Source organism: Gossypium hirsutum, chromosome D12, assembly GCF_007990345.1.
Source record: "Gossypium hirsutum isolate 1008001.06 chromosome D12, Gossypium_hirsutum_v2.1, whole genome shotgun sequence".
Taxonomy (NCBI): Eukaryota; Viridiplantae; Streptophyta; class Magnoliopsida; order Malvales; family Malvaceae; genus Gossypium; species Gossypium hirsutum.
Window position 1 is genome coordinate 33,052,545 of NC_053448.1, and position 72,089 is coordinate 33,124,633.

The 72,089-nt window shown below is 33.1% G+C and overlaps 2 protein-coding genes, 2 long non-coding RNA genes and 1 other non-coding gene across 16 annotated transcripts; 3 read left to right on the forward strand and 2 right to left on the reverse strand.

The window, feature by feature from the left end:
- Window positions 1-10,182: 10,182 nt before the first annotated feature.
- Window positions 10,183-17,489, forward strand: LOC107945469 (protein transport protein Sec61 subunit gamma-1-like). The gene is made up of 3 exons (XM_016879487.1): window positions 10,183-10,219; window positions 17,209-17,265; window positions 17,374-17,489. Exons 1-3 carry the CDS (start codon window positions 10,183-10,185, stop codon window positions 17,487-17,489), a joined length of 210 nt encoding a protein of 69 aa, XP_016734976.1.
- On the reverse strand, window positions 10,791-14,666 carry LOC107945470 (uncharacterized). Of its 12 annotated transcripts, none has more exons than XR_001696558.2 (6): window positions 13,728-14,636; window positions 13,221-13,316; window positions 13,074-13,145; window positions 12,617-12,929; window positions 12,398-12,488; window positions 10,791-11,136 (listed from the first exon to the last, which is right to left on the reverse strand). It is a non-coding gene; the product is annotated as an uncharacterized lncRNA (long non-coding RNA). The 12 variants fall into 12 exon arrangements; XR_005922127.1 differs by having other exon boundaries at window positions 12,398-12,468; window positions 12,617-12,708; window positions 12,816-12,929; window positions 13,074-13,316; XR_001696557.2 differs by having other exon boundaries at window positions 12,617-12,708; window positions 12,816-12,929; window positions 13,074-13,316.
- Window positions 17,490-20,157: 2,668 nt separating the features above from the next.
- Window positions 20,158-21,697, forward strand: LOC107945468 (uncharacterized). The gene is made up of 2 exons (XM_016879486.2): window positions 20,158-20,634; window positions 21,303-21,697. The coding sequence occupies exons 1-2, from the start codon at window positions 20,392-20,394 to the stop codon at window positions 21,522-21,524; spliced, it is 465 nt and encodes a 154-aa protein (XP_016734975.1). The 5' UTR covers window positions 20,158-20,391; the 3' UTR covers window positions 21,525-21,697.
- A 19,788-nt stretch (window positions 21,698-41,485) lies between these two features.
- LOC121224742 (small nucleolar RNA R71) lies at window positions 41,486-41,592 on the reverse strand. The gene has a single exon (XR_005922487.1). It is a non-coding gene; the product is annotated as a small nucleolar RNA R71 (small nucleolar RNA).
- Window positions 41,593-65,542: 23,950 nt separating this feature from the next.
- Window positions 65,543-66,371, forward strand: LOC107947457 (uncharacterized). Its single transcript, XR_005922128.1, has 3 exons — window positions 65,543-65,622; window positions 65,744-65,892; window positions 66,154-66,371. It is a non-coding gene; the product is annotated as an uncharacterized lncRNA (long non-coding RNA).
- The last annotated feature ends 5,718 nt before the right edge of the window (window positions 66,372-72,089 follow it).

Sequence of the window (72,089 nt, forward strand, 5' to 3'; positions counted from 1 at the left end):
AATCGGGCCAGTAGCTTATAGATTAGAATTGCCCTCAGAGTTAGAAAAGATTCACAATGTATTCCATGCATCTATGTCACAACGGTATCGATTAGATCCTTCACACGTGATTTCACCTGTAGATGTCGAGATACAACCAGCTATGACTTACAGTGGAGAACCGATCAGAATTCTAGCTCGAAAGGTCAAAGAATTGAAAAATAAAAGTATAGCTTTAGTGAAAATTCTCTGGAAACTTCACGGAATTGAAGAGGTTACCTGGGAACCAGAAGAAGCTATGAAAGTGCAATACCCGAACCTCTTTTCTGGTAAGATTTTCGGGGACAAAATTTCTTTTATGATGGGAGAGTTGTAATAGCCCATTTTTAGTGAAATCAAAACAGTGACTTCGGGACCACAAATCTGACAAGAAAATTATTATTTTATTATTTTAGTGTCTATGGAATGTTAGTAGGGTCGTATTAAAATTTTGTTAAGAAATTTAAACGTTTGCATGTTTAATTATGTAAAAAGAACTAATTCGTAAAAGATGCAAAAGTAGAGTTATATTAGTAAAAGGAGTCTAGTTGCTATGAAACTTAAATGTGAGTGGATTTAAATGGTAATTAGACCATTTTTATTGTTAGTGGACAAAAATGGACATAAATTAAGTGATTTTAAGGTTAATGGTAAAGGTTAATTCGGTAATTTAATAAATAAACTAAAAGTAAAATAATACAAACAATTGTATCATCTTCCTAAACATCTTTCTCCATCAAAATTAAGAAAGAAAAACCTGCATTTTTTCACCTTGAAGGTTCGACTATGTCCAAGTGTTGCATGTAAGTGATTTTTTATCCCATTTTTAATAATTTTTATGTTTTTGAAGTTGTTGTAGCTTAATCTAGCTAGCCCGAGGATAAATTTGCAAAACTGTTAAAGAATTAGGGTTTTGCCATGAATTTTCTTGCCTGATTCTTGATGTTCTATGAAAGATTATGAGTCCTTATTGATAAATAAACTAGTTTTGTAAAGGGATTTTTTTTATGAAAATTGTATTTAGCGACTTATTTGTAAAAATGATAAAAGTTCATGGTGAAATTATGAAATGATGGTTTGCATGAATTGATATAGGTCCCTAGTGAATTTGTTCGGCTAGCATGAGAAGAGGATTAAAATGCTTAAATTTTAATTTATGAGCTTAAGGACTAAATTGTAAAAAGATTAAAATGTTAGGAGTAAAAGAATAATTTTTCAAAAATATGAAATATGGACTGAATTGAATAATAGAGTATTAAATGAATTGAATTTATCTATTTAGATCAAGATTGACCTCATACAGATTTAGATCGAGGAAAAGCGAAAGCGTCGGATTGATCGACTACGTTTTACATTCTGTTTGTTGAGGTAAAATCGTATGAACGTTTATTGTGTTATTGTTATTTAATTTGAATGTTAGGCAATGTTACTCTTAATGAAAATAGATCAATATATATAAACGTATCAATAATACGACGAATTGACGGTTAATGAGTCCCGATTGAAACTTATTAATTCTTAGGATACGAATGACATGTCCTTAAGGATTTCAAGTTTCGGGTGCTGGTCTTGAATATTCTACCGATGGCTGATGTAACAACCCTAACCCGTATCTGTCACTGGAACAGGGTTACAGAGCATTACCGAAGTTTACAATTCAAACAGATAGAAATTTCAAACATTTCATAACATAATAATTGACATATTAATCCCAAGTCAAAACATACATATTGTCCCTTAAACAAGCCCTCGAGGCCTTGAATATACGTTAGAAACAAGTCAAGAATAAATCGGAATCTTAGAGAATTTTTAGAAAATAATGAAAATTTTCAACACTGCAAGGTCACACGGCCGTGTGGGTATTTTAATAAGGACACATGGCAGTGTAACTCACTGAATTGGTCACAGGGCCAAGCCACACGCCCATGTGCTAGGCCGTGTACCCTTCAAAATAACCTCACATGCCTGTGTGTCTGGCCGTGTGCTAGGTTGTGTAACAGCCTAACTTGTAAGCCTTTGAAACCTATAGGAGACACACGGCCATGTGTCACACATGGGTGAGACACACGTCCGTTTGGATGAAAATAGGCCATTTTATAAGCCATTTTTCTCACCCAATATGGTATGTACCTACACACAACATTGCACATACTTACAAGCCATAACAAGGCATCCAAATCAAACATAAACAAGTTATTTAGATATGGTATAAATTCATACAACCAATATGCCTTTAGGCACCTCAAATAACAATTTCCAAACATGTATAATCATGTACTCATTTTGGTCAAATTGATCAACAAACTTCCAACTAGATTTGCATCAATTCATGTCATTTAGTTTACTTACCAAAACTTCTCCATTGGTACAAAAATATGCCATTTTAAACTAACACTAAATCACCATATAAGTCATGTATACTATAGTACCAAATCACCACAAAATCATCATATCATAAAACACATTTAACTATCGTTTTTACCTTTCATTATTCAATCACCAAAACAACCCACACATCAACCATGTTAATGCTACTTATATACATACCAAAATTTGTCAAAACACTAGTCAAATCAAATGACCATATTCACAACAAAACATATAGGCCAACATTAGCTAAAATTCTTATACATGTCATTATAACCAAAATTAAACAACTGAATATACCAAAAGAGCCGATGGATAGTGTGATATATCTCCGACAAGCTTCCAACCTGAATGAGCTTCCAGTTCGCTACAAAACACGAAAAACAACATAGAGTAAGCATTTAAGCTTAGTAAGTTTGTATAACATAGAATTTAACTTACCATTTAGTCATATAATAGGTAAATAAACTAGCATATCCCAATACAACTTGGCCAAATGCCTAAGCACATATACACCAACCATGTTAGCCATGTAATTACATATATAAGCCAATAAACATGGGTGAACATAACCATTGATCAAGTTCCATATACATGTATCATCCATTTCATTTTTCCATATATCATATAACCATATTTTTCATGTAAAATCATATGTGATCTTGTAATAATTCGTATCGAACTCTTACCATTTCGTATCAGAATATTGCCCATTGAACCATTTAGAATACCATTGGATACCAAGGATAACTCACACATAGAGTGCTAAAGCATATAACTATAATCTGTCAAATCCTATAAATGTATGCTCATGCGAGCTGTAAATCGGTCTGCTCTCACGAGCTATAGGTTGGAATGTAGCTACACGATGCTGCTCACATGAGATGTGGAGTATCCGCAACTCATGTCGAACCTCAGCCATCAATAGGACATTCAGAACCAGCACCCAATTCATATAAACCCTAATGACATGTCATTTGTATCCTACGAATTCCTAAGGTTCAAACGGAGCTTGGTAAACGTTGTACGTCGTTGGATTTGCAATCAGTAATTATATATGACAATTCATAAAATATCTATATATTTCAATTAAAAACATATAAACAAGACTTAACTACATGAACTTACCTCGACGAATATATGTAGATACGGAGGTGATTAATCTGATATTTTCCCTTTTCCCCGATCTAACTCCATACGATGTCTGTCTTAACCTATACGGATAAATTTAACTCAGTTCAATATATTTTCCATTAAATTTAACCCAAATCATATTTTGGAAAAATTATCATTTAAGGACTCTTACTTTAAGGTTCTATAGCTATTTAATACTTTTAGCTACTAGAACTCAATTTTTGCACTTTACATGATTTAGTCCTTTTTATCAAATTGAGCATGTAAACGGTAAAATTTCTTAACAAAATTTTTATACGGTACTATTATCATTCTGTAGGAAATAAAATAATAATAAAATAAATTTTTTGACTTCAAATTTGTGGTCCCAAAATCACTGTTATGATTTCACTAAAAACGGGCTATTACAACTCTCTCCCTAAAGAGATTTTCATCCCCGAAAATCTTACCAGAAAAGAGGTTCGGATATTGCTTTCTCATAGCTTCCTTGGGTTCCCAAGTGGCTTCTTCTATTCCTTTTCGTTCCTAGAGAACTTTTACTAAAATTATGTTTTTGTTTCTCAATTCATTCACCTCTCGTGCTAGAATTCTGTTTGGTTCCTTACTGTACGGCATATCAGGCTGAATCTATACATCTGTTAGTGAGATAATATGTGAAGGGTCAGATCGGTAACGTCGTAACATAGGCGCATGAAAGACATTATGAATCTTTTCTATTTCTATCTGTAAAGCTAAATGATACGTAAAAAGTCAAATTATTTTAGTAATCTTATACGGCTCGATAAAACGCAGACTCAGTTTTTGTTTGCGACCAAACTAAAGAACCTTCTTCCAAGGTGATACTTTCAAGAATACTCTATCACCGACTAGAAATTCTATGTCTTTATGTTTAAGATCCGCATACGATTTCTGATGGTCTGAAGCTGCCTTAAAACTATCTTGGATTACTTTTACTTTTTCTTCAGTCTCACGAATTAAATAACCCTATGTATCTTTTTCTCACTGAGCTCGATCCAGTATAACAGAGTTCAAAATTTACGACCATAGAGAGGCTTATATGGTGTCATCTTTATGCTCGATTAAAAATTAATTTTATAAGCAAATTCAACCAACGGTAAATATTTCTCCTAGTCATCTTCGAACTCTAATATACAACAACGAAACATATCCTCGAGAATCTAAATTACTCACTTGGACTGACCATCGGTCTGAAGATGAAATGCTGTGTTAAAATGCAACATTGTACCTAGAGCTTCCTATAACTTTCTCCAAAATCGTGATGTAAACCGCGGATCTCTATCCAAAATAATGGAAACTGGCACCCCGTGTAATCTGACAATCTCAAAAACATATAACTCAGCTAATCTCTCAGGGTAGAAATATGTACGTACCAGAATAAAATGTGCTGACTTTGTCAAACGATCAATAATAGCCCAAATGACATCTTTCTTTCTCAGAGATAGGGGTAAACCCAATACAAAGTCCATAATAACTCGATCCCATTTCCACTCTGGTATGATTACTTGTTGTAACAATCCAGAAGATACCTGATGTTCAGCTTAAACTTTCTAACGTACTAAGCATCTCGACACAAAGTCTGAAATCTCGCATTTCATTCCCGACTACCAGTACATTTGTTTCAAGTCACTGTACATCTTATGACTTCCCAGATGAACATATAAGCTACCACTATGAGCTTCATGCAAGATTTATCGAATAAGCTCTGGATTCTTCAGTACACAAAATCTACCTCTGATCAATAAATAATCATCAGGTCCTATCTAAAATTTTGTATCAGAAGTCGATTCACACTGTGCTCGTTTAGCTAGTAACTCATCGTCACATTTTTGAGCTTCGTAGATCTGCTATAAAAAAATAGGTCTAGCTTTCAACTCGGCTAAGATCGAACCATCATCAGATAATGTCAGTCATGTATTCATCGCTCGCAGAGCAAGCAAAGACTTTCTACTCAGAGTATCAGCAACTAAATTTTCTTTTCTCGGATGATATCAATGATAAACTTATAGTCTTTTAACAGCTTGAGTCATCTGTGCTGTCTCAGATTCAAATCTTTCTGCGACATTAGATACTTCAAAATTTTGTGATCGGTAAATATATGACATCTTTCACCGAACAAATGGTGTCACAAAATTTTCAACACAAACACAATAGTTGTCAACCCTAGGTCATGTGTCGGGTAATTCTTTTTATGCGGCTTTAATTGTTTAGAATCATAAGCTATTACTTTGCCTTCTTACATCAAAACATAGCCTAAACCATTTAAAGATAAATCACTAAAAATCACATATTCTTTACCCAATTCAGGTTAAACCAGAACTAGTGCTTCAGTCAACAATACTTTCAACTGATTAAAACTTTGCTGACATTTCTCGGACAATTCAAATTTTACATCTTTCTGTAAAAGTCACATCATCGGTGTAGCTATCATCAAGAACCCTTTGAAGAATCTTCGGTAATAACCAGCTAATCCCAAAAAACTTCTAACTTCAAATACATTTCTCAGTGGTTTCTAGTTAACAACTGCGAAAATTTTACTCGGATCAATTCTAATACCTTTAGCTGGTACTATATGTCCTAGAAAACTGACTTCTCGAAGCCAAAACTCACATTTGCTAAATTTAGCAAAAAATTATTTATCCCGCAGAGTTTGCAACACAATCCTCAAATGTTCAACATGCTCAGACTCGTCTCGTGAATATATCAGAATATCGGTAATAAATACCACAATAAATCTGTCTAAATACGATCTGAAAATGCTGTTCATCAAATCCATAAATAGTGCAGGTGCATTAGTTAAACCAAATGGCATCACAAGAAATTCATAGTGTCCGTATCTAGTTTTGAATGTAGTTTTCAGCACATCTGAATCTTTAACTCGTAACTGATAGTAGCTAGAATGAAGATCAATATTCGAGAATACTATGGCACCTTTCAACTGATCGAACAAATCGTCAATTCGAGTTAGTGGATATTTATTTTTGATTGTAACCTTATTGAGCTGACGATATTCAATACACAATCTCATCGATCTGTCTTTTTTCTTAATGAACAAAACCGGTGCACCCCAAGGTGAAAAACTAGGTTGAGTAAAACCCCTATCTGTCGACTCTTGTAGCTATGCTTTCAACTCTTTTAACTCAGTAGAAGCCATTCTGCAAGGTGCTATCGATAGCAAACTCAACCTCTCTAACCGACGATAATTTAGGTAACTTTTCTGGAAACACATCAGGATACTCACAAACCACTGTCCCTGATTCAAGCTTTGATTTAGACACTTTAGTATCCAACACATAAGCAAGGTAAGCATTGCAACCTTTTCTTACATATTTTTGCATTGATATAGCTGATATAACAATAGAAAACTGATCGACTATTTAATGTCACAATAATAATGTGCAAGCGTACACTATCGATGCAAGTATGGTAGACAGATGTGAGTCTGTCGGATATCGATCCCACAGGGATGGGTGTCTTTTGTCTATTAATTTCGGTACAATAACTGGATATAAATGAGATGAATTGTGAGGATAGTTGTCGATGTAATAACTTTAAAAACAACAAAGCAAAATATGATGATGATAAACTAGAATCCCAACATGAATCTTTAACAAAATACTAAGTGCTCACAAGGTATAAAAGTATAGATGATTGTCGATGCAATAATATTCAATGCATATCTTACTCAGCATTACTCCTCTATTTAATCTCAGACTTAACTATGTATATTAACCTCATCTTCCAATGATGGCAGAATGGCATTATTATGAACAAGTGGACTAAATTCCTCTAATCCTCACTCAACTTCTATTATAATGCTTGTTGGCCCAAACTGCCACTGCACCTTCCAATGTCAGTGACTATAATAACAGTTTCGTGTAAAAAAAATTCAAACCCCAAGATTAAACAATAAAAGCAAGATTAAATAAGATAACATTTCACCAAGAATTCATCAGTACTTCCATACAACCAGAAATTAGAGACTAATCACTACCATTTAGACAGAAATAAGAAAGACTTGAATAGAAAATACTATCCCTAGACAACTTGACTGAATCTCTCTATTTCCTCTTGTCGCACACTTAGGTCTCCTCGTCAGGAGCTAGCCTGCATCTGGTTTTCACATTGGCTCACTCGTGAGAGGTTTAAGCTACCATGGCCGTAAGCTTGAAGGTTGGATGATGAAGATGATGATGGAGAAAAACTACTCTAGAAGGCCCCAATTTTCTTCTCTTGTCCACCTTTTATGTCCTCCCCCACAGTACAAGTGTCCTTTCCCTAAAATTATTCTATCCTTATTCGTACAGGTTGGTTATACCAGACTAGACAACTCACGTAATTCTGGTTCTTATCCGGACAGCTATCAGGTGTGACGATAATTTTGAACGCAGTCTAGAATTAACCCATGTAGTGACATGTGGACATCTGTCAAGAGCGGCGACAATTTTGGATACAATTTGAAATTAACTCATGTAGCGACATTAAGGCAATAAGATAGCAAAATTAAGGATAAAACTGGTTAGGATTCACTGAGTTATAAAATGCAATTTATTAGGCTGAAAATGCTATAATATATGCTAAGGATTCACGGCCGTGTGACCCCTGCAGTACAATTTTTTCAACTTTTTCTTAAACATTCCAAATGTTTCCAATTTAGTCCCGAATTGTTTCTAAAGTGTTTTTAAGGCATTGAAGGCTCGATTAAGGGACGATATGCATGTAAATGAATGATTTATGCTATGTTTATGTTGATGTATGAGATGTATGTTTTAAAGCTACGTTTTTGTAGGAATACTTCGTAACCTTATTCTGGCGATGGATATGGGTTAGGGGCATTACAGGGTTGGGTAAGGGGAGTTACATTTTTTCTCTTCTTAATTAATTTCCATCTAAAATGCATTGGATTTAGTCCCATTAACCAAATTTATTACTTAAATTATTGTGTTCATATAAATATGTTTTTTTTATAATTTGCAAGCTAATTTATCAACAAGTGGTTTCTTCAATTTCCAAAAATACATACAATAAGAATTAGAAAGATGATTTCAAAGTTGTGGTTAGCATTAGGTATTAAATCTGTCATCGTTTTTCAGCTATTAGCACCATCTATTTGTAGAACATATATATAAACAAATGAATATTAATTCCATTAATGTTTTCTACTTTAATTTCATGGAGCAATGTGACCCTTTGATTTAGTTCAATTTATAGTTTAATATTTATGGCTCTCACATAAATCAATTTTTTATGTGTACCAATCATGATGGATGAACAAACTTAGTTTTCTTAATGTTTATCATATATAATGTGTTTCAAACCATCTTTGAATTTGAATATGTTTAATTTTGGAATGTGTATCTATAGGTTTCATTTTTGCCATTGACAACAAGCAAAGCACTAATTAAAATATTATAGTTTTCTTGAATAATTCTCAATTTGACAATTTTCTCAACAATCTTAACATGTATTTAGATAGTGCCGACTATGGGAACCAAAATGCAAGTAATATTTAAATTTTCATGAGTTTAATCACTAAACCATTTTTAGGGTTTTGAATTTGATTCTCTTTTACTGCAACTTCGAGTTTGACATTAGAGTTCTTTTGCTTTTTAGGTATTTTGATATATCATTTTTTGAGGCTTTTTTATGCTTTATGCTTAGATAAGCAAAGATGATTTGTTTTGGTATAAGAAAAGATAGTTTGAGGTTCAAAAAAAAATTCAAAAACCAATTATTGAATTGGTATGATCAATTGTTGTTGTAATCTTCAAATATTACCTTATTTTGCATCTTATACTATATGATATTTCTTCAATTTGGAGTTTGAATTAATTGTATTTGTGGTTCAATAAAACATAATTCAATGTAGAAAGCTGTATTTATGGTTGAATCAGTCTCATCAATGCTCACTAACTATGCTAGTGTCGTTTAAAATTCAGATTTCTGAGCATTTTTCTTGTTATCGAAATATGTCATGAAATGAATCTTTGAATGCACCTTTTTCTTACTTGCTATTGTTTTTTGGTTCTTTTGGATAAGATTATCCACGAAAGGCTAATATTTGTTGAATATGCAAATGATAAGTCTCCAAAGATAGATTATAGGAGTTGAAAAAAGGCACACTAATGCTCATTTTAAGATCTTCTCATTTTACCAACATCTTGTAAGTTAGGTTCTAGTAGTATTATATGCTTAAAGAACTCGAAAGAATTCAAAAAAATATTTTTGCAAAAAGTAACTTCGCATTGGTGATCAAAGCATGTATCAACATTCTATGGGAACATTGTGATAAAATCACTTTCAATTTCATTTCTCCACAAATAAAAAAGATTAATGGAAATAAATAAGTAGGCATTATCATTGGTCTGATTGCCTCTTCATGCATATTCATCTAGAAACTTGTAGACTAAGAAAACATTGTTCTGGTTCTTAAGAAGCTAGCTATAGTATAATGAGTAAGTGATTTGGCTTTTATTTCTTTGTTATAGTGATTTTTTCAATAACTTCATGATATACCTGCTTATTATGATCATGTTCCTTTTGAAATTGAATAATGAGTTAATTCTAGCTATGGTACAATGAGTTAATGATAATTTGCTTTTATCTTATTTTGCTATTGGATATTGATCTTTGACAAAAAAAAAAATGGATGCCCTTAATAACGTCATATATCTTTTGAGAGATCGACTACACCAAAACAGGTTTTTAGCGCCGCTAAAATTATTTGCGGCGCTTTGATAAGCGCCGAAAAAAACGCCGCTGAAGACCGCGTCGCTAACTTTAGCGGCGCTTTACCCACAAACGCCGCTAAAAACTAGGACCTTTAGCGGCGCTTTGCCAACAAATGCTGCTAAAAACCAAGACCTTTAGCGGCGCTTTTCCAACAACCTTCAGCGGTGCTTTTTCGACAAATGCCGCGAGTGACCAGGACCTTTAGTGGCGCTTTCCCCAAAACGCCACTAAAGACCAGGACCTTTAGCAGCGCTTTATCCAAAAACGCCACTAAAGGTCACGAAAAATAAAAAAATTATTATAAAAACGCCACTCCATTCTTTGGATTTTCTCCATTCCTATCCTAAATTATTATAAAAATGCCAATCCCTTTACTTGCTTAAACAAATCCTTTAGAACTGTTATTAGTACATACATCACTCCATTCTTTGGTTAAAGATTGCAACAACAGCAAAAGTGAGATTCCACCAATTAAGAAATGTATAATTTAATTTGAAGACGTATTAAAATGGAAATTCATGAACAAGAAGATAAATTTTTTTCACTATATCTCATGCAGCAAGTCAAATTGCCTTTGATTACATAACATTCCTTTCAATTTTTTTTTTTAAAAATTGAAACTAGTTCATATCAACTTGCTCAAGTTGTATGTATAAATTGCAGATCAACACCTTATTTGAACTTACAATTCTAGGAAAGCATAAAATGTAGTTCCATGAGCATGCATTTAAAGTAGCAAAAAAAAAATACTGATTACAGTGACAGTCTAAGCTCCAAATCTAGCTCTTGTGTGTCACTTGATTCTGAATTTTGACTGCTCGATCCCAATGAGTTGCTGAGATGTTTCTTGCTCATTGAGTGTGAATCCTATAAGAATGTAAGGAACTAAAACAAGTTAAATTTTAAAACACAATCATCACATAGCACATAAACTAAAAAAAGGAAGGGACTTGTGTGTAGCAACCTCAACATGTAGGTTTAAAATTTGTGGTCATGTTTGGTTGTGCAAAATGTTGGGTGTCTAAGAAGCCACTGCTTGGCTGGGAATCACCAAATCTGATGTTTTCCCTTTGATCGTATTCTCCAACCCCCATTTGTAATAATATATAATTGTAGTACTTGATTTCATTAATATAGTTATTGATGCATAAAGAAATGGGGGAGGTGACAATAGAAAGTAGCACTTTAACACTTCAATTTACAGCGATAAAACATCTCAATTTGTAGCAACTAAACACTTCAATTTACAGCACTTAAACATATCAATTATCAACATTTATACACCTCAATTACAGCGATAAAACATCTCAATTTCCAGCAACTAAACACTTCAATTCGCAGCATTTAAACACTTAAATTTGCAGCACTTAAACATATCAATTAACAACATTTATACACCTCAATTACAGCGATAAAACATCTCAATTTCCAGCAACTAAATACTTCAATTTGCAGCACTTAAACACTTCAATTTACAGCATTTAAACACTTAAATTTGCAGCACTTAAACATATCAATTAACAACATTTATACACCACAATTACAGCGATAAAACATCTCAATTTCCAGCAACTAAATACTTCAATTTGCAGCACTATCAAATTTCGGCATCAACTGACATTGTCCCAACATCCAAAACAAACTTAAAGAAGTATATAATTATCATGTAAAAGAAAATATTCATCAAAGTATCTACCTCTCTCAACTCCTACCCTTAACAAAATTTTGACGGGGGATGGTGGAGTAATCTGTTTTGATAGTTGGAGAATTTACTAAAATGATTAATTATATAAGGATAGTTATTTATAGTAAAATTTAATAATTTTATAATTCTACATTTGATTAAAGAGTGATTTAATAAAAAGTACATAAAAAAGCAGCAGAATCTATCAATAATTAAAACTTTTATTCTCTTTATTTGGCACAATACAATATAAAAAGCATATATAAATATATGAATGTAGAGGCATATATAAAAAGCATATATAAATATATGTATGTCATAGAAACTATATTCATTTATGTAGAGGCAAGTCTTTAATATATAACTATGGAATCATCAAGAAATGCTTCTTTTTTCTTGGAAAAAAATAAGTATCAAACTTCCAGAAGTTAGATAATTGCTTACTTGGGACCACCGAAACCCATATTCTTTCCCAAAGCTCCATTATACTTCACCACAACAAGCTTATCCAAAATCTGCTTAGATTTAGTGATATCTACTTCAAGACAGAAAGAATCCAAACAAATTATACAAGCTAGACTCTAATGTACTGTTATATTTTTCTTGATGCTATATTTGGAATACAATAAATTCACAAGTACAAGAATAATGAGAAAATATTACCACAAGACATAGGTGCTAAGTTATCATAAGGAACAACAAGCACTTCATCACTTGCACTGCCTTCGCTCTCACTTGTGCTCTCTACTTGGTCCCTTTAATCAAATATTGGATTTCAAGTAAATTAGACAATTGGAAATAGTTCCAATAGCAAAACAAAGAACAGAAGAAACAATGCAACAGCAAACCATGAAAACTCAACTTGTATAAAATAGACAAACTTCAGAGCAATAATTCCAGACAGAGACTACAAAACCCAACTTGTTGTTGTCTTCAATGACCCAAGATACTTGACAATGTTTTTATGATTCAAATTCTACAAATAATTCAAATAAGATACCAAAACCCAACTTGTTACCATCAGCGAGGAGACCAGCAGCAGTAACTAACTACCATGAATTTTAAACTAAAATATAAGATTTGTTACCAGCAGATAACAAAGCAAAATATCTCTACTTACAAAGAAGTCAATGAGGTTAGATTTCCTAAACTGGATGGTATTGGACCTTCAAAAGAGTTTCCTTGAAATCTCCTATATAAACATTAGGGAGTCTTTCTTACACAGTTCGCAGTTCTTTAAGTTTAGCAAATGTTGAGGGGATCTCACCACTTAATGCACAACCGTTAATGTATCTACCAAATTCATAAACCAATTGTTGTTATAATTTCAAGGGTGACTTGTAAAGACAATCATGTACAGCCCCTACAAAGAAGTAAAGAAAGTTAGAACTTACAATTCTCCAAGTTCGTATAGAGGAAGTGCAACGGAAATTTACTAATGAAAATAAATATGTTACTTTATTTTAGCATAAAAAAAGAAATAGTTTTTCATTTAGTAAATGGTTGGCCGACCAAGATTTCTCATCCCCTCTTATCCCCTCTTATCTCTAATCCCTCATCAAAGCTTTTCCTATATGATAATAAAAGTAGGTATATGTACATACATCATGAAGTGAACCTTGATATTCAACATGGGACTTAACATCATAACCTTTTCATTTTTAAATGCCGTAAATTTAGGTTTATTATTAAAGATTTATTATTTAATAAATTAACAATTGGGTATCCATAAAAAAAACTGAAGTAAGAGTTAAAAGAAAAAAAAAGTACCTACCTGTCCAGCGTGAAAAGAAGTCGTGGCCAAGTACAAACAAGGCAAAAGAAGTTTATCACCAGAATCTGAAACTACCCTTTTGCTCAACACCTTCCATATCACTTGCTTCAACATCTTACAGACAACACCCCCTGAAAACTAGAAACAAATTGTATAAAGAAGCATTATATCGAACAGTTGAAGTGCATTGTTAAGACTAGAGCATAAAGAAAGAAAAATGAGTCTTGCACGATATGTGAGAAAAAAAATGACAAGTAAGAGGCGTTTTTGGTAGAATAAATGAAAGGGAGATGAAGACGAAGAGAAGCAAGAGAGGTAAACCTGGTATAGATGGCAAATACAAAACTGGGAACAAACTTACGAGAGTTGGAGAACCAAGTTCCACCGTAAATAACTTCGCTTCGATACGAAGGAATATGAATAACTTCCTTTGAAGTAGATTTGTTACCATGAATTTTAAGCAATAACTTGTTACTATCAGCAATAAGACCGGCAGTAACTTGCATCGTCGATTTCTAGCTTCTTCTGGCATCGTCGATTTCTAGCTAAAATATAAGAGAAAAAAAACAATAATAAAAAGAAAGGGGATCTGAGTAAATAATACCCAAAATTAGAAAATAAAGAGGAAAAATGGAACAGAAATAAAAGTGATAGGGATCTGAGTAATGAACACAACAAGATGAAATACACACACAAATAAACTAACAAAATAATAATATTAAGTCTCATATATTTTCCAGGGACACAAACGGTAGAACTCGTAAGTAGATTAGAGAGGTTTTGTGCTGAATCGTCTTTGGTACCTCCATTTTCCTCTTCTTCTTTTTTTCATTTTGTTTGCAAAGTTAGGGGTTTTAGGGGGGAAATTTGGGAAAAATCAGAGCCAAATTTTTTTCTAGGTAAAATGAATTTTGTGGCGTTTTTACAAAAAAAAATGTCATTATTGCTTATCTATTGCGGGTTTTAACACCGTAAGAATTATTTTATTTTGAATAATATGACGTTGTTTTGTTCTGTTAAAAAAATTTATTTTATCTACTAAAAATTATTAGTTAAGTGACTTTATTTATTTATTAATTTTTTAAATCTAATATTTAAATATATCGAATGTTTTAGATTAAATATTTTTAAATATAAAAGTATGAATTTATTGTATAAATTTTCATCATTCAACAAATCTGAAGTCAACCTTAAATCCTAAACTATTTAATGTAGTTTTTAAATCAACTGAACTCCTATGAAAATACACTCAATATAGTTTTTAAACTCAAAAAATCTGTACATCTTTGAAATATTTTGTACATCAGTGTCGCTACAATACGAGGGAGAAGCTCGCAGTAAACGAATCAGTCAACAATGGGATCATTTTTCGAATTTTATCTTGCTTTTTTGTTCTTACCTTAAGCTGCTTATATAAACCAAACATTCCACAATTTAAATACTTCACCCTACATATCGAAAAGATAAATCACATGTGAAAGAAAAAACTTATCACTGACCAAACATAAAACCCTCTAAACCAAAAAGAATTTGAATTTTGAACACAACTTATGATGCAATTTTGCTCAATCTATCATTTTCTCATATTATATACGACATACAATGTGTTGTATTAGGTTTATAAAATAAAAGGATTTTTTTTACAATTTTATTTATTATGATAAGAAAGTGATATTAGTTTAGCTCGGTAGCATGTGGGTCTTCAAAACCTATCGTCCAAGGTTCAAATCCTATAAAGTATGATTCAGCTCTTGTTAAATTAAAAATTATATCAAAACAATAATTCGAATTTGACCTCTTTAGATTAAATTATAAAATTATTAAATTAAAATTAAAGGAGTCAATAAAAACAAGAGATGTTAGTCAATAAAAAAAAGTATGTTAAGAAATTAAAGGTCTAATTGATCACCACGTCTGTATTATAAATATAGGGTTACGAATAATTCAAAGATAGTTGAATTTTGTTAAAATAGGGTTTTTGAATAGGGTACGAGTTTTATTATGGAAATTTAAGAAAGGGGTTAATGACTTCGCTAAATGAGGTTGTCTTTCTTATTTAGGGTTTAAAAAAACTAAAAAAAGAGTATGGTACTTGGATTTGGATGGCCAGTGCGGTGCGATTAGTTCACTTTTATCTAATTTTATCGTCATTGTTGTTTTTATACTAAACACAAGTAAACGCAATGTCTATCCAAATTATACCTAAATCAACATGATGGGAAAAAATACTATAGTAAAAGGAATAAAATAATTTATTATTAAAATAATGTTGATTCAACATTTATTACTGAAATAATATGTTTTTTACAGTAAAAAGAATTAGTTTGATGGAAGCGCAAATCAAAATTGGGTGTGTGGATTTGGATCTAAACTAGCATAAGAAAATGTTAGCTGATGAGGAAAATGATCCAACTTGTATTAAATCCACATGTGTAATTGATGCAGCATATCTTTCCTGCAAAATCCAAAACCAATCTTAAACCGGTAACTCTTACAAGAATCTCCCATAGGTTTTCTTTTATCTTCTAATTCTCCGGGAATCCACAATATTGGCTCTAAGTTTCGTGGCAACACATGGTGGAAGGAAAATATATTCATACATGCGTAATTGATACACCATACAGCTCATTGGGGAATGGATTCTCAAAAGGTGTTAAATCCATCTTCTCTCTTTCTATAATAATTTGTTAGGTAAAATCTCCATCAATCTTTAATCTCCCCATATTAATGAAACTAAATAAAAACCATCCACATAAATTTAAAGATGTTCCTTTTTATATACGAAAATTTTTAATCAAACAAAGTTTAAGACTTTTTTTTCATTTTTTAAGCCATTTATATTGAAAACAAAAGAAGAATTTGTAACAAATGTTTAAATGTTAATGTTTTGGACATCTTTTAAACTCATTTCCGCTCATTTTGGTATGGAGGATCAATTTGGGATTAGTGGTGCTTTTTGAAAAAGCGCCGCTAAAGACCCGAGCATTAGCGGCGATTTTGACAAAGCGTCGCTAAGGACCCGAGCATTAGTGGTGCTTTTTTAGAAGCGCTGCTGAAGACCAGAGCATTAGTGGCGTTTTGGGAAAAGCGCCGCTAAAGACCTTAGCATTAGCGGCACTTTTTCAAAATCGCCGCGAAAGACCCGAGCATTAGCGGCATTTTTTTAGAAGCGCCGCTGAAGACCAAAGCATTAGCGGCGTTTTGGGAAAAGCACCGCTAAAGACCCGAGCATTAGCGGCGCTTTTTCAAAAACGCCCTAAAGCCTCGAAAGGTCAAAAAACGATGCCGTTGGGCTTAGGTTTTTTGCGGCGTTTTTTGGAAAAATGCCGATGCTCATTTTTTGAGGCGCTTTTTTTGAAACGCCGCGAATGCTCGATCTTTAGCAGCGTTTTACATAAAGCGCCGCTAATGCTCAATTTTTAGCGGCGGTTTTTATACAAACGCCGCTAAAAATGCCGCTAAAAACCTGTTTTGGTGTAGTACTTCGCTAAAGACAGTGTCTGTCTCTTCAACCGTTGCCACAAGCCCGATTGTAAACGTATTCCCTCCATTTCTTATGCCCATTTTGGTTTTCCTCTTTTTCTTTTGAACTTGGATTTGTTAGAATTTTGGGTTTTTTTTTGAATGTTTATTGTTTCCTATGTAGAGTTCACGAAGGTGGCACTCTGTATAGCGATCAACTTCGCAGTGATGGGATTCATTGAATTATTCGTCAAACTCATCTTTATTTCTATTAAGAACATCATCGTTTGCTCTACTTAGGTAATTTACTTTATCTGATTTTTCATGTGTATTATGCATGCAAGTTTTAATTTAAAAATTGGCTTTATTTTCTATTCTTTTGGATGATTCTGAATTATAGGATTTTATTGTTTTTATGAAAAAGGGAATTTGTCAATTTGCAAAAACTGGTCAAAGTTTGAGGCAATAACCTTTTACAAACAATTCATTGGTTTTTTTTAAAGCCTAACCTATTGGATTTAAGTGATACATTATCAATAGCTCTGTAATTTTAAAAGATTAAAAAATGTAATAGGTTTATTCATTCTTAACTAGACCAATGATGGGTTTGTTCAAATACCATGTGTTTTGTTCCATATGTTTGCAAAACTAGCAACTTCATTTCATCTTTTGATAAGCTATCATTCGACCTGAGTCTTGGTTGGATTTGACAATTAATACTATTTCTCAATTCTAATCTTATCAATCTTTTTATTAAATTATTTATCTTTGTTGATCTATTCTACTAATTCTATGTTGAATTTGATACATACATGTATATATATTTGATTTGTCTTAGTGATTTTATGGTAGATTTAAAGCTCACCTGGTCCTTTCTAGTTTCTGTAATTAAAGATTTATAATATTCGGGTTGTTATTCGTTATAGTAATTTGTATTTCTTTTTTCTTGTTTGAGAGTTGCTTCTTATTATAGCTTCAACACCTTATTTATATTTGATTTGTATTAGTGATTTTATGTCAGATTTAAAGCTTACCTGGTCATTTCTAGTGTCTGTAATTAAAGATTTATAATATTCGGGTTGTTATTCGTTATAGTAATTTGTACTTCTTTTTTCTTGTTTGAGAGTTTCTTCTTGTTATAGCTTCAACAAAGTCTTATTTAATTTATAAGTTATTTAATGCCTTAGATAAAAGTAAAAAAATTATAGTGTATGAGAGATTCTTATATTGATACTATTTGGTTAGATCTAACTAAAATTATACTTGATTTTGTTGTTGGTGTTTGTGATTAACACTAACATATAGAGATTAGTGATGATTTTATTAGGCACATGTAAGAAAAATTTAAAGAGAGCACGCAAATCCAAGTAAAAGCAACTTGCTTTTAAGCTTTTATATTGACATATTTTTATTTTATTTTATCAAGTTGAACTCAACCTTTATGCCATTTTAAAATTATGTCTAATTTCTTCCCCATTTATTGAAAAAGTTCTATTTTTAATTTGGAATTTGTTGTTTAGAGGTTGTTTATCTTAGTAAAAGGAGGTATAATCTTAATTTCAAGCATAACTTTGTTTAATCATGGGTTCATTTTCTTGACTTGGTGGAGATTCTTGTTTACCTTCTAAAAAGGGTTTTGTATAGTCATTTAGATTTCTACCTATTTCTGGGCATTAGTTTTTCAATTAAACAAATGTTATTTGTTCATTAATATATTTGGTTGGTCAATGTTTTAATTTTTTGTGGTGCCTTTATGTTAGCTTTGTGCTTTACTTGAACTCTTCAACAACTTAATATAATAGTTACAATGCACAACTTTGTTTAGAAATTTATTACTTTTAGTATTTTTCAATTACATTTTAATTATAATTAATACTTTCTAATGCTTACATAAATTTTTTGGTAAAACTTCTATATTTTTGAACGTTTAATGACAAGCAATTACTTTATATTGACGGGGTAAGTTATAAATATATAAAAAAAATTCAAAATGAATTTACTGACGTATGAGAAAATCATATAGTAATATAGTGACGACAATGAAACCGCTAGTAAAAGGTATAATATCTATTTTTGGGTATAAAATTGGCAGAGGTGTATATATAGAAAAATAATATTTTATCTAGCGCTTTAAATTATTAATTTATTAAAAAAAGAGAGCAAAGCTCTAACAATAATGTGACTAATACAATTTGAACCCAAATTTTATTTAGGGCAATGAAAATATTGTCGTCAAGTACACAAAATTGAAAGAAATTATTATACTGTTAACAAATACTAATATAGATATATACATTTTGATTAACAACAAATTTGATCGTGTATACCAGTGAAATTGATATAGAATATATATATTTTGTATTTTTTAATTTTTAATTTTAGCTTGAAACTGTATTCTATTATTGTAGCATATTCTGCCTTAGATAGTTTCTTGATGGCTCCGAATTGCAGTCCTAGCCGGCATCCAGAAAATTATCGAACTCGTTTTTTTTTCTTTTTCATTTTTAATACTTGAGATGCACAGGTAGTTCAAATCAAGAAATTTTTGTTTGTTTGTTTATTTATTTATTTTGCATAAATAATTGCTATTCTAAGGCAAGAGAGTGGACCTCACGTATATGTATGGAATATAAACATGTACAAGCCTTTTAATCCGGATATAATTTAATTAATTTATATAATATCCGATAAATATGGGATTTAACAAGAAAAAAGAAAAAAAAAAAGCTTGACATGTCCCACTCGACTCTTTTACAACCCATTTCCATGTATGGCATGGTCCCTTGTTTCAAATTACAGACATCAATGGCTAGATAAAAGGAGCCATTTACAAAGAAGAAACTTTAGCCAACTCATGCTCCTCAATTTCTTCCATGGTCCACGATCAAATAATTAAGAAATCCCCACCATCTGTTTCGCTTCAAATATATATTTATATATATTCTCTTAATCAACGCTACAACAACTTAGGGTGATAAAATACTTTACAGGTTGAGACACCTGTTCTTCTTATTACTTATCTTGGAACATTAGTAAAATCTGTCAATCAGTTCCTGTTGTCGGCTTGTGTAGTACTGTTTGTGGGCAGCCAATCAGCCTATCAAAACTTGCTTTCTTAGTTTCTCCCTGTATATAAATATGCTCTAAAATATAAAGAAGAGCGTTTAGAATAGGCTATCTGGTTTTTGAGAGCTGAGGAAACATGGGAGGTTGCGCTACCAAACCTAAGGTTTTAAAGGGTGATGAGATCCCTTCTCCGGTTGCACCACCTCCTGAGCCGGCGAAACAACATGTTCAGGTCGCTGATGATGAGGGAAAGAAGGTGGAGGCTGAGATTGTTAAGGCCAAGGATGTTGACGAGACAAAGGAGGTTGTTATTGTTAATAATGAGAAGGTTGATGATCAAGCCAACGATCCTCAAACTGTTAGTAAGTTGTTGAATGAGGTATCTCTTTCTAATTCTATAACAACATCGTAGAATTGTTTTTGATGGTATTAATATATTGAACAAAGGGTTTAATCTTATTGGAACTGTAAACGTTGGTTTTGGGAGCTATGAAGATAACAACTAACTAAATAGATTTCAGATGTCAATGGAACTGCAATTGCTATTAAAATTTGACCAGTGGGGTTTCTTGGTACTAATTTGGTTGTTTCCAGACATTTTAATTGCTACCAGGGGATGGTGGGATTGTTCATTTGTTTAATACCATCTTTCACACAATTATGACTGGTTTTGTACCGTTTGGTTGGTAAGAAAGTGCAACTGAAGGGACGATTCAAAAAGAATATAAAATTATTCCACGTGTTTTTCTTTTGATTTTGTATTAACAATCAGCACTCCAACCAGGAGATTGGAGGGGAAAAGAACAAAAGAAAAGGCATTTCTCAATATTCTAGCCATATTTAAGCTGACACCATGGCTTCTTGCTTGTCTGATGTCCTGTCAGTATCAATAATTTACCACTCCTAGTATCATGCATCTTGTCCAATGGTTCATTCGTGCACAAAGAAGGATCATAGATTAAAAAAAAGCTGCATCATTCGGAATCATTGAATGAGTTTTGTTAGTATGGGGTCATTTTATTCGTTCAACTGATCATATTTATGCAGAATGAAAGGAAGGGGGTAGCTGAGACTGAGAGTGATAGCAACACACCATCAGAGCCAACGAAAACCGAATCACTAGAGGCAGTGAAACAAGAATCAATGGAGACAGACCCTTCGTCTGTTGGAGGCAAAGCAGCAACAGTGGCTGTGGGTGAGACACAAAATAGGGAAACAGCAGCAGCAGGAGCTGAAGGCGAGGAAGGGAAGACTGAAGTAACAAAGTGAAGTTGTGAGAACAATTATGTTCGAAGAAAAGAAAAAACAGATTTGATGTTTTCTCCTACGATGTGAGATTAAATACTGTGGTGGAGAGAATGTTGTAGAAATCAAGTATTTTACTTGGTTTAGGCGGCTTTCGAGTGACTTGCTTTTTGTTCTGAAATAATTATTTCCTTTCATCTGAGTTTATCTTTTGCTTTCTATATTTTCTACTTCTCCATCCTTATACATATATGGATCATTAGATTGAATTGTATATGCATATATATGGGATGATCTGAAGTATCCGTTAGGCTTAACAGGTTCAGCCCAAATTAGGGGGGGACCTGGGGCAAGTTCTTGGCAATCTAAGTTGAGTTGATCCAAACTTGAGGAAGGAAATCCTTTTATTTGAACTCCATCAAAATCCTGGAAGGTTAGCTGGATATAGTTTCGATTTGTTAGTTAATGAAACCTTTCTTGGGCTTTTAGCTGCCATCCAACACTAGTTACTACGACCAATTTTCTTTTTAGGATAAATTATCTAGTTGGTCACCTAATATGTAGGTTGTTTTCATTTTGGTCACACAAAATGAAATCCTTACAAGTTTGCCACCCAACTTTTAAGGTGCTTTCATTTTTGTCACCCAAGCATTAAGGGCACGTTTGGTTCGCTGTATTGGATTAGAGGTGTGTTGGATTAGAGGGGTTGGATTAGAGGTGTAATAGCAAATCAACTGTTTGGTTGAATGTAATGAAATAGAGGCGTAATAGTAATCTTGTGTTTGGTTGAATGGAATAGAGGTGTAATAGCATAATGAAAAAAACTAAAATGACTAGAATACCCTTAGCATAAATTTGTTTTGGTAAATGATTATTGTTATTGTTATTTAAATTTTAATAAGATTATTATTATCAATAATAAATAATTTAATCATATTTAAACATAATTATTATTAAATATATTTTAATTAAAATATATAATTTAATAAAATTCTTAATAATTAGCAGAAATTTGTTTTGGTAAATTATTATTGTTATTGTTATTTAAATTTTAATAAGATTATTAATATCAATAATAAATAATTTAATCATATTTAAACATAATTATTATTAAATATATTATAATTAAAATATATAATTTAATATAATTCTTAATAATTAATATTCTTATATGAATTTACTCAAATCATAATATATGATACTGTAAAATATAAATTAACATAATTATTATTAAATATATTATAATTAAAATATATAATTTAATAAAATTCTTAATAATTAATATTCTTATATGAATTTACTCAAATCATAATATATGATACTATAAAAGAAAATTTGAAATAATTAATATTAAATATATTTTAATTAAAATATATGATTTAATAAAATTTAAAATAATTATAACTAATAAATTATATTTTATGAATTTGTATAATTTAAAATAATAATTATAACATATAATTTAATAATAATATATAATTTCATAAAATTCTTGATAATAAATTTTCTTATATGAATTTATACAATTTAAAATAATTAATATTAAATATAATTTAATAGTGATATATAATTTCATAAAATTCTTAATAATAAAATGTTCTTATATGAATTTACTAAAATCAATATATAACTTGAGAATTATATTTTGCAAAAACATAATTAACTTATATTAAGAAAAGGTTAGATGAAAATGAAATTGTACATCATAATCCATATGTTATATAGTTTTACAACATCAAAAAGTTTGAACATTGATATTTAATGGTGAGAAAGAAATCTTCTGATCCATTCCAATCGGGCAACAGAAGGTAAACTAAAGAAAACGATCATTTGAGTTGGATGATCGGGAATTCTACTCAAAGCATCATACCGCTGATCCTCGGTTAAACCTTCAATTGACCATAAGGCTGAATATAAATTTGAAGCTTTCTCTTCCATCTTTTGATGTTCTTCTGACTTATGCTGAACTACCACCTCGGAGGCAATACTCCTACTGATTTGATCGCCAACGGCCTTGATGTTTTCGGCCAACAAAGTGGCAGCCTCATCAAATGAAGAATACACATTATCACGAGCATCAGATTTCTTCTTTCTCTTGTTTGAAGATGAGGAACCCCCTTGGTCTCTATCTCCTCGCGGATCCGTACCAGAAACATCCATGTCGTCTAAAGAGACGTCAGCTTTGCAGTCATAGAATGTGTTTCTCTCTTCATTCATATCTGTAGTACGTACATCCTCAGCATGTATTTCTTCAAAAACATCAACAGCTGTTTGAGCGTCTTTCCCAGTCGCTCAATCTCTTGCGTATATGGCAGTAAGCTGGTTGTAGTAAGGGAAAGAACGATGTCTGAACTGAGACGCTTCTTTGTGACTCTAAAAAAAATGAGGAAATCATATTAGTTATAAGTTTTGTAAAAAAACAAATAAATACTTGAAATACATTTTACCTTTACATAGGATTCCCAAACTGCATCTTCAGCAACAACGAGCTGCCTATGCTCGTCGCAACCAAAACCGCTATTGTTTTGGCCATTAAGCATGTCATAGACGACTGACCATTCCCTTTTTGAGCACCTAATCCGAGATTCAATATTTGGTTTCGCCTTCAACATTGCTCTTGGTAAAGCCTTTTCTAGCATTTTCTCTAGCTCGTTCAAATAACCGGCCTTGAACCCGGTATCAGCATTAAATGTTCCTACATTGTGCAAATCCACCATGCAAGAAACTAAGGCTGCATCTTCTTCTGGAACCCATTTTCTTTTGCTTCCTCGAGAAGCTTGAGAAGAAGCATGTGATTGTGGAACACCTGACATATTTATCTTAAGAAAAAAAACAAATTAACATTATTTACTATTTTTAATATCATCAATCAAAAGGTGAACAGTTTATAATATTATATCGTTAGTTCAATACTAAATTTAAATTTATAACACATGCTGAATGAAAAGATAATTAAATTATAATTCAACAAAGTTTAGTATAATACAGAATTTTAATCAAACACCATCAAAGTTTCATAAACTAGATACATAAAATAACATCAACAAATCAATTCAAACTCAATTTGTCCCTAAACCTAACTAATTTCTAGATGCTTGCCATTCATCGAACATTTGGTTGGCTAGTTCCATCCTCCAAGTAGCCCAAGCATCCGATGGATGAATATTTGGATATTCAGTTCATCGTCATCCACTACATTAGTAGGTAATCCTTCTCCCACCTCCGCTTCAATGGGATCAATACTCATATGGGTTCAAATAAAATTATGGAGCAAACAACATGCAATAATAATTCTATTGTGCACCCTTACAGGATAAAACGATGGACTCCTAAGTATTCCCCATCTAAGTTTTAATAAGCCAAAGCATCTTTTAATAATATTACGTGTTGAGGCATGTTTCATATTAAAAAACTCTTGCGGAGAACTTGGCTGATAACCCTGACGCCACTCGTTCAGATGATATCACTGTCCTCTAAATGGTGCAAGAAATCCCTCACAATTTCTGTATCCAGCATCAACTAGATAATAACAACCTATAAAATATTTTTTTTAAATGATTACTTCAGCACACAAAGTTTGATCTTAATGAATAATTCAAATTCCTCTAACTATACACTTTACCATGAGGAACTTTTAGACCATGTCTTCTACTAATGGCATCTCGAAGCACCCGTCCATCGGCAACTGAACCTTCCCAACCAGGAAGAACATAAACAAATTGCATCTCAGGTGTACAAACACCTAGCATATTTGTTGCTATGTCACCTTTTCGCGTTCGATATCTAGGTTTATCAACTGTTGGCACCCTAATCTTAATGTGGGTTCCATCAAGAGCACCTAAGCAATTCTATATCACATGATATAAAACCTTGAGTTAGAATACTAATTTAAATCTAAGTCAACTAAATGTTGTACAAGCTATATATAAAACTCAGTCTAATACCTTAAACCATTTCCACCTTGTGTTAGAAGAATCGGCTGTAATTGGCTCCGGCTTTTTAAATAACACATCTTGTAAGCGTATGACAGCATTTAAAACACTATGAAATGCCCTGCTAACAGTTTCCCTGGACCTTCTAAAGTGATGCTTGATAACTCGATTTTTCAGGTGATGGGATATGATATGTAAAAACATTGCTACTTGCTCATCAACAAGCATGTTTCTTGACGACTTCAATCCCCCTATCGATTCTAACATCTCACATAGTTTAAAAAAGGCAGTTCTATTCATCCTAACTTGTTCAATACAAGTCTCATCACTAGCATATACAATCCTTTTCACATAATCCCATTTTGCATAAAAATCTACGGTATAGGACCTAATCCTTAGTCTATAAGTCTGTAGGCTAAGGCTGGCACCCATTCTAAATAAGAACCAAATTGCAATTCTACAGATTTCCAACCATAGTGTCAACGCAATACCAATTCTTTTACGCCTCTCACGTTGTGCAATTAAAGGCAAACGGGCCATTATTGCAACATATTAAAATTAGAAGACACTATCAAAGAATTGAAGTTGCAATTACACATTATCAAATAAAAATAAACAATATTAATTTAGAACACACAAAGAAAAAAAGTATCTATTCTATTTTGATATCGTTGCAACTTTAATTTCATTTCTTTATCAATCACCCAAACAGTAAAGAAATTATAAAGCATGTATAATTGACCTAAAATTAATTGTTGGTATATGTATAATTGACCTAAAATTATTAGAAATTTTATATTTTTATATAATGTTATGAATGTTTTTGTTAAATGCATTGCTACCACTATTTTTTACCATTTTATATATTTATTTCTTAATTTATAAAATATAATTTTTTTTATTCTGAAATAATATTATTCAAACATATTAATTATTTTTATAATTAAAAATATTATATAAATAAAATGTTTTCAAATAGTAAATAAAGTTTGAATTAAAACAATAATAATATTCAAGATCTACCGTATGTAATTTTGCGTATAGGTCTCTAGTTCTCTCATGTGTAGTTATCATGGATGGATTTGTGGACAACCTTATATTACCCACAAAATGCTTCATGTTTTGGACAAGGAAGGAAGTTTCATGGAAATGCCGATGGCTACCTTTATGGTCCCATCTGCATGATTGAATCACAGATACTAAATCCCACTCAAATAAGATTTGGCTATAATATAAATTTAAATGTTATAGGGAAAGGGAGTGTTTTAAGTGCATATAATCATGAATGTAATGTGGGTGGGGTTTAATTTCTTGTTTGCCAGCTTGTTTTGCTCTAATAATCCAATGGATTAAGCAAATAACAAATGTATAAAAGAATGTTACAAAATCAGATCCTTGTCGATTATCTAATGCACATTCTCCTTATTTGTGGAAACTTCAAATATAGTTTTGCATTATTAGGATTTTGTTTGCTCATCATCTTTTAATTCAGTGAAAACTAGACATTTATTCAAATAGTTGATTAAAAATTCTGGATTCGAATCTCTTTTTAAAATTATAAAAGAAAAGGAACCACATGAAGTTTCATAGACAGTACTGCATAGGACATATGTTCTCATGCTTCAATTATTAACCTTTATATTTTATAAATAGAAATGAATTAAAACAACAAAAACTATGCATTTTTTAATACTATCAGCTTCACTTGTTTTTCGTAAAGTTTCTGACTTCATCGATCCAGTTTCTTGCCTACATTGATATAGAAAAATCCAATTAAATTATCTATGTAACTGACCACGTGTATGTTTAATTATTTTAGAAAAAATGGAATACTTGAAAGATATTGAAGTATCATTATCTTCACACATATATCCAAACATACGCTACACATACATATCAGTATCTTTGCTAATGGATGTCGCATTTTCATAATCATTCTACAAAGATTTTGAGTAGGTTTTTAGATTATATTAATCGGGATTTTTTAAATATCAATATTTTAAAAGTTTTTGCTCATACATGTTAAACATTTCGCCACCAATATAAATCTACATTTTTTTCACCTCCAAATTAACAGCACCATTGGCAACATCCAACATGGGTTCTTATGCTAAAACCATGATTCTCCTTTTCTTATTAGTCTGTCTCCATTCATTTATCAGTGAGCAAACATTTCAAAGCATTCAAAGTTGAAGTAGTCAAGTCAGTTTTAAAGATGATTAACAAACCTGCTCCCTTCATACTTTTCAGTAAAAAGATCAAAAAAGGTAAATTTCATAAATAAAAAAATACATTAACAGATAATGCATGCATTTCTCAGTATTATAGAAGGAATTACAGTTACCTTACCCATTTAGGCTCTAATTAACCTGCTAGTGCATCACTAATGAAGGTATCTCAACTTTGATTAATTACTTGTTTTCTATGTTATCAAGATACTGATGCAGTGATCTTGGTTTTCAAATTTCAACATCCTAATAACATGGTATTACCCAAATTTATTCTGGTTTATCAGGTTTAGGTAAGATCAGAACGGAGACTCCATTGCACTCACCAAAGCAAGAAGGCAGATAGAGGATAATCTGCAAGATCTCTCATATTCCTTATTCACTCGCTAGATACTTGTCCTAAACTACTTTCTGTGTCATATTGTTTCCATGAACCGCATACTTCATGAATCTATTTTCCATTTAAAATGGTACTTTTATTTGCAAGCAGCAATTAATTGATTCTCTAAATTCAAATTTGTGGTTTACCTACATCATAAAAGAAGGGAATATGAGATTTCCAAAGAAAATAAATATGTTTATCACCAACCTGGAATTCTTTTTGATAGGTATGATATGATGTGTAAGAAAATCTGGTTACACTCCAAAGTTAATTGTTTGTTGAGGTATGGACTGGTAAAGTGCGACATTACTTATATAACTGATATGAGACATTTAATTGGTGTAAGATGTATTTGAGGTGTGCCTGAGAATAATCCTTCTATCATTCTTACAAATTTCTATCATTCTTACAACAGTTTGCATTTCTTAAGCCTAACCAACAACACAAAACACATCAACAAACAACAGACAACAGACAACAGACAACAGTATCAACAATATGCATAATAACACTACAATTCAATAGCCCCATCCATCCATATTAAAGCAAGCAATACTATCAACAAACAACTGTATGCATTTCTTAAGCCTAACCAAAAACAGAAAACACATCAACAAACAACAGACAACAGTCATCAATTCTTAAGCCAAGGCACCTTATCAACAAACAACAGTCATCAATTGCTAAGCCTAATCCGAAAATGGTTTCTCCGGAACGGAATGCTGTCCTATGCAGAAGAGTATACATGCAATCGGGGAAAACTACATTTCAATCGGACATGCAATACAAACAAAATAACTATGGAAAACTAACCTATAAATGAGCAAATCGGGGGCAGTGCAATGAAGAAGAACCTGTAATGAGAAAAGGGGAAACCGATTACATGTGTTAAACAAGCTAACAATCAAGATAAAAAAGATCGAACTCTATGTATATCGACAGTTATATGTTAATAATCATAAAACAAGGGCCATATAAGGAACCAATATCAATTGACCATAGAATAAAATCAAACATGTTGATCAGATTAACAGAATGAAAATAAAAACAGAAGCTTTCAAACTGCAGAAGGTGGAAAACATTTAAAAGAACTTCCAATCGCAACTCTCTTATTCATATGGAATTTACAATATCACTCGTGAATGAAATATCGAAGCTCAAAAACTACCCCATGAATCAATACAAGCCAATCTTAAACCAAAATCAAACAAGTTTTATCAGGTTAAAGCAAGTCAAGAATGAAGGCTGAAGCTTTTAAACAGCAGACTATGGAAAACATTACCAAATCAAACGCATGGATTTTACTAAATCAGTCTTGAACGAATATCAGAGCTTAAAAATTACCAACAAATCGCTATCAAAACTTGAAAATTACCCAATAAATTGATATAAGGAAAACTTAAACCAAAATAAAATACGTTATATCAAAGTTAAAGTAGTCAAGAACAAAGGCTGAAGCTTTTAAACAGCAGATTACAGAAAAAATTACCACAATTCTAACATGAAATGTTAACAACCACATGCAATTTATTAAATCATCCATGAATGAATATCAAAGATCGATAATTACAGAACAAATCGATACAAATCAATCTTAAACCAAACAAAACATGTTTAATCCACTCAAAGCAGTTAAGAATAAAGGCTAAAGTTTATAGACAGCAGATTTAACATGTTTCGAATCTGCTTACATGTAGAAAAAACAAAAGACAGTAACAAGGTTGACAGAGAGTTAGAAACCTACCTTTCAGTTGCACTAACTCGGAAATCGGCAGAAAAGAAAATGAGAAGAAACAAAGGGAGCAAATCGGTAGAAAAGAAAAGAAAATAAACATAGGGCAGAAAAGAAAAGAAAAGAAACGGAGGGAGCAAATCGGCAGAGGCTAGAAGGAACAGAAGAGAAACAAAGGGGAAGCAGATGGGAGGGTATAACAGGGATGGTAAACCTATGCGGCGCCTAATCTGGGCAAAATGGACGGATTACAAATTGGTGAAATCCACCGATTAAATCAGTAACCGATTACAATGGTATTAGCAATACCATGAACCAAACATAGGAATGAGGGGGGATTGGGTGGGGCCACCGATTAGGGGTGTATTGGCATACCAAACATAGTGTAAATCTCTAATGGAAGTTAACTCTATGCGCCACATCATATTTACATTTTCTTTTTGGTTATCCAACTTCTAGGTCCCTTTCGTTTTAGTGAAAAAATTATATCTTTTTTAAAAAATTGATTGGGGTAAAAAAATCTAGGATTAAAGTGAAAAAATGATATAAACTAAAATAATACAAAAAATTGTCAAATTGTACTTATTTATCCCGTTGCCAAAAAAACTTTTGAATTTATTATTTTAATATTGAATTTTTAAATTTCAAAACATTAAAATAAATTAAATAAATTGTTGAAAATTTTTTATCCCTTAATAATATAAACCGATTCGTTACTACAATATTGAAATTAATTAATTTAATCTCATTCTAAATTTTAAAATTTTATTTTATATTTTCAAATTATCCTTAACGAAATCAACTCAAATAATTCATATTTAGTGATTGCCTACAAAATTTTAAATTCTCTTTTATTAAATAATCTCGAACCTTTCATGCTATGCTAAAAACAAAGGAAAAAAATCTTTTCAATTAATTAAATTATTTTTTGTTCTTCATTTAGGTAAAGAGATTATGAAAAAATTATGAGTTTTCTTTGGCTTGGAAGATTAAATTAATTAATTTAATTAATTGCAATATTTTCTTTTCTTTTAACTTAGCATGGAAGATTCAAGATCATATAATCCAAAGAAATTTGTGTTTCGTAGATAATTATTAAAGATGAGTTATTTGAGTTGATTTTAATTTAAAAATATAAAATAAAATTTAAAATCCTTGAAGGAAATTAAAATAATTAATTTCAATATTATAGTAACAAATCGATTGACACTAAAAAAGGATAATTTTTTTCAATAATTTATTTAATTTATTTTGATGCTTCAAAATTTAAAATTTCAATATTGAAAAAAAAATAAAACTTTCATCAATGGGGTAAACATGTACAATTTGATAAATTTTTTAATGCTTTATTTTTGTTTCTATTGTTTTTTTATTTATTTTAATCCTTATTTTAAGAGTGAAATCTTGATGAGTGATAATATAATTAAATAGTGCTGATGATCTTAATAATTGAATACTTCCTCATTGTGAAAATTGGATTAAATTGTAAGTGAAGTAAAAGTGAGTTAAATTAAGTAAATGGCGAATTAATACTAGAAAGAATGAAAACAATAGTATGTCATGAACTAAGAATGTAATGATTGAAATTTAGTAAATATTGATGATTAATTTCACATATATTCCCGAAATAATGGACTTGTTTAAAAGAAATGTAAAAGTGTAGTGACAACATGAAAATTGTGAAATGTTATATTCGTGAATAAATATAGTGAATTTAGTGTTAATGGAGAGCCTATGTAGATTAGTATTTAACCAAAGAGTAATTAATTGAGAAAAGTAACCTTAAATCTTGATTTTATTATAATAAGCTAGCATATAATGCTTCTGACATTATGCACTTCGATGCTCCTGATATTTTACACTCTGGTGCCCCAGTTATTTAACCTCTGGTGTCCGTGATTATCTTGTGCTTATGCACCCTTGATAATTGTTGTTATGCAGTCCTAATATACACACATCAGTACCTATGATATTTAGCACACATGTGCTTCTGATAAATAACATTCTCGTGTTTCTATTATATCTAAATTATTTCATATATATATACACACAAATATCTAGTTTACTAGTATAATTGAAGAATTATTACTTGTGGCATTTGCACTACAATATCCCGAACATTGCATTTGTATGTTCCAACTTAATTTTATGTATCCTCCCGAGTTCCTTGCACTTTATTAAAGCTTATTTGAATAAAAGGAAGAAATAATGTAAGTGACTAATGAATAATTCAAAATAAGTGATATGCAAAAATGAAAGCGGCCATTTGAAGAAAAGTAAAAGTTGGTTATTGAGATGAGGGAATTTCGAGGACGAAATTTTTATGAGGGGGAGAGAAATGTAACATCCTCAAAACCCCTTGGTCCCAAACTGTATATGCTAGATTCTTAGTGAAATAAGGTATAAGATCAAAGAAAGAGAAGATTGTAGGACATTAAAGGAAGTTGAATCAAGAAGTATGACATGACGTATTAATTTAAGGTAGGGACTAAATTGTAAAAATATGAAAAGTGTTATGATCTTAGTGTAAGTATTTAAAATTTTATGAGGTTAAAGTATAAATATGAAAAATTTAAAGGACCAAATTTGTTAATACCCTAAGGGAGGAAAGGACTAAAGAGTAAAACAAATTGGTGAATGATAATCAAACTTGTAACACCCCTTACCTGGTCCGGTCGTAGAACCCGAGTAATAAAATGCTACAAACAAGCACAAATCATTTACATGCAATTTATTATTCAAAATACCAATTAAATATCAATACATCAAATATAATTAAGTAATAACAAGAATTACAACCAAATTTGGGTCAATATTGAGCTTACAAAAGCTTCAAATCAACCGGGTATCAAATAGGGATCCATTTGAAACAAAGACAAAAAGATAGGAAAATTCTACAAACAGGGGTCACACGGTCGTGTCCTTAACCATGTGGAAGGCTGAGGCAATGTGGGGATGGGACACATGGCTATGTGGGCAAGCTGTGTAATAGCCTGATGCCATGTATGGCTGGAGTCACACGGTCATGCGAACAAACCGTTTAACTCACTGAAGCCATGTGGGTCAAAAGTGAAAATATTCAAAAGATGTCACTCAACTGTGTTGTTGGGCTATGTAACAGACTAGGGTCGTGTGCACCAAATATAATCCATAACCAACAGACCACACGGTCATGCCATATGCCCGTGTACGTCACATAGCCATCTGTACTTGAAGAAACCTTTCAATACAAGTTTTCTATCCCTAGTTCACTTATGCCACAAACCAACATCACATCATATCTCAACCAATTCAAAAACATCAAAACCATACCAAAAACATCACTTAAGACAATCATCCTAAGTGCCAATCCAATATGCCATAATTGTCACCTCAATCAACAATTCATAATTTAACCAAAATATCACATTCAAACCATACCAATATTCCTTCAATGACACCTTAAAGCAACCAACCAAACATGCATCCATTTAACCATTGAAACAATCTCACAATTGGCTCCAAATCAACCTTATATTTTATGCACTAAATCTACCAAATATTTTCAAACATGATATAAGTATAGTTATCACCTTTCCATATCTACTCCATGACATATCACCTAATTACTTTATAAACAAATAACATACAAGCTAACTACTTAACAAAATATCATCATCATGATCATTGCCATCACAAATTTATACATATACATATTAATGTTATTCAAAATACCAATCTCATCCAAAATATAACATTTGTACAAACATAAGAATCTCTAGGTACATGCCATTAATAACTTGAGCATCACCAATGCTTCAAGTTTGGGATTGTTGCTAGATGCTGAAGTTGATGGTCAAATCAAAAAGTACCTAGCCTGTGCACGGAAGAAAAAATCGCACCTTGTGTATAACTCAGTGGTATTTCTATAATCCGAACATTAAAGCATAACATAAGTCAATTTATATGTATAAGTTAAAAATGAATTATGATATGCAATTAACATGTAATATATACCAAATCATACATTCTTTGTTCACAACTAACAATAAGACATGTTAACTCCATTTCATATGACATTTGTTAACTCAATTCAGATTTGGCACATTCCATCTCAATTTCCAATTCATGAGTTCAATAAACATAATCTATCAATATTCCAACTCATTTCACATTTCACATTATCTATCAATGAACAATCTTATCCATTTATCATTTAAAAAAAATTGCATCTCAATAGATTTTTTTTCATTTTCATGGACTTGTTTATCACCATCAATTCAATTGTGAATATTTCATTTTCACCATTTATTTCCCTATAACATGACTTAGAGTCGAATAGTTACACGAATCCAACCAACACACTAGTTTCGCACCCAGTGCCTCATCGGATAAATCTGAAGCAAATAGTTACGCCCAACACTTATCAATAAGTTTGACAACCAATGTCTCATTAGTATAACCGAAGCAAATTGGCACGCAGTTCCTTATCGACTCATAGTCGAAGTAACCCTGAAATTTTCCAATCCTATGGCATGCCAACTATATTCGACTCTGCCCAAATAGTTAATAGGGTATTCATTACTCAATTTATTATCAACCAACACCTCTATTCACATGAATAATCATCATGAATACATTTATCCAAGATATGGCAGAAATAAATCATCTCAATAATACTCAATTTCATATTTGTATAAACATTTACATTTTCCACATATATTCAATTTAGTCCTCATAATCATCAAACAATTCAATTCAAATCAATCCAATACATTTCATTTTAACAAAGGATCTCACCTTGCATTCTTACCACGTACAAACAATTTAATATGAAACAATTACAAGATAGTTCGGATAATAGAAACACAAACCGTAAACTCTGAGCTATTCATCGACAATTTTGTATTTTCTTTTCTTTGACGAGTTATCTAGGTCGACATTAGCTACCGATTAAAACAAACATAATGAATTATCAATACACAACCATTTTCACATTCAATTTCTATTTTATAACCTCAGAGTTAAGAGGTACTCGAAGAGCTTTCCGGAAATATACAAAACCCTATAGAAATAGTTCCAAAATCAAATCCTAATAGTAGACCTGTAAACAATCAGCAACATAGGGAGCTTTTTCGTAGTGGAAGGGTCTCTCGTACGCCTGAGTTCTTCTATTCTGACGGAAGTGTTCTTAACACTAAGTTTGTCGAACAAGAAGATGATGACCCAGTTACACATGACGAACTGATGCAGAGTGCTGATTCCAAGCTCTGGGAAATAGCTATGAAAGCTGAGATGGGCTTTATGTGTTCCAACTCAGTTTGGGAACTTCTAGACTTACCAGAAGGGACAAAACCCATATGGTGTAAGTGGATCTACAAGAGGAAAGAAATGCGGATGGAAAAGTGGAAACTTATAAGGCCAGACTTGTAGGAAAATGTTATACTAAAAAAGAAGGTATCGTTTACAAAGAAACCTTCTCTCTGGTTGCCATGCTCAAGTTAATCCGCATATTACTATCCATTGTGGTGGCTCTCAATAATGAGATCTGGCAAATGGATGTTAAGACAACATTTTTGAATGACTATCTTGAAAAGAGCATCTACATGATGCAACCCCCCGAATATATAGCTAAAGGAAATGAGCATAAAGTTAGCAAACTACTTAGATCCATATATGGGCTAAAGTAAGCATCTCGCTCATGGACTCGAAGATTTGATCAAGTGATTAGGACTTTTGAATTTGAGCAAAACGTAGATGAACCTTGTGGTTACAAACATTTAGGGGATAAAAATATGGTCTTTCTCGTTTTATATGTCAATGACATTCTACTCATTGGAAATGATGTAGGGACATTATCATCGGTTAAATTGTGGTTAACCGAACAATTTAGCATGAACTTGGGAGAAGCTAATTTTTTTCTAGATATTCAAATCCTAAAACATCAAAAGAATAAAGTGATAGCACTGTCTTAGGCTTCATACATAGACAAGATATTAGAGTGTTATGCAATGACTGGTTCAAAGAAAGGAAATCAACCCTCCATATTGGGATTTCATCTCTCATTAGAAGACTATCCTGAGATAAACGGAGAAGAGAGAACATGAGAAAGGTTCTTTATGTCTCAACAATAGGAAGTCTTATGTATGATATGCTATGCATACGCCTAAATATTTGTTTTGCAGTGGCGTTGGTAAGTCAATATCAGACAAATCCAAGACCAAGGCACTGGCAAGCAATTAAACATATACTCAAGTACTTACTGAGAAGGATTATATACTTGTGTATTCTAGATGAGATCTCACTCCTAACAGATATATTGATTCTGACTTCCCAAATGTGTCAGGATTCGAGGAAATTGATATTTGTCTATGTTTTTGTCCTAATGGTAGTTCTATAGTGTGAACAAGTGTCAAGCAGGGTTTCATTGCTAACATCACTATGGAGGGGCAAATATGAGGTATGGAAAAGCTATGAAACTATAATAGTATAGATATAGCTAAACCCAAACTAACCACAAAAGGGACACAATAGTGTTTGATAGAATGGTAGACGTAGTCAAAGATTGCATATGAGGACAAACCTCGAGGATTTGTTTATCCAAGACTCTTATAGCTGGAGAGCTCATTAGGAAATATATAGAAGGGTACAATAATGTGAAACATGACTCACCTACTTCACCAGGGCAAGTGGGAGACTGTTGGATCTGATGCCCTAAGTCTAGTATTTTCGTCAATATACACTTGTAATTTTTTCGAATAAATTGATTAATAAAATTATTGATGAATTAAATTAATATACATTGTATTATTGTCCTCAAATGATTTTTGCACTGATAAGCTATAAAAGTAACATATTTTAATCTCATTCTTAATGAGTTTTTGGATGATTAATTATGCAAATTAGTGATTTTGATGCTTCTAATCCTTTAAATTCATGTTTCTTTACTTAGGAGAGCATTTGGGAGTGAAATGAGCGAAAAATGAGCTAAAATCAGACAAATAGATCTGTTTTCAGGAGCCACACAGCCTGGGCATTTCTATACGGGTTGGACACACGCCCATGTGCCAGCCTGTGTTAATTTCGCACCGTGCTTCCCAGATAAGCAAAAAAACACAATTTCTAGGCTTTCTAAGCATTCTAAAGTCTATAAATACTAATTAGAAGAAGACATAAGTGAGCCATCAGAGAGGATCGAAGAAAACACTCGAAGAACACTATCAGAGCCAACTTAGAAGTGGATCTCCATCAAGATTGAAGATCTCCTTTTAATTTCTTTTGAATTTTTTATGGGTTTCTTTATGTCTTGTGGTTATTCTAACTTTAAGATGTTTTCATTCAGGATTATGACAAATTCTATTATTTAATTTCTATTTTACATTATAAATACTTTATTCTTTTTCTCAATTATGTTTACTTATTTCTAGTTTTAATATTTATGGGATATTAATTCATGTTTAATGTACTTGATTCAATGGAGGAAAAGTCCCTGTTTAAGAGTAGATCTAATATAATTGAGTGGAGTTGCATGCAATCCTAGAAATAGGACGACATAAATCTATCAGATTAGAATCAAATCTAATAGGGGAATCCATAGGTCGAGTTAATGTGACAATAGAGGTTTTAATTAGAAAGATATTTCAATTAATCAACCTAGAGTCAATTGTTTTTACTCTTGAAAGAGATATTAACATAATTTAGGGATTTTTACGGATCAAGACGCCAAGTGAATAAATCATTTAAGTCAGAGTCATAATAATAAATGAAGTCTAGGTGGATTCTTCCCTGGGTATTGTTTCTCTCATTGGTTATCTTTCGATTATTTTCCTGATTCGTTCTTTGTTGCGTTCTTAGTTAAATTAGTTTAGTGATTTTAAATTAAAACTCATCACTTTAAATTGTCAGCTAAATAGTAACAAAACGATAATTACTAATACTTTTAGTCCTCGTGGATACGATATCTTTACTCATTGTAGCTATACTGTTGTTCAATAGGTGCACTTACCTTTGTCATATTTATAGTTAGTTTTGTGAGACACATCAAGTTTTTAGCGTCGTTACCAGGGACTAAAATATTAGGAACACTTTATTTTTATTAATTTAGTAATTTTTTATTTTGTTTTTGTTTTTAGTTTAATTTTGACATTCTAGTTTTTCTTTTATTTGCTTCTGGTAGATTCCTTTAGCTTATGACTAGAAGAAACCTGTCGGGACCTTTACTATTAAATATCGAAATTGAAAGTGTATTGCTCACAGAAACTGTAGAGAAGCAGGGCAGAGTCAAGAGAATTTAGTAGACAAACAATAGGATTGTAACAGCCCGATTTAGACCCTAATTGGACATAGTGGTTTCGGGACTAAAAATCTGAGTCAAAAAAATATTTTAATATTATTTTGTGCGTTTATTATGTGTGAATTTATATCCATGAATTTTTCGTGTTGTAATTTTGTTGTTTGAGTGCCGATTCAATAAAAATGGTTTAATTGCGTAAAATAAAAATTTAGGGGTTAAATCCAAAAGGGCTGAATAGTAGTTGTTCTTTTAATATGGAGTCTTTATTTTGTAATTTAGCCATTTATAAGATAGTGGGTGGCAATGGACTAAAATGACCTTAGTGTATATGTTTTATATTTTAATTAGTAAAGGTTAATTTAGTAATTGAATAATAATATATATGTTATAATAAATAAATTAAAAAAAAGAGAAATTATGTTCATCTTGTTCACAATGTTGAAAAGAAAAAGAGGGTTTGAAAGCTTGAAACATTCGGCCATTGTTGGAGCTTAAATTAAGGTTAGTTTTTGATTGGTTTTTGATAATTTTTACGTTTTTGAGATCGTTGCTTCGTGTTCTTCAAAACCCATGCTTTAATTTTTGGAATTTATGATAATTTTGTGATGTGCCATTGAGGATAGTTTGTGATTTTTGTTGGTTGATAGTATAAAATAAAAGATATGTGATAGATTATAATATTTGTTTTTGAATTTTTGATGAATTTGATTATTTTGAGTTAAATTGTAAGAAATATTAAATTGAGGGACTAAAATGTTAAATAAACGACATGAAAGGACCTATATAAGACTAGGGAATATTCGGCCAAACTACATTGTGATTAATTTGGAATATATTGTGTTTTGTGCAATTTGGACTGAATTGTAAAAATGTTAAATATCATGGAAAAATGGTAAATTACCCATTTATGTGTTTTTGGATGAAATTGAATGAAATTCTGTTTGAATGAGTTAATTTTGAGTGTGTTTAGATCAAGAATTAAAGAAATCAGACTTGGATTAGGGAAAAATAAAGTCGTCGAATAATCGTTTCGTTCCGGTTTATCGCTATCCGAGGTAAGTTTATAATCAAATAGATGTTATAATTTCTGAATAAATATTAGTTATATATGCCGAAATGAAAGCATGCAAATGTATATATATATATAGCTGAATATGTTTTAGTCGGAAAGTAGAAATAGACGTGAATGTCATTTATCAATATTTAGCACTAAGTGTGCGAGGATGGGATAGCTACAGCTATATGAACGGCACTAAGTGTACGAAACTAAAATGATGATGTTGAATAATGGACACTAAGTGTGCGAAATTAAAATGATGATGTTGAATAATAGGCACTAAGTGTGCGATACCGAGAGTAATTTGGTTAGATGAGAAAGCGCACTAATTGTGCAACTTTTTATGGCCTCGACCAATTATTTAGTACATGATAGGTCAAGTATGAAATGGTTGAATAATACATGATATCAAGGTAAGTTGGTTATTTCAATTGTGATAAGAAAATTTATATGAGGTAAATGAAAGTATATGAGTATATGAAGGTCTATATTCGGCCAAATGGTAAGTATATGTGATATTGTAATTGTGAATTATATGCATCTATATATGAATGAGTACATTTGGTAAAGAGTGGGTATATGATTTGAAAGTAAAAAAAAAATAGGTACGTTTTTATTTACATGTATATTCGGCCAAGTTGAAATTGATTCATAGTTACATATTAGATAATTAAATTTTGCAAGCTCAAATGTATATATATATGGATATGATTGCATTATTCGGTTTTGTTATTGAATTATTAACATTATTGAATTATCTAATTGATTATGACTAACTAAGCTATGATAACTTATGGTGTATGTGTGTTTCATTCGGTTTTATAGATTTTGGAAGCTAGTTACAAGCTCGGGGATCGTCAGCGACGTCAATCACACTATCGTCCGTCCATCGGTATTTATAAAAGTTAAATATAAAATCTATGGCATGTATAGGCTATAGTACCCTTTTGAATATATATTTTGAATGAAGTGTGTATATATAATAAGCCATGCAAAAATGGCTTGTTTATTTTGTTATGAATGGTTTCATGTTTTGATTGAATATTATGGTTGATGATTTGGCTATGTTTCGTAAATGGTTGAGATTAATAAAAAATGATTTGACTTGATTTATTATATATATGAGAATAATATGCTAATTCAATATCTTTACTTTCGGTAATTGAAATTGAATTTGGATTATCATTTACTATGTGAAAGTTGTATATTGATTTCCTGTGATTATAGGGTATTGAAATTGGTTATTTGCATAATGAACATTGTTTATGAAATTGGTCTTATAAATGACCTTTGATTCATTGGGAGAATAATTTTTACTATATATATAGGATCGGTGTTGGTATGTTTGGCATGAAAATGTTAGATATTGTTGAATTTGACATTGGTTAAAATAAAATTATATTTGGCTAAAGCTTGAAAAGTTTACCATATAAATAGTAACTTTATTTATTTGATGAACAAATATTTATATGCAATTTGATCAACAGTTTTGTGTATTTGAATAATAATATGTGAATATACTATGAAATTATATAAATGCTCATGGTATATTCGACCTAATGTTTATAAATGCTTGTATTTATAAGGTTTGGTATAGGTATATATGTTAAAATAAGTCAATTTTAAATATGAGGTTTATATACATAATTGTGTCGTTGTTGTTTATAATTGATTTGTTAGTCGAGTAGGCGAAATGAGGTATGACCAAAAGTGGTGTTTGAAATATTCTGCATAATTTTTAATTATGAGTTATGTGTTTACGAATATGTTCGATGCATGATATGAAATGACTCGTAATAAGTTGATATTACCTTTTTGATTTAAGACTTGGTTGGTTTAGTAGGTTGAACATGTGTACATCTATGATTATTCGAATTTGAATTTGGTTTGGTAATACCTCGTAACCCTATTTCAGCGACGGTTACAGGTTAGGGGTGTTACAAGGATAATATTATTATTGAGGAGATGGATGATAATCAGAATATTCAGCTACCTCCTGCAGCAGCTCCTGTTCCTTGTACCATGTATGATTATGCCAACCCCACTCTGACTGGGGATGAATCGAGTATTGTGCGATCCACGATTACTGCAAACAATTTCGAACTGAAGCTCAATACAATTCAAATGGTACAATAGTTTGTTCAGTTCGACGGTTTGTAAGAAGAAGACCCAAATGCTCATTTGGCTAATTTTTTTGAAATCTGTGACACTTTCAAGATTAATGGCACCACTAACAACGCTATTCGCTTACAGTTATTTCCTTTCTTATTGAGGGACAAAGCTAAACAGTGGTTCAACTTCTTACCATGAGGTTCCATCGCTACATTGGCTTAAATGAGCGAAAAATTTCTACTAAAGTACTTCCTACCGACTATGATAGGCAAGTTGAGGAACGACATCTCTTCCTTTGTGCAGATCGAGTTAGAGACCTTATATGATGCATGGGAGAGATACAATGATTTATTAAGAATGTGCCTTCACCATGGGTTACCTTTATGGTTGCAAGTTCAAACCTTCTACGATGATTTGAATTCGTCAACTAGACAGTTTATCAACACAGCAACTGGTGGAACTCTGAACAATAAAACACCCGAAGCGGCTTATGAGTTTATAGAGGAGATGGCACTGAATAATTATTAGTGGCAAGTCATGAGAACAAAGCTGATAAAAGTAGACGATGTCTTTAATTTAGATGCAGTCACCATGTTATCAAACCATGTAGATTTTATTAAGAAGAAAGTTGATGGTTTATATATTTCTATGTAGGTACATCTGGTGATGAATGCGATGCAAATGGAGGAGGAATGAATAATCCTGAATGTTTACCTTTCACCCCTAGCACAGAGAACGAACAAATCAATTATATGGGTAATAATTTTAGACCTCAAAATAATCCTTATAGTAACAACTATAATGCAAGTTTGAGGAACTATCCTAGTTTCTCTTGGGGTGTTCAAGGAAATCAGAGAGCTCAACCCCGTCTAGGCTTCTAACAACCACATTATCAACAAGAGAAGAAGCTGAACCTTTAGGAGATGTTGACAAATTTTATCTCAGTGTTAGAAACTCATTTTAAAAACACTAAGCCAGCACTAACAAATCAACAAGCATCAATTCAAGGGCTTGAGAACCAAATAGGTTAGCTTGGTAAACTAATCTCAGAAAGACCACAAAGGTAGTTTGCCTAGCAATACCAAAACTAACCCAAGGGAGCATCTTCATTCAATTACTATTCATAATGAAGAAGGGTTAGTTGAATCTGAACAAAAATCGAGGTAAGAAATTGTGGTGAATAACGCCAAGGTTGAGGTAAGCCAGAAAGAGTAAAAGCCGATTACAAATAATATAAACCTTGAGTGTCATATCCTAACATGACGAAGAGGGATCACATGAAAGAACAATTTGGTAAATTTCTTAAACTCTTAAAAAATTACATATTAAATTACCGTTTGTTGAAGCTCTTTCACAGATGCCCAATTATGTCAAATTTTTAAAGGAGCTATTGGCAAACAAACAAAAGTTAGATGATTCATCGACTATGGAACTCAATGCAGTTTGCTCGACCATCTTACAAAATAAACTACCTAAAAAACTGAAAGATCTAGGGAGTTTTACTATTTCTTATTTAATTGGAAGTTTAAATATTGATAATGCTTTGGCTGATTTAGGGGCTAGTATTAATGTCATGTCATATAAAATGTTTAAACAACTATGTCTTGGGAAACCCAAACAAATTAGGATGATTATTCAATTAGCAGATAGAACCGTTAGATATCCTAGGGGTGTTATTGAGGATGTGCTTGTAAATATCGATAAATTCATATTTCCAGTTGACTTTGTTGTGCTGGACATGGATGAGGGTAGTGAGGTACCTTTAATTTTAGGACAACCCTTTTTAGCTACTGCCAAGATTATAATAGATGTTGGTATGGGTGATTAGTACTTCGTGTAGGTGACAAAACAATTACTCTCCAAGCCTGTTATTCTATGGGAACATCTAGTGATCGAGATAATTTTAAATATTCCTTTAATGTTAGTGACCAGGCGGCTAAACCTTCTTTGCAGGAAACCCCTTGAAAGAATGCAATAGAGCCATGTTTCAGTCACTGCGATAGGAACAGTATAAAGAGCGAATGGTTTAAATCGATGAACTAGATGAATGGCAGACACATGTCAAGGAGAAACGAAATAAGCACAATGAAGAGCCAAAGCGACACCATGATGAGCATGTAAATTGAATTAACCAATTTAAGGTTGGGGAAAAATTACTACTAGACAAAATGAATGCACGAATTGTCCCTTTAGAGCTTGATGCAAATGGATCAAACCCATTCTCGGTACTGAACGTCTTCCCCTACGGTACAGTTGAGGTAACTCATTCTGAATTTGACACATTTAAGGTAAAAAATACTCGACTTAAACCTTATCTTGGTATTAAATTTGATATTGAGAAAGAGGAGCCTCAACTCTGCGAACCACCGTAATCATGTGCACAAGAAGAGTCGAGCTTAGACTCTAAATAAGCGCATCCCAGGAGGCAACCCAAGTGTCTAACATTCTGCTAATTCCTAAACTTTTTTCATGTTATTTTCAAATTAATTTTTAAAATTAAAATTAAAAAAATTCACCCACACAGCCTGGACACACGAGCGTGTCCCAGGCTGTGTGCACAATGGGGCATTCAACAATGAGTTACACGGCCTGGACACATTGGCGTGTCCTTGGCTGTGTGAGTCTTAGGACTTAAATTTTCCAAAATTTGACGTTTACATAGCCTAAGATAGTCCACACGGCCGTGCGACACGGTCTAGACACATGGGTGTGTCCTAAGCCATGTGAGTCCTAGAGCTAATTTTTTTAATTTTAATTCAAGTTAGAGAGTTACATGGCTAGGGACACGGCCGTGTGTGAGACACGGTCAGGGCACATAGGTGTGTGTGGGACTATGTGCCCCACACGACGTCGCACACGAGCGTGGGAGAAGCGAAGGAAATCACACATGGCCTGACACACGGCCTGGACACACGGGCCTATCCGAGGTTGAGTGAAGACTTGGCTTGTTTTTAAAATACACACGGGTTGGGAAAAACCCCACACATATGTGTGACACGGCCGCGTGGCCTAGCACGGGCATCTACACGACCGTGTCACCCTTTTTAACCCCCAGACCTAAAATTTCTTTTTCAATTTGTCTTTTTCTTCCACTCCTACCTTAGCCACTCTTGGTCTCCTGCCCATTTTTCGCTCTCCCTAGCCACCTTTGTTTTCCCCCTTTCCCTTTCCTTTCCTTTCCCCCAGTCGCTCTCCTCCCCTCACCTCCTCCACACCATCCGTTCTCCTTTCCTTTCATTTCATTCCTTTGTCCTCCCTTTTACTGTTCCTTTCCCTCGCCTCACTGAACCACCCCTATCTCTCCTCCTCCATTGCCAAAACAAGCCCAAGCCACCTTCGACCTCCACTCCCTCACCGCACCCTTCCCCCTCATCGGAGCCCCGCATCCTCGTCACCGACCCACGCCCATTCCCAGCATGACCGTCCATCGTAACTCCAGCTACTACCTCCCGTCGGTCCTCCCTATTTGCCCTATTTTTATTCATTCATTTATTTATTAGTTTATTATTTTCTTTAATTTATTTAGTAATTTATTTATTTCATTCTTTTGCTTAATTTTATTCTAACTTCTTTATTCTATTTAGTAATTTTCTTATTATCATTTTATTATTATTTAGCCTGTTACCTTAGTATTATTGCTTTTGTTATTCCTTTTATTATTATTTAATAGTGTTTGTTTAGGTTATAGTTTATTATTTTTATTATTTTTATTTGTGTTACCATTTTGATGATTATTATAATTATTGTCATTGTTTTTATTTTCTTTGTCATAGTGGAATTTGTTTGTATTATAATTACCTTAGTATTATTTTCTCGTATTATTTTTAGTTCATATTTTTATTATTAGTATTATTTTTTCTTTATTTTTGTATTTTTTATTACTATTATTGATTATTCATGTTTCGTTTAGATACTTCTAGGATTATTATTTATGTTATTCTCGTTGTCGATATATTTTCGTTTGTCGAGTTGTTGATTATTGACTTCGATTATTGCATGAGTTATTAGATTGTATTTATTTTGATTGGTTCGTCTATTGAATCCATTTGGTTTTAGTATTTGATTGTTTTATATTTTGCAAATTCATTATGAAGAACACGCGAAGCAAGTGTAAGGTCATCGTCCTCGCTTCGAAAAAGTGGAAGAATTTGGGTACAACCTCCTTAGGCGCTTCCATCGATGCACACCACTCCTATCTTTGATTTCCTCAAGGTCCCCAGGAGGACTTATATCAGCATCTTCAACTGAGGCCACTGAGATTAGGCAGTTGCATTGATTTGGCCGCTTTAGAGGAGGTCCAATTAGTTGATCATGTCCGTGCCATCATTACTGCACCTCTTTGGGACCGGTTCTTTTCCATTATCAAGTCCACATACTCAGAGCTGACTTTAGGTTTTTGTTCAACATTTCTCCTATAGCAAGTGATGACGACCCATGACGAGCCGGGCACTATTACCTTTAGACTCGGTAGTACGGCGCGACATATGAGTGTCCCAGAGTTTGATGCTGCATTGGGACTCTACATTGCTGAGTTTATAAGTGTCAAAGGGTTCCTTAGATTATACTGACACATCCACTACACACCATCTCTTTCCTGGATAGATCTTATAGTGAGCACGATGACTTATGACCCGAGTCGGTCAAAGGCTACTTCTTTTCCTTTGGGCTTACACTACATTAATGCCATATTGGCTCACACATTAACAAGTAGGAGAGAGAGCACAATAGTCATTGGTACAACCAACACATATTTCTTGTGGAGCATGGCCATGGGGTGTACCTTTGATCTCGCCTATTTTATCGCCCTCGCTATTTGCCATTAGACAGAGCGTAGTAGGAGGGGCCCTATCTGTTTAGGCCCTTACGTGACTCTACTCACATGTCGTTTCGGTCTCCTCGACACACCAGAGTAGTCATCCTCCCTTATACTAGTTGGGCAGATGTCCCTATAGGGATTCTCAAGTATGACTCATATGAGGATGATCGAGCGACTTCGTGGAATGGAACCTCCTCAATACTGACTATCTTATTTTGACGCTCAGGATGAGCATGAGGAATTTACTGATGATGTCCCTATCCACCACAAGGTTCCACCTTTAAGTCACCGTCCTACTTCTTCTACTGCTACCGGACCTTTCCCAGCAGGTCACTCGCTTCGAGCAACACTGCTTTTAGAGGTTCGACAGTATTGATGCGACATTGCAGCAGATATTTCAACACCTCTGTATATGCTTTTCAACACTAGTGACTCACGATACCGATGCCTCTGACGATTAGGATCATTGATTTTATTTGTTTTCTTTTTAGTTTTAGCTTGGTTTTTATTTTTAGTTGTTTTATTTTTATGTTCTTAGACTTATTTCGTTTCTTATCTTTTGAACTATATTTTTATGGTTGTTTCTAATTGAGTTGTTACCTTTTAATCTGCTTCACTATTTGTGTTTATTTTCTTATTAGTTTGCTTAGAATCATGCACTACATTTAGATATGCCTACAATTCCACTTTTCACCATTCTGGTGATTTCATCCAAAATTCAAGTTAGTTTCAGTTTTCTCCCTTTCTTATGATATTCTGCTTATACTGTGATTATATCTGTTTGTACATTGAGGACAATGTACATCTTAAATGTGGGGAGATTATTTATATAATTATTAAAAAAAATCCTTGAATTATGTTTTGTATTTAAGTAATTTTCTCATACTTAAGTTATAGACAAAAATGGACATGACATAAGTGAAATAGGAAATTTTTAAGTTAGGGGCATTTTGGTAATTTGGTAATTAAAATGAATTAAAAGCGAAAAAGATGGAAAATTGTGCTCATCTTCTTCATTTGGCCGAAATTAGCAAGGGGGAAGCCATAGTTAGGGTTTTCAAGCTTCCAAGCTCCATAGTAAGTGATTCTAAGCCCCGTTTTTAATGTTCTTTACGTTTTGAAGCCCCGGTAACTTGATTTAGCTTATTCTAGCAATAATTTAACCTAGGGTTCATATTTGGAAAAATACCCATAGGTGAAATGTGTTTGTTTTGATGTTTTATGGTAGAATATAAAGTCTCAAATTATGTTAAACGATTTTTGTTAAGCAATTTTAAGTGAAAACGAGTAAAACAACATAATCGGTAAAAATACCTAATGTTCATAAGTGTTAGAATGGGAATTTGATGTTACCATAGAAGGGAAAAATGTTCAGCATGTTATAAAACATAAGAATATGGGATGAAGTTTAATTTTCGAGCTTTGGGGAAAGAGTGTAATTATGTAAAAGTTTAGGGGCAAAATCATAATTTTTCAAAAGTTAGAGTCAAGTGATGTTTTGATAAATTTGAGTATTAAATAAACTAAATTTGATATTATAGATCAAGAAGAACGAAATCCGGGGTTAGACCGAGGAAAGAAAAAGATTGAAGGCTAAGTTGATAGATTTGGCCATATTTTGTACCGAGGTAAGTTTACGGTAAATAAATACAATATTTCAATAATTATTATTAATGCTGCTATTTTCCAAAAATTATGTATTTATTTTATGAAATTATTTAATGTTGACTCAAGTATGAGATGATAGAGAATTAGTGTTAAAAAGTCCTGTTGAAACATAAAAAGTATATCGGATACAAATGTCATGACATTTGCGTAAAGAGATCCCATGTAAGACCATGTTTGGGACATGGCATTTGCATCATTGAGGTTATGAGAGGTCCCATGTAAGACCATGTCTGGGACATGGCGTTGGCACCGAGCAGAGGGGTCCCCCGAAGACCACGTTTGGGACATGGCATGGGCACTGATATGAGAACTCCCATGTAAGACCATATCTGGGATATGACATTGGCAGTACAAGAAACATCCCATGTAAGACCATGTATGGGACATGGCTTTGGCATGTTATTATTAGAAAGGAGACCCAAGTATCCTTATTATTCCAATGCGGCTCAACGGGCTAGTAAACAAATTATGTTCCATGAAAGTTCAGGTAAAAGCATAAATAGCAAATTCAGGTGAGCTATAAGAGTTAAGAACATATTATCTTATCAATTGAGAACCAACATTTCAGCAAGAGAAGAGTAAGTTATAATCATGAGTTATCTAAGTAAACAAGTAAGTGAATGAGTAAGAGAGTAAGTAAAGAGGAAATTAAAGATCATGACATTTGAGTATAATTATTTGTCTTAAATGTTGTTATTTATTTGCTTGTAAACTTACTAAGCTTTATGCTTAATTCTTTTATTTTCCTTCTTTTATAGTATTGCAAAGCCAATTCGGGGATCTTAAAGACATCGGAGAGCGCTCACACTATCAACAACAACAACTCGGTATTTTATGATGATCAATGTTTGAGCTATGACATGTATAAGGACTTAGTCATTTTGAATGTATGTCCTTATGATATTGCTAAAGGATGATGTGTAAATATGTGATAAGGTTTAACTATTAAAATGGCTAAGTAAGAATATGTTTGGTATTATGAATGCCTAGGTGATAGTTTATACCTAGAAATTATGAAAGAGTAAAAATTTGCAATGAAACAGTTTTGGGACAGCAGCAGTGACATGAATTTGAAAAATCACCAAGGATAATATAAAATGAATTAGAGAGTGAATGATATATATAATTAAATCTTATAGATTCTATTTTCATATAAAAATAATGGTGTGGGTAAAGGAATTTTATATTTGGAGATATTTGAATTTTGGTTAGACAGGGTTAGAATGGTTTTTGGAGTCCCCTGTTCTGACTTTAGAAAATCATTAAAAATTGTTAAAAATTAATTATGAGTTATAATTTATATTTATAGATTACTTATTGAGTCTAGTTTCTGTAGAAACAAGTGAGAACAGCATATGAAAATCATATGATGAGAAAATTGATTTTTAGTGAATAAAGATCAGAATCGTCACGCAGTGAAATAGGGGAGACTTTAATGAATAAAATGTACTAATTGGATAAAACAAAAATTCTGAAAATATTATGGAAATATAATATATGAGTCTAGTTTTAGGGAAAATTTACGGATCTAAATTTTGAGTTTTTTAACTCGAGTTATAGTTAAATTAGTGACTGTTGCGCAGGTGCACAACATTATGGTGAACATTGAAATAAATTTTAAAAGTAAATTTTTATACCTCGAACTAATAAGTTAAGTCAAGTAACGCCCCATGCTCAACTCCGAAAACGGTCTCGGGTAAGGGGTGTTACACATGAGCTGGGAAAAACCCACACGGACATGTGACACAACTGTGTGGCCCAACACGGGCATCTACAAGACCGTGTCATCTTTTTTAAACCCTAAACCCTAAAATTTCTTTTTCAATTTGTCTTTTTCTTCCTCTCTTACCCTAGCCGCCACCAAGCGCTTGCCCCTTCGCCGCCTTCCCTAGCCAACAGCCCCAACTCCCCATTTCGTCGCCATTGTTTTTCCCCCTTTCCCTTTCCCTTCATCGCTCCCTCACAACCTCTCCCTTCTTCCCCTTTCTTTCTCTCTACTTTTTCCTTCCCGCCTTGCCGTTCCCTTCGGCTCATCTCCTCCCCACCGTTTGTTCTCCTTTCCTCTCCCTTATTTCCCTTGTCCTCCCTTTCACCCTTCTCTTCCCTCGCCTTACCAAACCACTACCTTTCTCCCCTCTTCCATCGCCAAAATGAGCCTAAGCCACCTTTGACCTCTACTGCTTCACTGCGCCCTTCCCCTTCGTCGAAGCCCCATATCCTCGTCACTGACCCATGCCCATCCCCCGCACTAGCCTCTGTCTTAACTCCGGCCACCATCTCCCGTCGGTCCCCCTTATTTGCCCTATTTTTATTCATTTATTTATTTAATAGTTTATTATCTTATTATTTTATTTATTTAATCTATTAATTAATTTATTTCATTCTTCTACTAAATTTTATTTTAACGTATTTATTCTATTTAGTAATTTTCTTATTATCGTTTTATCATTATTTAACCTGTTACCTTAGTATTATTGCTTTTGTTATTCCTTTTATTATTATTTAGTAGTATCTATTTAGGTTATAGTTTATTTTTATTATTTTTGTTATTTGTGTTATTGTTTTGATGATTATTATAATTATTGTCATTGTTTTTATTTCTTAGTCATAGTCGAATCTGTTTGCAATAAACTATTTACTCATATTTTTTTTAGTTCTTATTTTTATTATTAGTATTAATTTTTATTTATTTTTGTATTTTATTATTACTATTATTGATTATTCGTGTTTCTTTTGGATTCTTTTAGGATTATTATTTATGTTCTTCTCGTTGTCGATTTATTTTTGTTCGTCGAGTTGTTGATAATTGACTTCAATTATTGCATGAGTTATTGGGTTGTCTTTATTATGATTGGTTCATCTATTTACTTCATTTGGTTTTAATATTTTATTTTTTTATTTTTTTGCAGATTCATCATGACGAATACGCGAAGCAAATCTAAGGTCGACGTCCCCACTTCGGAAATGCAGAAGACTCCAAGTACAACCTCCTTTGGCACTTCCAGCGATGCACACCACCCCTATCTCCAATTTTCGTAGGGTCCCCAAGAGAACTTATATTAGCATCTTCGACTGAGGCTACTAGGATTAGGCAGTTGCATTGAATGGGTCGCTTTAGAGTAGTTCTAGTTAGTTGATCATGTCCACGCCATCATTGCTACACCTCATTGGGACTGGTTCTTTTCCATCATTGAGCCCACATACTCAGAGCTCACTTTGGAGTTTTGTTCGACATTTCTCCTACAGCAGGTGATAGTGACCCATGACGAGCAGGTTAACTACTTAAATAAAAGGAGACACCTATGTTTTCATGCTTAAAAATGACAGCTTGGATTGTTTGAGACTTTAGTGCTCTTTTAGTTGAATTGCCAATGCATGATTATTTGTGAATTATTTTGAGACAGTATTGATGGGAATTACAAGTTGAGAAATATTAACTTAAATTTGAGTTAAGGATTTTGCTTGAGGACAAGCAAACACTAAAGTGTGGGGATATTTGATAAGCTATAAAAGTAACATATTTTAATCTCATTCTTAATGCGTTTTCAGATGATTAATTATGAAAATTAGTGAATTTGATGCTCCTAATCCTTAAAATTCATGTTTCTATACTTAGGAAAGCATTTGGGAGTGAAAGGAGTAAAAAATGAGCCAAAATTGGACTAATAGAGCTATTTTTAAGAGCAACACGGTTTGGGCATTTCCACACAAGCTGGACACATGCCCTTGTGTGCCACACGAGCTAGACACATGCCCATGTGCCAGCCCGTGCCGATTTCGCACCTTACTTCCAAAATATGCAGGAAAACACAATTTATAAAGTCTATAAATACCAATTAGAAGAAGGCATAAGTGAGCCATCAGAGAGGATCGAAGAAAAAACTCGAAGAACACTATCGGAGCTAACTCAGAATTGGATCTCCATCAGGATTGAAGATGTCTTTTTAATTTCTTTCGAAGTTTTTATGAGTTTCCTGATGTCTTGTGGTTATTCTGAATTTGAGTTGTTTTCATTCAGCATTATGAACTAATTCCCTAAATACCTAGGGAAGATGAAACCTATGATGAATTCTATTATTTAATTTCTGATTTACATGATAAATACTTGATTCTTTTTCTCAATTATGTGTGTTTATTTCTAGTTTTAATATTTCTAAGATATTAATTCTTATTTAATGTGCTTAATTCAGTGGAGGAAAAGTCCCTATTTAAGAGTAGATCTAGCATAATTGAGTGGAGTTGCATGCAATCTTAGAAATAGGATGACATAAATCTACCAGATTAGAGTCAAATCTAATAGGGGAATCCATAGATCGCGTAAATGCGACAATAGGGGTTTTAATTAGAAAGATATTTCAATTAATCAACCTAGAGTCAATTGTTCTTACTCTTGAAAGAGATACTGAAAGAAATTAGGGATTTCTACGGATCAAGACACCAAGTGAATAAATCGTTTAATTCAGAGTCATAATAATAGATGAAGTCTAGGTGGATTCTTTCCTGGGTATTGTTTCTCTCATTGGTTATCTTTCGATTATTTTCCTTATTTGTTCTCTATTGCGTTCTTAGCTAAACTAGTGTAGTAATTTTAGATTAAAACTTATCACTCCAAATTGTCAGCTAACTAATAAGAAAATGATAATTACTAATACTTTTAGTCCTCGTGGATACAATATCTTTACTCACCGTAGCTATACTATTTTTCAATAAGTGCGCTTACCTTTGTCGTATTTATAGTTATTTTCGTGAGACACATCATGCTCGCAAAGCAAAATGGAAGCAAATGTTGCTTATTGGTTGCCTAATGTTTAACTAATACTAAGCCGTATTACGTGGTCGAATCGTAGTATAAAAATACAATTTATATTACTAGATGAACCTAAACATGTTCTTAGTCTAATCACAAATGAGCAAACCATTGAAAGACTAATAAGGTGTCTATCAAGTCCTATTGAGGAGATGCCTTGTCTTAGGCATCAGAGCGAATGAATCCTAGAATATAGAGACATAGATGTGACTGACTGGATTAATAGTACATTGGACAGACCTAAGCATAATAGATCCTAATTACTTTTATAGATTTATTCACTTATGATGTTCATAGTGTGGCATACCTAAATCTTGAGTGGATGACAAACTATGTATGTATGACTTGTACACTTTGATATGAGTAAATGCCTGAGTTCAAATAGATAAGGAACCGAAAGCTAGTGCGTTAGGTGTTCGGCTTCTATAGTATGTAGCATCATTCAAAACAGTGGAATTCGTAGCCCAAAACATGGGTAAATGATATCCTTTCATTGGAATTACATGGTTGATGAAAAGTAAATGTGGCCACGAGTCATCCGTATTTGTGATAGATAACTTGACCACTATTTGATAGTGGTTGACTTTTAATGAAGGAAGACGTAATGGTTACCATGAGATAAAATAAGATCATATTGGGAGAACAGATATTATCCCAAAGAGATCAAGAATATCCTATGAGGGTAACACACCTATGACAAGGTTATTAGACGAGCACTGAGTAGTTGTTTTTGTAATGGTATGTCGTTGAGGAGAGCTCAGTCACAATACTATAGGGGAACGAATTTGTGACTAAATGAGTTTATAATTATTAGGTGAAAAATAAGAATTTAATTATAAATCATTTGATCCTCAACCACATATGTCCAATCAGTCGCTTCACTAGCTCGTTGAAACCAGAAAAGAATTTTGTGTTTGAATAGAAATGAACATAATGAATAAAAAAGAGAAATGAAAAATAATTAGGAATGATTATACTTTTGTCTTAAATAGAGAAATAAAATCATTTGGAAATGAATTTAGGTTTCCAAAAATGGAAATTAAAATGAAAATGGAAAGTTATCTTATATAGGTTAATTAAAAATGACGGAAGAATAAGTTTATGTTTCTGGACTATTTTGAAGTCCAAAAATGAAAATAGACCATTTGGTCATAGTAAACATATTGAGTTGTGACATTTTGAATGAATTTTCTCAAAATTTTACTGAGGTAAAATCGTCAAAATTTTATCGGGGGTAAAATTTTCAAAAATTTTATTGGGGTAAACTTGGGATGAAAAAACTATTTAATATGTAAATATTAAAATTTATTTTGGGAAATAGAAAAACTTAATCAGATAGGATCATATTATAGAGTATTGGGTCAAAAAGGCCCAGGAAGTACTCATAATTTGACCCAATGTGAGTGAGGCCTAGAAACCCGTCATATAATATGAAGGGGGAAACCCTAGTAGAAATACAAGAGTGAGTCATTCACCCCTCTCCTACTCTGTTTAAAATAAAACTCTACAACACTACAAGGGTTCTACATTCTCTTACTATAAGTAAATGACACTAGTAGAGCTATCAACACAACTTTTGAGAGATTGTGATTCTGTTGAAAAATAGAGAAAATTTATTCTTAACTTCTAAACATATTTTTTAGAATAACAATTTTATCATTTTCTATTAAAATAGAGAGAATTTTTGTTTTCACCCAAAACAGAAAAATTTTTCTAGTTCTATGTTTCGGTTCAATTGGTTCGAGCCCACACTCGAAGCAGTTTGTGGTACGAGAATAGTAGAGAAGATCATTTGTTTGAAAGCAAAAAAAAATCAAGGATTCACTTATCTAAAAACACATGTACTATTACGGTATAAGGTTTATTTCTATAAATATGAAAAACTGGTTTGATTTTCAAAATTTTAATTTCTCGCTGTGCAAGAAAACCAGTTTCAAACTGAGTTTTTTCCTATAGAAACAATATGGGATGTGTCTACACGATACTTCTTCAGCATGGACACATGGAACACATCATGAATTCAATCAAGCTCGCGTGACAACTTAAGTTGATAAGCTATTGGACTAATCCTTTCAACCACTTTGTAAAGACTAATAAACCTCGAACTTAGTTTTCCTTTACACTCGAACCCGAGGAATTTCTTCCATGGCGAGACTTTAAGAAACACTTGTTCGCCCACTTGGTCTTCAACATCTCACCGTTTCAAATCAGCTTAAGACTTCTGGCTATCTTACACAGGCTTCAACCTTTCAATCATCTTCACCTTGTCTTATGTCTTGTGAACCAAATTAGGTCCAACCATTCGCTTCTCATCCAACTCAGCCTAACACAAAGATGTTCGACATTTCCTTCCATACAACGCTTCAAAGGGTGTCATCTGAATGCTTGCTTGATAACTATTTTTATACACGAATTCTGCCAAAAGGTAAGTAACGTTCCCAACTTCCTAATAACTCTGACACACAACTTCCCAACATGTCTTCCAGCACCTATATCACACTCTCGGATTGGCCATCTTTTTAAGCATGATACATAGTATTGAAATTAAGCTTCGATCCCAAAGCTTCTTGAAAGTTCTGGCAAAATCTCGAGGTGAATTAAGGATTTTGATAAGAAATAATGGAAACTGGTACGTTGTGAAGTCTTACAATCTTGATGTATATCTCTACGAGCATTTACAAAGTGTAACAGCTCATTTTTAGTGAAATCAGAATAGTGGTTTTAGGACCACAAATCAGATTAGAGTAAATTATAATTTTATTGTTATTTTAATGTCTATGGAACGCTAGTAAGGTACTATAAAAATTTTCTTAAGAAATTTTGACGTTTGCATGCTTAATTAAGTGAAAAGGACTAAATCATAAAAGGTGCAAAAGTGGAGTTCTCTTAGTAAAAAGGGACAAATGGCTACGAAACTTTAAAGTGAGAGGACTTAGATATTAATTAGATCATTTAATTAGTTAGTGAACTTTTATGGACACAAATTAAGTGATTTTTAAGTTAAAATAAAAGGTTAATTAAGTAATTTAATTAATAAGAAATAAGTAAAAACAAATCTATCATCTTCTTAGTTGATATTTTTCACCAAAAATTGATGAAGGAGAAGCCATAGCTAGGGTTTGGAGCTTCGGTCGCTTATGTAGCTTCCATGAAAGTGACTTTTTATCCCATTTTTAATGATTTCTATGTTTTTGAAGTTATTGTAGCTTAACCTAGCTAGCTTGAGGATCAACTTGTGAAACTGTTAAAGATTTAAGGTTTTTCCATGGATTTTCTTTTATGATTCTTGATGTTTAATGAAATATTATGAGTCTTTGTTGATAAATAAACTAGTTTTGTAAAGTTATTTTGGCTGAAAATGACATTTAGGGACTTGTTTGTAAAATTGATGAAAGTTTATGACAAAATTTTTGAAATGATGCTTGGTATAGATTGATATAGGTCCCTAGAGAAATCGGCTAGCTTAAGGAAAGGATGAAAATGTTTAGATTTCAATTTAGGAGCTTAAGGACTAAATTGTAAAGAGTTAAAATGTTAGGGGTAAAATAATAATTTTGAAAAAAATGAAATTTGGACTGAATTGAATAATAAAAGTATTCAATGGATTGATTTGTCTATTTAGATCACGAAAGACCACATATGAATCTAGGTTGAAGAAAAGCTAAAACCTTAGATTAACCGACTTCGTTTTTATGCCCTAATCATCGAGGTAAGTTTGTACGAATAAATGCTGTTTTAATGCTATTTTCAATTATATGTTAATATGATAGTTGCAATGTAATTGAATAATGAATATCAAACAATGCCATGACAGTGATCGAGTCCCGGTTGAACCTTAGGAATTCGTAGGATACAGATGACATGTCATTATGGTTTTCATGTTTCGGGTGCTGGTCTTCAATGTCCTATCAATGGCTGAGGTCTTGCATTTATTACAGATACTCCACAGCTCGTGTGAGCAAGCCCATTTCACAGCTCGTCTGAGCAATGATGTAAAGGAAAGGTTACGGTTATATGTTTAAGCACACTTCGTGTGAGCTTTCCCAAGTATCCGATGATATTCTATGTGGTTCAACGGGCACAGAAAGGAAAGTAATGGTAAGTGTTCAAATGAACTATGTCATGTATTCATGGAAAGGAAATGATGAAATCAAATGAAGTATGTTTATCTACAAATGGCTTACCTTATCTTTAATACAAGTGACTTATGTTTAAATACACTAACATGTGTTGTTGATGGTGCTTAGGCTTGTGCCAAGCTTGTGGTTGGATTATATTATGGTTAATCTTAATGTTCTGTATTGAAATGGTAAGTTATGTTCATGTTTTACGAACTTACTAAGAATTATGTGCTTTCGTACCTTATAGATAATCAAAAGCTCGATCTGTTTGAAACCTCTTCCTAAAGATCTATCACACTATCCAGCATAAATTTCGGTAGTTTTTAATGTTTTGGCTAAGGTTATAATGGTATGTATAGGTGAATTTGGATTGGTATCTAGTTGATGATTTTGGCTTGTATAAATCATTTTGGGTACCAATTGGTGTTGGTTGAATTGTGTCGTTTTTGTACTTGTGATGCATGAATGGTATGGCTAAAATGGTAAGTTTATGTTGAAGTACTAACGGTCAAGTTATGATTTTTTAGATGGTATTGAACTAGATGTGTATGAATGAAATGTTGTCAAGTATGTATGTAAGTTTAGGTAAGTTTGTATGTTTGCATTGAGGTGCCTTGTATGGTATATTAGTTGAATGATTTTGGACTATTGAATTGGTCATTTCATGTTGGTTTTGGTCATGTTATGATGCCTTGATCATGTCCACAAAATTCTTATAGGTGGTTACATGAGTTGGTGTTGGAAATGCCTTGAAATTGGCAAATTTCATGTCCACACGCCCTGAGACACAAGCGTGTGACTCAGCCCTGTGTGACACACAATCTGGTGACACCGCGGTGTGTCCCCTATAGGTTTTAATGTATGCAAGTTAGGCAGTTACACGGCCTGGCACACAGGCGTGCGTGGCTATTTCGAGAGTTACATGGCCTGGCACACGGGCGTGTGTGGCTATTTTGAGAGTTACACGACCTCACTCATGGGCGTATGGCTTGGCCTTGTGACCCAACTTAGAGAGTTACAGGGGTGAGGACACGGGCTGGGACACGGTCGTGTGTCCCTATTTCGATTGTTACACAACCTGAGACACGGACATGTGTCCCAGCCATGTGAGGCACACGGCCTGGCCACAAGAGCGTGTCACTCCTACAGTCCAATTTTTTAACTTTTTCTTATACTTTTTAATTATTTTCAATTTGGTCCCGAATTGTTTCTAATGTATTTCTATGGTTTCGAGGGCTCGATTAAGGGACGTTATGTTTGTGATTGAATGTATTTAGATTACATTTGCAATGATGTATGAAATGAATGTTTTAATGGTCTGTTTGTATAGTAATACTTTGTAACCCTATTTTGGTGACTCGATGCAGGTTAATGGTGTTACATTTAGTGTTATTAGTGCTGTAGTTTAGTCGGTTCTCAAACTGAACATAGCATGTACGAGTCTCGAAATACATGCCATTATATAATCTAGGATAGTGTGATAACTCCTGACACGATCTGAAGAGTTCTGAGGTACAATTGAGGATGATCCTGAAAGAGCTAAATTCTCGTTAGAAAATACAGTGAGAGTTTTTGACGAATTATCATGTACACTGACAGAATGCTTGAAATGTGATGTACCATTGTTGAAAGATTCGACTTATCAGTGGTGGAATACCTTAGTTGCAGTTGTTCCTTGAGATCGGGTAAATTGGGAATTCTTTCAGACTGAACTCCAAAAGAAATATTTGAGCCAGAGATTCTTAGACAAGAAACATAAAGAATTTCTCGAGTTGAAACAAGGTCGGATGACAGTATCTGAATATGAGAGAGAATTTGTTCGACTCAGCAAGTATGCCCAAGAATGTATACCGATAGAGGTTGTTATGTGCACACGGTTCGATGACGAGTTAAATAAAGACATCAAGCTATTAGTCGTGATCCTTGAGTTGAAAGAATTTGTAGTTCTAGTTGACAGAGCACGCAAAGCAAAGGAACTGAGTAAAGCAAAGAGAAAATTTGATTCTGAGACTCGTGATTTAGGAAAGAGATCTATGGGAAATTCATACCAATCATCATTGAAGAAGTTGAAAGAGTGTCATGGTCATTCATCAGCTTTAGTAGGTTATTCTGGGAATGACTGAGGAAAACAACATTCGAGCTCGAAACCTTAGGCTACGTCTGTAGCGAGTGTGGGCAGTGTTAGAAACAGCAAGCCTAAATGTCAGCAATGTAATAGATGACACTTCAGTGAATTCAAATTGAAAGACAAGTCATGTTTTAAATTTGGTTCGTATGAACACTATTTCAGAGATTGCCTAGAAAGGTCAAACAAAGAAAAGGCTCAAACTACTTGACCGAGTAATACAGCTGCGAGAGGGAGACCACCTCAAAACATTATAAATGCGGGTAATAGTCGTAATGGGACGAAAGACTCTACTGTGAGGTTCGAGGCATGATCATTAGCTTAAGCTTACGCAATCCGTGCTCGAGAGGAAGCTTCAATGTCTGATGTTATCACTGGTACATTTTCTATCTTTGATACTAATGTTACTGCTTTGATTGACCTGGGCTTAACGCATTGATATGTATGCACGACTTTAGTGTCAGATAAGAAAATACCTTTTGAATCTACTGAATTCATGGATAAAGTAACGAACCCCTTAGGTCAGTATGTGTTAGTGGATAAAGTCTGTAAAAACTGTCCTTTGATGATTCGGGCTTGCAACTTTTTGGTTAATTTGTTGTTACTACCCTTTGATGAGTTTGATGTGATTTTGGGTATGGACTGGTTAACTCTGCTAGATGCTATTGTGAATTGTAGATGAAAGCATATTGTGTTAAAATGTCAGAACGTTGAAAAGCTTCGAATTGAATCAAATAGACTAGATAGTGCATCTAATGTTATTTCGGCTATGTCAACAAAAAAATATGTTAGAAAAGTCTGTGAAACATATGTTGCTTATATATTTGAATCCAGAATTTTAGAATTGAAGTTAGAATTAGTTCGAGTGGGATGTGAGTATTCAGATGTGTTTCAAGAGGAGTTACCAGGGTTACCACCGATCAGAGAGGTTGAGTTTGCTATTGAGTTAATGTCGAGAATATCTCTAATATTGATAGCTCCGTATAGAATGGCACCTGTAAAATTGAAAGAGTTGAAAGATCAGTTGCAAGAGTTAACAGATAGGGGTTTTGCTCGGCCTAACATTTCTCTTTAGGGTGCTCCTGTATTATTTGTTAAGAAAAAGGATGGATCCATGTGACTATGTATTGATTATCGACAGCTCAATAAAGTCACGATTAAGAACAAGTATCCATTGTCACATATTGATGATCTGTTTCACTAGTTGAAAGGTACGACGGTATTTTCAAAGATAGATCTTCGTTCTAGTTATTATCAGTTACAGGTTAAAGACTCGGATGTGCCAAAAACTACTTTTAGAACCAGGTACAGACATTATGAGTTTCTTGTGATGCCATTTGGTTTGACTAATGCACCTGATGTATTTATGGACTTGATGAACATAATATTTAGACTGTATTTAGATAGATTTGTTGTAGTATTCATTGATGATATTCTGATTTATTCACGAGATGAGACAGAGCATGCCCAGTATTTGAGAATTTTTTTTGCAAACCTTACGCGAAAAACAATTGTTTGCTAAGTTCAGTAAATGTGAATTTGGGCATCAAGAAGTCAAATTTTTGGGACATGTAGTATTGGTAGATGGCATTAGAGTTGATCTGAGTAAAATTTCAGCTGTGGTAGATTGAAAACCTCTGAGAAATATATCTGAAGTCAAAAGTTTTCTGGGTCTAGTCGAGTATGATAGAAGTTTCGTCAAGGGATTCTCAATGATTGCTACGTTGTTGACGATATTGTTGTAAAAAGATGTTAAATTTGATTGGTCTGAGAAATGTCAATAAAGTTTTAATCAGTTGAAAGCTTTGTTAACCCAGGCACCTATGTTAGTTCAGCTAGAGTCTAGTAAAGAATTTGTGATTTATAATGATGCTTCGTTGAATGGTTTGGGTTATGTTTTGATGCAAGAGGGAAAAGTGATGGCGTATGTTTCTAAACAGTTGAAACCACATGAAAAGAATTATCCGACTTTCTATTTAGAGGTTTCAGCTATTGTTTTTGCTTTCAAAATTTGGCGACAGCATTTGCACGGAGAAAAATGTCATATCTTCACTAACCATAATAGCCTGAAGCATTTGATGTCGCAAAAATATTTGAATTTGAGGCAGTGCAAATGGTTCGAGTTTTTGAAACATTATGATTTGATCATTGACTGTCATCTAGGAAAGACTAGTGTTGTTGTTGATGCTTTGAGTAGAAAATCTCTGTTTGAGTTACGAGTGTTGAACACATGATTGACGTTGACTAATGACAGTTCAATTTTAGCTGAATTGAAAGCTAAACTGATGTTTTTGCAACAAATTAGCGAGGCTAAAAAATGTGATGATGTTTTGATAGCTAAACGAAAACTGATTGAAGCGAAAACTGATTCAGGTTTTCATGTTCATTTAAATGGCAGTTTGTACTTCACAGGCAAAATTTGTGTTCTATAAATTTCTGATCTTGTTCAGAAGATTTTATAGAAAGCTCACAGTAGTACCTTGTTGATTCATCCTGGTAGCAATAAAATGTACGATGATTTGAAATAGTTGTATTGGTGGCCAGGTATGAAACGAGAGATTTTAGAGTTCGTACCGAAATGTTTGGTTTGTCAGCAAGTTAAAGCTGAGCATTAGGTACCTTTTGTTTTATTATAACCTGTAATGATTCCAGAGTGGAAATAGGAACGTGTCACGATGAATTTCTTATTGAGGTTGCCTTTATCTCCTATAACAACTCAGTTTTCAATGGTGTCAGACACAGTGGTTTCAAGGCCACCAAATCCGGCAAGTAAGTTTGTAAATATTATATTTAATAGTTACGAGTCAAACATGGTTTTACAAAGGTTTTTGATATAGTGATTTTTTGTTATATAAATGATTTAATAAGTTTAAGTGGTAAGACCTTAAGGTCAAGTGGGTTTAGAAAATGAGGTATCGAGACCTCGTTTCTATAAACTGAACCGTAAATATTTTTATAAATATTTATGGAGTGTCATTAAGGTGGTGTTAAAATTTCGTTCAAAAATTTTAATGTTTCAATACTTAATTAATTAAAAATGACTAAATCATAAAAGATGTAAAATTTGATCATTATTTGATTTGAGTGATTAAATGGCGTATTGAATAAAGGAAAAGAGACTTAAATGACAATTAGACCATTTAAGGAATTAGTTGACAATTATGGGCATGAAATTCGTGTTTTAATTATTTATTAACCAAGGTTAAAATGGTAATTTGGTTTATTAAATTTAAATAAAAAACAAAGGTTAATTGGTTATCATCTTTTTAGTTTCTTCTTCAAAGAACCGAATGTCCATGGAGGTTTTAAGTTAGGTTCGGTCATGGTGGTTTCCTATTGCATGGTATGTGATTTTGGCTCAATTTTTAATAATTTTTATGTTTTTGAGATCATCGCAACTAGGTCCAGCTAACCTGTACCTTCGATTTTGAAACTGTTAAAGATTTGGAATGTTACCATTGTTAAACCTTGTGATTTTAGATGTTAAATGATGAATATGAAATATTAGTTGTTATTTAAAAGTATTTTATTGAGTAACTTTTGATGAATTTATCGATTAGAGACTAAATTGTGAAAATAGTAAAAATACAAGGATTTGTTGTGAAATTGTTACATGAATGAGATATATTGGATAACATAAGTATTCAGATGGGCTCAATTTTGGGCAAACATGGTTAATTTGCTTGCAGTGACTAAATTGAATAAAAATAAAACTTTAGGGGCAGTTTTGTAAAAAGTCAAAAATGACTAAATTGCATAAAGTACATAGTTTTACTGTCTAAATTAATATATTGAATGAAATTATTAATTTAGATCTAGATTGGGTGGAAAATCGAGGAGAATAAAAAATTACCAAAAAGCCCTTGTACTTTGACATTTCTGCAATTTAGCTAGTTAAGCTTGTAGGTATAAAATTGTACATACCTATAAATATAAATAATGTTAATGTTGATTCATGAATGTATATATGTATATATGATGTTTAAAATGTGAGCTGAAACTCGAAATGTTATAACTAAATATAAGGTGAGAAAGGATTTATTAGAAAACTATTGAATATTTATGAGATATGATATATATGCGATTTCAGCATGATTATGAATTGTTACAGCATGTGTATTGAGAAATATGAAAGTGATTAGTAGATGATCTTAATCGTTGTGATGGCACATTGATAGTATGAATATATATAAATGGTAAAGTGCCCTTCAATGATAAATATGTTTAAAGGAAATGGATTTCATGAAATGCCCGGTTGAGTGTAGTAATCACTAGGATACGATTGGTATGCCAATAGGGTTAGAATGAGTGCTTTTATGAGATTTGCAGTTCGGTGCCCCTGTACACACTTCAGTGTCTCTATTAACACTACGGTGCCCCTGTTTGCACATCGGTGCCCCTGTTATGCATCTATGATGCCTTTGGTGTGGTGTAGTTACCGGAGTATCTGAGGTAAGTTACTAGTTCGTCAGGCTAAAACTGAATGGAATTTATAAAATTATTTTAATGTTAAAGGCTAATGTATAGTCAAGATATTAGTAAATGTTAAATGTTCAATGTTCAATGAATTACTTTATCTTATGTGAGTATCGTTATATTGATGATTATTCGGTTAAAGATATATGTTTATATACATATATAAATGAGTTTGGGTTGAGTTATTATAGTACAAGAAGCATACAATGAATTATTTTCAATACGAAGCCTATAAGTTCTTCATAAACGTATAAAAGGTATGATTAATTTATTCATTTAGCTTTAAAGTAAGAGATTCCTGGATAAAATGTTTATAGGAAAGTTTGAGACGAATGATGAATTATAGAATGATTATTAGTTAAATGTGAAAGAGTTATGTTAAAATGCACTAGCTTGTGGTTATGGTTGATGTTTAGGCTTATGTCTCAAGAGTTATGCAAATGAAACGGGTGAGAATAGATATTGAAATGATAAGTTCATAGATGTGACAAAACATGATGAAATAAAAAGAATTGTTGAGTTAAGGACTTGTAAGGAAGGAATTTACTTATGTTGTGAATAGACACACTAATTCGCGAATTGATAACGTAATTAAGCTTATGCTAAGTAAATGGTATGGTAAGTAAGTAAATGAAATGATTCACCATTTAAAAAAAACATTGACGATTATGTAATTTAGCTTATAAGACCTAATTATGTAATAAATGGAAAGTATTCGGGCTATTAATGAACACATTGATTTGTCAGATGATAGTTATATAGTTTGATAAATCTTCAATCATTAGTATAGGTTTATTTCTGACTTATAAAATTCAGTTTTAAAATGGAATATCATGTTTAAGTTTATACGAGCTTACTAAGCACTCATTGCTTATGTGGTTGTCTTTCTCTTACTTTATAGATTATTGGAAGGTCAATTGGGTTGGAAGCTAGTCGGAGATCCATCACACTATCCATTGGCTATATTGGTAGATTTTCACGATTTTGAGTCATGGTTATAATGGAATGTATAGGTGTTTTTGTTTGATGAAATTAGCCATTATGTTTGGCTTGTAAATATGTTATTTAAAGTGATGAAATAGTTGTTATGTTGACATATATGTATGGTACTTTAATGGTTGTTAGTTTGGTATCTAAGTACTTAAATGATGATAGTTGAAATGATGAATATAAAGGTATGCTATGAAATGTTGGTGTGGTGTGGAATGAGATAATGCATTGAGTTGATAAATAGCTAGTTTTGGTAGCTTTGGTTGTGTTGGCATATGGCTAAGTTGCTAATGTATTGATTGAGTTGTGTGAATGGTCACATTTGTGGTTATGGGTACGAAAATGATATGTAAACATTATGGTAAATGTAGTATATAAGTTGGTCAATTAGTTGATTTATTTATGGCTAAATTTAGCAAATGTGTAGTCAAATTTGATTGTTGTGTTTGAGGTGCCTTTAAAGCATATAGGTTGTATGGATAGATGTCATTATGATTTAACTACATTATGCTTGTTTTAGGTACATTTTTGAATGTTTGGAATAGGTACAAATGGTTTGTATGCGTGAGCATGTGTAGGGTGAATGAAATGGCTTAAAAATGACCATATTCTCGTCCACACGGCCTAAGACACAGGTGTGTGTCTGAGCCGTGTGTGACACACAGTCACACGACATGGTCGTGTGTCCCCTGTAGGTTTTTATAAGTTGTATTTTGAGAGTTACACAACCTGGCACACGAGTGTGTGGCCTGGCCGTATGACCTAAGTTAGAGATATACACAGGCACGGACACGGGACGGGGACACGGCCGTTTGTCCTTACTTCGTATACCCATACGGCCTGAGACATGGGCGTGTGTCTTAGCCTTGTGAGTCACAAGGCCTAGCCACATGGTCGTGTGACCCCTATAGTATGAATTTTTATATCTTTTGCCATAAAGTTCTAACACCATGTTTGGTTGGGTGTATTGGCTATCGGTGGGCCCCACTTATGATGCCTCTAATCCGTTGTTTGGTTCAATGTTGCTATTATGGGGCTAAACCATTACTGACCTAATCAGTGAAATCCACTGATTTCTAAACCCTCCCTTTTGCTCAGTTTAGATGCTGCTTCAGTTTACCCTCCCTATTTTACCCTCCCAGTCTTCTTCTTTTCACCTCCCTCTCTGAACAAGTCTTTAACACCCATTTCCCCATTTCCTGTTTCCCCTCTTCCCCAAATCAGAATCCCTAACCCCATGCCCGACTACCCTCCTCCCTTTTTTCCTCAATTCAAAAATCAACCTTCACCTCCGGCACCAATCCACCGCCACTGATCCACCTCTGGTCCTTCACGGCTCCACCCATTTCCAGAATCAGAGGTTAGAGCGAAGCTACAAACGTCTTCTACCTTTGAATTTCAAAGGTATATTAACAATGTTTTTTTCTGCTGAAAGCATTCTGTGTGCCAATGCCTTAAGAACAAAAAAACACTCTATATCTTCCGTTGTTTTTCCGATTTATTTTTGTTGGGTCTCATTCAACAGCCTATATCAGTTACAGATGAAGAAATTACTGAGATGGTATTGTTTCCAACGATTAACGAGGCATGTCGTGTTTTGGATGAGGGTGTCGTTGCTCGAGCATCAGACCTTGATGTTGCATCTGTACTCGGAATGAGCTTCCCATCCTACTGGTAACTACTTCGCCACCAATTTTTGTCTCTGCAACTTGAACTCAAGAATAGTCTCTAAAGTTTGGAGAATTTAATGGTTCCATTGTTAACTACTATAGGATTTGCTATTAAGAATCAGTATTTGCTAATAGATTGCCTGCCAAATTCAGTCACTATTTGCTATAAGAAAATGAATTTGGTTTCTTGCACTCTCTATGTTATAGTTAGTTACACGATCTCTTATTTTCACCATGTCTTATAAAACAATAGCTTTGGTTGCAGTGGTGGTATCATGTTCTGGGCAGATACAGTTGGGTCGAAGCATATCTATTTGAGCCTCAAGAAATGGTCAGAATGGTACGGTAGCTACTTTAAACCATCGAGATATTTGGAAGAAAGAGCCATGAAAGGCATGCCACTGGTAAGAACTAAGAACTCTTATCCTTATTTTAAAGCTTGTTTGAATGGTTCAACAATGTAATTGCATTCGTAATGCACATCAAGTTTCAACTCAATCCAATGTTTATATCATATTGATAAAAAATATGGATCGATCTGCATGATTTGCATGAATAGAGTATAGAATATAACTGTCAGATTAAATACACAAATCGTGAAGAAAAAATTACAAATGTGACAGCCCAAAATTTACCCTAGTCGGGAAGTGGTTTCGGGACCGCTAAACCGAGTCATAAAAATAATTAGCTATCATATTTGATGCTTATTATATGTATACATGCATGTGTGAAAATTTCATATTTGAATTTTGTTTAAATTGTAGGTGAATTTTAGTAAATAGGACTTATGTGAGAAAATTTGAAATGTGATAGGTCAAAGCATAAGGATCTATTAGTGCATGAAATAAAAAGGGGGGACTTGCATGTCAATTTCCCCCCCTAAATAGTAGTGGCCGGCCATGACAAGGTGGATAGACAAATTGTGATGGGTAAAACATATTATGAAAAGTTTATGACAACATGTTGTGTTAAGAACAATAAAATATGAGGGGAGTGGGAGGAGAAACCAAAGTTGTTTCATCCTTGCTCCCCCATTTTGCCGAAACTAGAAGAAAAAAAAAGGGGCTTCATCCTCTTTGTTCTTCTTGACCGAAAAATCAAAGGAAGAAGAAAGAGTTCTCTTGCTTTATGTTCGGTTTGGATGAGGATTAAGAAGAGGTAAGTACCTTGAAATTCTTGGAAAATTTTGTATAAAGAAGGTGGTTAGTTCAAGTTCTAATCATTCCATGGCTTAAGTTTTGATTGTTAGGAGGTTTGATATTTGGTCAAGTAGTTTGAAGCTCTTAGCACATATATTTTTTTTTCTTCTTTCTTGAAGGTTGAAATTTGGGTTGTTATCAAGAAGGTGCCGAATGTGGTCCTTGAAGGGCCTTGAGGAACAATATATGTGGCTTGGGTTATAATATTCGGCCATGGTAGTTTGAGGATTAAGGATTTTATTTCTTGTTAAAATTGGATGAATCTTAGTGTGTGAGTGTTTGAACTAACTAAGGATCAAATAGATGCATGGGTACAAAGTAGGAAGAATCGACTACTATGGTTGATACTAATGCCGAATGTGAAAATGTTATATTAAATAATTTATGTGATTTGAGTTAATAATATGAAAAGAATATTTAGATGTATTATAATTGATTAAGTATTAAATCAAAAGTTGCTAAAATTGCCATTTCTTTAGCCGAATATGTGTTTGATCAATGAAGAATTTGTTGAAGAATATAGGTGAACTTGGTAAGAGTATTCGGCTTAGTGTCTAAATGATATAAAGATTTTAGAAATTATTTTGGTTAGGTGTATGTATGATTAAGTATATTCGGCAATATACTTAAAGTGAGTACATGATATTATATTATAATTATTGAGCTTAAGTATATGGATATGTGTATATGTGGTCATATAATGACATTTTGGTTTGAAAATTTAATGATATGTGATTGCCGAATGTGATAAATAAATTCATATTATTGGTTTAAATATTGAATACTCCTATTTGTATTCTTTAAGCTCAAGAGCAAAGGGGAACTAAATCCGATAAAGGGAAGGAAAAAGTAATTGAATAGCCATTAAAGTTGTTCGACAACATCCGAGGTAAGTCTTCGAGTAATGACCCTACTTGAATTATATTGAAATGATTAGTCATACTATGATGGATAGCCGAATGTGCATAGAGACTATGTTATAAAACCAATTGAAATCATGCTCTTTGTGTGTGGCTATTGAGCCGAAATTGGAAAGGTTTAATAAATGCTTTGTGTTTGAGCCTTAGTAACGAAAGTGAAATATGGATGTGTCATGATTGTTGATATATGTGTGCATGAGCATTTGAATGATACCCGGGATAAGACCCGAAGGCAATTGTGCTAGTGATTTTATCCGGGCTAAGACCCGAAGGCATTTGTGCGAGTTGATATATCCGGGCTAAGACCCAAGGGAATTTGTGCTTGTGGTTATATCCGGATAAATTCTGAAGAAACTTGGGTTCGAAGGTGAGCGTGTTGTGCTGTAATACATTCAATTAATACGCTCGAAAAACCCAAACGATAAGGTATGTTTGCGTGTGCATCGGAAAAGTCGATTCGTTTTTAATAGTATTCGTTCAATCGACTAACGAACTTTTGACTTTTAGATAGGTTAATACCTTGTGTGTATATGTTGATGAAGTGTGAAGTAAGTATGTGTATGAGAATGTGTATTAATAAAGTGATCCATTTAGCTATGTGAATGTAATACTTTAGTCAAAGCCGATTTCATTACTTGAAACTTACTAAGCTTTAAAATGCTTACCCCGTTGCTTTGGCTCTCTGTTTTATAGATTTTGTTCGTCGGATATCGGATTCGGGATCATCGAAGTCGAAGTAATCCACACTATCAAAGCCCTTTTGGTACTCTTTTAGTTGAACTCTGGATATGGCATGTATAGGACTACCCGTTTGTTGTGGGTCATGGACCCTTTGGACTTGTATAATTTTGGTTAGCCATGCGAAAATGGCTTATATATGTTTGAGTATAATGTTATAATCATTTGGTATGGATATGGTTATTGAGAGGTTTGGATATGCTTAACAAGGATTGGCCATGGGAATGGTTAATCACTATCATAAATTGTGCTATTTATGCTAAAAGGGCTAGTTGAATCATGGAAACTATGAAATAGGTAAAGTCTACCTTAAAGGCAGATGCTGACAGCAGCAGTGATGTAGATTTGGAAAATCACTAAAAATAGTAGGAATGGAATTAAATAGTGAATAAATTATGTAAACGAACCTTGATGAATCTATTTTCATAGGAAAGTAATGAAACGATCATATGGACAGTATGTTAAGAGATATTCAGGTTCTCGTGAGACAGGGCCAGAACGGTTTCTGGATTCCCTATTTCGACTTTGGAAATTCATTATAAATTGACCAGAGATAATTAGGAGTCATGCCATATATGTATAGATTTCTATTTGAGTCTAGTTTCTATAGAAACAAACGACATCAGTATTGAAGCCCTGTACAGGGAGATATCCAAGTCGTAATGCGCAAAGGTCAGTGTAGTTGATCCCTGTAACATGGGAGACTTTGACTAATAAACTGTACTAATCGGCCCAACCAAAAATTCTAGAAAAAAATATGTAGATGGACATATGGGTCTAGTTTCAGGGAAAATTTACGGAACTGGATTCCGAGTTTCTGAACTCAAGATATGATTTTTAAAGCGACTAGTACGCAGATTGGCAGTGTCTGGGAAATTTTTTTATAAGTGGTTTAAAGTCTGCTAACACCTCGTGTTCGTCTCCGGTGACGGTCTCGGGTTCGGGGTGTTACAACAAAAGCATCAAATTAAATTAGTTTTGTACTAATGTGATATCTACATTCCAACTCTTTTTTTTCTTTTGCAAAGTGTTGCTTAGTTTATTTTGTAAGGCTATATATATAGCTAAGAATGTTTCAATTTCTATGCATCAAATTTCTCCCATACTTCAGTTTTTATAAGCTTTCTTTTAATTAAAGCATTTTGGTATGAAGAGGGTTGTTTTGCTTTCTTTTATTCCAAATGTAATACCAAAATATGACAATAACAATGATTCTGAGTGATTTGTAGTCAAAACAGAGGGTTCTTTTGCTTGTTGAAATTTGATGGACATTACCTTTAGGTGATGCTCACGGTGGAGAATGAAATTCCTGTAGCAACAAAAGGTGTGGTTATGATAAAAGCACAAAAGAACATCACTGATCAAAAGCTAAAAGACTTAAAAGCAAAGAAAATTTCCTAATGTTTAGGTTATGCTTATATCTGTATGGAAATTGTTTGGTCAGGTGAATGAGACTGCTGTTATACATTGTTGTTTTTATAGTGAAAATGGTGGTTTTAAAATATCTGATGAAGACAAAAGTTATATGCAAAGTTGCAAAGTTGCAAAGTTGCGGGTTCTACTTGTGCGTTTGGTGGTGGAGATGATCTTTATCAACCTATAGGAATGTCAGAGGCATCACTTAAAAAGGTGAGATTGTAAATGATGTTGAAGACTTACTTTCGGGGTTAGATGTTCAAGATTTTGAATCTTTGCTTAACTTGTGCTCTTTGTTGATGTAGGTTTGCTATGTTCAAGATTTTCTGCTTCTACAGAATGGAAGAATCGATTATGGTGAATTTGTTGCCATGGTACTAATTTTCAGTTTGTTGGCAGATTGTACAGCAGATCCAGAATATGATTGTAACGCCCCGAACCCGAGACCGTCACCGGAGTCGAATACGAGGTGTTGACAGACCTTTAAAATTTTTTCCAGACACTGCCCAGTCTGAGTACTAGTCGCTTCAAAAATCATATCTTGAGTTTCACAACTCGAAAATCAGTTTTGTGATTTTTCCCTGAAACTAGACTCATGTTCCCACCTATATATTTTTTTCTAGAATTTTTGGTCGGGCCAATTAGTACAGTTTATTAGTCAAAGTCTCTCATGTTACAGGGGTCGACTACACTGACCTTTTCCCATTACGACTGGGATATCTCTCTGCACAGGGCTTCAATACTAATGCCGTTTGTTTCTATGGAAACTAGACTCAGAGAGGAATCCATACATATATGGTATGACCCCTAATTATCTCTGGTAAATTTATAGTGAATTTCCAAAGGCGGAACAGTGAATCCAGAAACTGTTCTGGCCCTGTTCCACAAGAACCCGAATATCTCTTTCTGTACTGTTCCTATAATTGTTTCGTTACTTCCATATGAAAGTAGATTCATCAAGGTTCGATTACATAATTTATTCACTATTTAATTCCACTCCTACGAATTTATGTGATTTTTCAATTCTACACCACTGTTGCTGTCAAAATCTGTTTTCAAGATAAACTTTACCTATTTTGTGGTTACCATGGACCAACTAGGGTTTTGCCATACATAGGTCCACATGTGATCATATTTAGCCATTCCAATGGCTGATCATTAGCCCAACACTTCCATTTCAATCCATAGTCACATCGTGAAACCATATATATACATACATAAACACAAATGGTCTAATGCCATACTCCACATCTACAAGCCATTTTCGCATGGCTTTACACACATACATCACAAAAGAACTTAAACAACAGGGGGTAATCCTATACATGCCATATCCAGAGTTCAACTAAAGAGTACCAAAAGAGCTTGATAGTGTAGATGACTTCGACTTCGCTGATCCCGAATCCGATAGCTAACGAACAAAATCTATAAAACAGAGAGCCAAAGCAACCGGGTAAGCATTTTTAAGCTTAGTAAGTCTCAAGTAATGAAATCGGCTTTGACTACAGTATTACATTCACATAGCTAACTAAGTCATTTTATTTACACACATTCTCATAATCCTACTTACTTCACACTTCATCAACATATATACACAAGGTATCAACCTTTCTAAAAGCCGAAAATTCGTTAGCCGATCGCACGAATACTATTTAAAACGAATCGACTTTTCCAATGCACATGCAACATACCTTATCGTTCGGGTTGGTCGAGCATATTTATTGAATTAGTTACAGCACAAAACGCTCACATTCAAACCCAAGTTTCTTCGGTATTTAACCGAATACAACCGCAAACACATTTGCCTTCGGGTCTTAACCCGGACATATCAACTTGCATAATTGCCTTCGGGTCTTAGCCCGGATATATCATCTCGCATAATTGCCTTCGGGTCATAGCCCGGACATATTAACTCGCATAATTGCCTT

What these genes read in the sequence shown, in the direction of transcription:
- LOC107945468 (XM_016879486.2), top strand. Translation starts at nt 20,392, where the DNA reads ATGGGAGGTTGCGCTACCAAACCTAAGGTTTTAAAGGGTGATGAGATC. An exon ending in TTAGTAAGTTGTTGAATGAG is followed by an intron (nt 20,635 to 21,302) that starts GTATCTCTTTCT and finishes ATATTTATGCAG; the next exon opens with AATGAAAGGAAGGGGGTAGC.
- LOC107945469 (XM_016879487.1), top strand. Translation starts at nt 10,183, where the DNA reads ATGGATGCCCTTAATAACGTCATATATCTTTTGAGAG. An exon ending in CGTCATATATCTTTTGAGAG is followed by an intron (nt 10,220 to 17,208) that starts ATCGACTACACC and finishes TTTTGGTGTAGT; the next exon opens with ACTTCGCTAAAGACAGTGTC. An exon ending in CCACAAGCCCGATTGTAAAC is followed by an intron (nt 17,266 to 17,373) that starts GTATTCCCTCCA and finishes TTTCCTATGTAG; the next exon opens with AGTTCACGAAGGTGGCACTC.